Source organism: Schistocerca gregaria, chromosome 7, assembly GCF_023897955.1.
Source record: "Schistocerca gregaria isolate iqSchGreg1 chromosome 7, iqSchGreg1.2, whole genome shotgun sequence".
NCBI classification, from domain to species: Eukaryota; Metazoa; Arthropoda; class Insecta; order Orthoptera; family Acrididae; genus Schistocerca; species Schistocerca gregaria.
Window position 1 is genome coordinate 132451862 of NC_064926.1, and position 72089 is coordinate 132523950.

General features: G+C 38.9%; 1 protein-coding gene across 6 annotated transcripts; it reads left to right on the plus strand.

The window, feature by feature from the left end:
* The first annotated feature begins 10691 nt into the window (after nt 1-10691).
* Nucleotides 10692-58028, plus strand: LOC126281230 (elongation of very long chain fatty acids protein 4-like). 6 transcript variants are annotated; one of them, XM_049979999.1, is made up of 8 exons: nt 10692-11005; nt 16017-16098; nt 19045-19232; nt 20287-20367; nt 35321-35492; nt 52497-52624; nt 56539-56688; nt 56783-58028. In XM_049979999.1, exons 2-8 carry the CDS (start codon nt 16023-16025, stop codon nt 56909-56911), a joined length of 924 nt encoding a protein of 307 aa, XP_049835956.1. In that variant the 5' UTR covers nt 10692-11005; nt 16017-16022; the 3' UTR covers nt 56912-58028. The 6 variants fall into 6 exon arrangements, with proteins under 6 accessions (XP_049835956.1, XP_049835958.1, XP_049835955.1 ...); XM_049980001.1 differs by having other exon boundaries at nt 10816-11005; nt 16021-16098; XM_049979998.1 differs by lacking the exon at nt 10692-11005 and adding an exon at nt 14013-14092.
* Nucleotides 58029-72089: the final 14061 nt, after the last annotated feature.

Here is a 72089-nt window from a genome sequence, read left to right on the forward strand (position 1 = left end):
TCCACTTCCGGAAACAGTCTCGGTACGACGCTGACGGCAAATTTTCATTTATCTCGTCTATCGTTGCAAATCTTCGTCCTTTCAACGGAGTTTACAACTTTGGAAATTAAAAAAAAACTGCGAAGAACTAGGTCTCAGGAGTACGGAGGACGAGGCACCACAATGATTTGACCTCAGATGTTAAGTCCCATAGTGCTCAGAGCCATTTGAACCATTTTGAACCACGATGATTTCATTTTTTGTGAAATAGTTACGCACCAACAGGGATGAATGTGCGGGCGTGTTATTGTGATGCAAGAGCCATGAACTGTCTCACATTTTCTCGCAGGCGACGGAATACGTCCCGATAGAACTATCGGTTAAACACTCTGTCTCTGTGGCACGAATTCATGATTAACTAACTTCAAAGTCTATGAAAACTATCACATGGCTCTGACATTTGACCTGACCTGACGAGCTTTTTTTTTTAGTCTTGGAGAACCGTTCCCGGCCCATTGTGAAAACTGAACCTTGATCCCAACATCATAACCGCAGACGCACGTCTCATCATCAGTTATGTTTCTCTTAACGAACATCTTGTTCTCATTTGCGCGATCCAAAAGCTCTTCACAGATTGCGATGTGAAGGTGTTCCTGGTAGTGATTAATGAGCCGTGGTAAGAACTTGGCAACAATACGATGCATTCGTATACCCCGTGTCTGTATATCATTACATGATGCAACAGAAATGTTAAATTCTTCTGCAGTCTCTCGGACAGTCAGTCTTTGATTGGTGCGCACAATTTCGTTGACGTTCCCGATATGAGTGTTACCGAGGGCGTCCTGTACGAGAGTGAGCTTTAACTTCCGTCCGACCATTCTTAAGCCGTGTGAACCATTTGCAACACCGAGTACGGCTTAAGCACTCATCACCGTAGGCTTCCTGCATCATTTGGTGTGTCTCTGTAAAAGTTTTTTTGAGTTTCACCCAAAATTTAATGCAGGCGCGTTGCTCCTCTAACTCCTCCATCTCAAAATTTGCAAACTGTGCTACACAACGTTGTATTCTACACAGCACTGAACAATAACTAATAGACATACAACAATGAAACCTTAGGCAGTTTCACATTAAATACAGGCGTGTGCAGTGATGCCAACCACATTTCGCTCCAACCCACCATTGGCGCAAAATTATAAATATTCTGGAATTTTTTGAGCAGACCTCGTATTGGTAAACGCCATCCAGGTCCGTGAGTAAATAAATTTATTCAGAAGTATCAATTAGAAGTATCAGTGAATGTGCCTGATACTAGCAAGATCCGTGTCAAAGTAGAGCTTACGAAATGTGAGGAGCAAATTAGTTAGTACAGGAAGAAGTTTTCAAAGAAAATAACTGTTGTGTGTACATTCCGGCACGTAAGATGAACAAACAATGTGCAATAAGGGACGATGAAATCTCGATAAGTGGAAAAGAGATATTGGATGTTATTGTTAGTACATACAAAGTTACAAAAGTACGAAGATTTTCGAAGCGAGTTACGCATAATTGAGTTGAAATGCTCTAGAAATATCAAACTTGACGCAAAAATTTATCTGTAGAAGTGTATATGCCAACTGTGAGACAGTGTTCCAAACGTCTACTCTACGGCCACGTTAGCAGCCAATGCTCAGACGAGACACGAAGCGGTGGGCAGCAAACATCACAGATATGCCCGCCTGCGTCAGTTGCATGTAATTTACTGCCTAGACAATAATTCAGCCACACACAGAAAATGCTGTAATAGATTAGAAGAATACACATACAATAAATAGCTACTTGCAACGACATATCTTATTATGAAGCAAGGTATTCCACTGTAACACACCATTCATTGGGGCAGAATGTTCCGAATCACACGCTGTGATCCAGTGCCGAATAAATAAAACAGAAAATTTCCGCTATTGACGAGAAGGAGAGATGCGTATCAGGACGTGAACGTAAACCAACAATAACAGCCAAAGGCAACACATTTCATTCCACAGCAAAACTGGGAAATAAACATGGACAATCTGGATTGGGGAACACAAGTAACTGGCGTGCATATCGCTAGGTTCACGTATCTTCTCGGCCATCATTACAGCCCACAACTTCACCTCATAGGGTAAATGTCGCTAAGTCCCAAGCTATAGAAGATAACACTATCTTCAGTTTAATATTGGCTATAACGGACCAAATAAAATCAATGGGAGGTGAAAATATACAAACGCAAGAAATCAAGAAAAGCAGCGATACATAATAAAACAGGATAATGGTTAAAATTTTATAGTGGAATGCACAATCAGCAGTATTTATAAAGAATGTTTGTTACAAGAATAAAATAACACAGAAATGAAATAAATGTCGCCGCACTCTCGTAAACAAGGTACAGTATTTCCTGCGTATGATGTTATACGAAAAGACAGGGTGGTAAAAGAGCAGTTACGATTCTTTTGCAGAGGAATATTTATTATATCATATTCACTACACAACTGCCACCTGGCGAAGAACTGCAAGTTGTACGAGTTATCATCCATACTCTTATAAACAATTTCTCGGTAGTCCCTGGTTATTTCCTGAAAAGAACCAAAATCCAGGATAGAACATGGAGAAATATTTTACCCAGACGCAGCCGCCATATCTGGTGTGTGGTGACTGTAGTGTACATAATGTTCTTTGGCGGTGTGGAGCTACGAATGGGTACGGGAGACCGCTGGAAGAGATAACTGAAGACCATGGGTCAGAGCAGTTTAATGACGGAAAGCCTACTTCAATATCTGATCCGAATGGAAGACATACAGCGGTAGACGCAACCATATGCTTTCCAGAATTGGCTACTTTAGCTCAATTGACAGTTCAGTCTGACGCACTGAGGTCAGATCACCTCACAAAAGAAATTAAAATTGGTGTAACTGTTATGTCAGACAGTGAAACAGAGTCAGGTGGGAAACGGATAATGAATGAAGCAAAATCGCAAGAACACAAGAGGTCTCTGCACCTACTCTTGCATAAGACTATTACAAAGCATTTGTGGAACTCAAGAAAGGCCTGCCACAGGATGGGTACTTGCACCATTGCTATTCAGTCTATATATCGCAGAAATGCCATATACGAGACTAAAAAGCACGGCTACCCTGATGACTGGGTATTTGTAACAACATGCAGCTTATTTGAAGAATCAGAGGAGGTCCTTACAGTCAACGTGGAGAAGTTGGAAAGGAACTTCCGAAAGTGGCGAATCAAACCAAACGCCAGCAAAACAGAGGTTACATGCTTTCATCTCAACAACAAATTTGCCAAAAGGGAGCTTAGCATACAGTCTGAGAACACCTGGCTTCCTCACAATAAAACTTCAAAATATCTGGGTGTGACTCTCGATAGAACTCTCGCATTTAAGGGGAGGTTTATTATCTTGGGCCGAAAAAAGCGTTTTCTTTAAGAATTTTTTTCTCGTGATGTATTAAGATATCAATGTCACATTTAGTCAAAATGTTTATTGATATTTCCTCTACAAACTGGAATTTTTTCGACCGGAAATGTCGAAGAGCAAAGGCGGAAGTGCCGTCGGAACGAAACAAAATTTCGAAGTAGACCCCACGCGCTGTATGTAACAGGTCAGCCGGCTCGCCTGAAATCAAAATTGAGTTGACGTTAGTTAGCGGAGTATATAAGATTCTTTAGAGTTGTACCTCGCTTAAGTTATTTGGACAATAGGAAACAAAATGGCGGCCATTTGAAAAAATAGGGTTTTTTCATCGATTTTTCGACTTCGTCGGCCCTATAAAATATTTATAGTTGATGGATCGGAATAAAAGTGGTACAACTCCTAGACAATTTAGTTAGCTTCGTCGGAAACCAAGAATCATGCCAATCGGTTCAGTAGATCTGAAGTTACCATACTGCGCGATAAAAAAAAGTCATTTCGAGAAAAACGCGTTTGAAGTTTTGACTACATATAAATGCAATATTATGCAACTTACGTTCAATCTGCTATTCCGGGTCCGTAAACTAGTCCTTCCTAGTCCTCAAAGAGGGCGTTCTGCTCGGTCTGGGCCGTCCTGTGTTGCTCCAGAGCCGCTCGTACGGTCGGTGACAAACGGTTTTCGGCCGCTTGAATCCGATGGTCGTCCGAATGATTGCCGAACTGCGTCGAATAGAGTCCCAGGGAGACGTCCATCGTTGTCATGGTCTTCAGAATTGCCGAATACCCTTCGTTGAAGCTGCTCACTGGCAGGAAAGACGCAGTCTCCACAGTCTTCGCACCAGAATGCAAATGCTTGGGGGCTTGTTTCCTCTCACGCATCGGTACAATAACTCCTCCTCCGAAAGAAAAAAAAACTGGTGCATGAAAATGGCCGATTCCAGGCAGGGCATTTTTTTGTTCAACCGCGAATAACAAACATTTCCGTTCCGTATTCGGAAAAACCGTTTCAGCGGTGGATTCTAAACACTTTTATGGATCTAAAAATGCAATTAAATAATCGATTTTTTAACCAAAATTCATGGAGACGAAGTAAAAACTTTGAGGTTCGCCGATGACATTGTAATTCTGTCAGAGACGGCAAAGGACTTGGAAGAGCAGTTGAACGGAATGGACAATGTCTTGAAAGGAGGATATAAGATGAACATTAACAAAAGCAAAACGAGGATAATGGAATGTAGTCAAATTAAATCGGGTGATGCTGAGGGAATTAGATTAGCAAATGAGACACTTAAAGTAGTAAAGGAGTTTTGCTATTTAGGAAGTAAAATAACTGATGATGGTCGAAGTAGAGAGGATATAAAATGTAGACTGGCAATGGCAAGGAAAGCGTTTCTGAAGAAGAGAAATTTGTTAACATCGAATATAGATTTATGTATCAGGAAGTCGTTTCTGAAAGTATTTGTTTGGAGTGTAGCCATGTATGGAAGTGAAACATGGACGATAACTAGTTTGGACAAGAAGAGAATGTGGTGCTACAGAAGAATACTGAAGATAAGGTGGATAGATCACGTAACAAATGAGGAGGTATTGAATAGGATTGGGGAGAAGAGAAGTTAGTGGCACAACTTGACTAGAAGAAGGGATCAGTTGGTAGGACATGTTTTGAGGCATCAAGGGATCACAAATTTAGCATTGGAGGGCAGCGTGGAGGGTAAAAATCGTAGAGGGAGACCGAGAGATGAGTACACTAAGCAGATTCAGAAGGATGTAGGTTGCAGTAGGTACTGGGGGATGAAGCAGCTTGCACAGGATAGAGTAGCATGGAGAGCTGCATCAAACCAGTCTCAGGACTGAAGACAACAACAACAACAACCAAAAGATAGTAAACCTCCCATTAAAGAACAGATAATAAAAATAGCAGAGGAACTAAAATCGAGGAGCAATATTACACAAAAACTATGTGGAACAAAATGGGGAGCGTTAGCCTCTGTCCTACGCTCATCTGCTCTGAGCCTCGTCTTCTCAACTGCTGAATACTGTGCTCCAGTGTGGCTCAACAGTCCTCACACTCATAAAACCGACGTTCAACTCAATAACATAATGAGAATGATCGTAGGAGTCATCAAATCTACTCCTACGGAATGGCTCCCAGTACTGAGCCATATACCACCGTCAAATTTGCGTCGTATAAACGCATTCTCAAGCAACAATAACCTACCAATACATGAGGACATTGAATAAGCCACCCATAGCCGCCTTCGATCCATAAAGCCCACAATGGAAACGGCAATTACTGCCACAGAGGAAAAATTCAGCTTGACTCCAGCCATGCATCAACAATGGGACACAAAGCAGAGTGACGAAATTCCATGTATTACCCAAAAGCCTCCGGGTTTTGATTTGCCACGTAAAACCTGGTCAACTCTGAACAGAATACGAACCCAGCAAATTATATGTGCCTATTTCCTGCATAAATGGCTACGAAATCGACAGCCTTCTGCGAATCTGGTGAAATCCAAACCATAAAGTACATGATAGAAGAATTCTCTCAGGCAGCTTATGAAGGGAGATCTGAAGATTTCCTTATGGCGACTCCAGAAGCAATAGCCTATATAAATGCATTAGATGTTTGTTTATAACTATAATTATTTCAATTTTAACTAATTGTATTGTCATTTGTGTCTTCCTGCCATACGATAAATAAATAAATCGAACTAATAAAAAAGCAGCTGTCGAGTCAGTCCCATAGGAAACTATCGGAGAAACCAAAGAAAAACCCAACCATGTTGTGGGATGCAGAATGTTTAAAAGGAGCTGCACGAGAAAAAACTCACTGACAGAACGTCGGGCAAACCAGTCACCCGATAAGTTCTTACAATACAAGAAAGAAGATCCCCAAGTGAAGCGTATTTTGAAGAAAATAAAGAAAGAGAGCTGGACAGAATTTTGTAGCAGGTTAGTTAAGATGCTAATGCCGCTGATATATGGAGAAGTATTAAGGCTCTTCATCATAGGAACCAAAAAACTAACGACTTAAAAAGGATGGGTGAATCATCCGCACATTTCTAGACAAAAACCGTCAGAAACTTTGAGTGCACCAAAAGTTTCACACCATTCCCTATGCTCTGTGTTCACAAAGAAGGAACCGTCATTTGAACAACGAATACAGTACCACGAGTATACAGTATTTATTACGCAATGTCACAAAACTTAACTGAACCAGTGAAAGGGTGGCTGCTGGAAATTTAAAATCGAATTTGGATATATGACTCATTTCCTAAGGACTGAGTTACAGAGATAATTATACCAATTCTGAAACCTGGGAAGGATCCAAGGGCTGCCACCTCCTATAGGTCCTAGCATTCTTGTCATGCATCGCGAAAACCTTGGAAAGATTAATTAAAAATCTTCTCGAATGGTGGCTCGAAACTAACAATATACATGATGAACATTAATAAAACCGACAAACTGCAGGGACGAAGTTTTGACTGGTAATGGAGGAAAGAAGTTCCTATGATCATGTGCCTGGAAATGCATCGTTGCATGGTAGATGGCGCTGAGGAATGCAAGTTCCTCTCACAACGTACCTTGCGTTCAGTGCGCGTTGCAAGCTGTGTGATTGACATAGTGTACTGTAAGCAGCAGAATGGCCCAGGAATTCATGTCTGGAACAAGCCGAGATTGTGTCTGTGTACAGCTAAGCAGATGGAAGTAGTCGAGAGCCAGAACCCGGTACTCCAAATCCAGTGTTCTCACAGTCCGCCATCTCTCTGCACGTTTGTCTGTCTGAAAGGACCTATGATCACACAAACACCAAGAAAGGGCTTGAAATGTTGTGCAATAGGGTTGGTGTCTGGGAGAGTACTTGTTTTGGTATAGTCATGCTGCCTCTCGACCGTTTCTATCTGCTCGGCCGTACACAAACACCACCTCGGCTTGTTCCCAACATGAATACCGGACCATTCTGCTGCTTACGATACGCTGCCCCAATCACACAGCCTGTAACACGCAAGGAACACACAGTATGTTGTCAGAGGAACTTTCATTCGTCAGCGTCATTTACCGTGGCAACGGATGCATTTCCAGACGCACGTTGTTCATATGACCTTTTTTCCTCATTTCCAGTCAATAGTCTGTCCCTGCAGTTTGTAGCTTTTATTAATTTTCACCCTGTATGCATTACTATACTACCAAAAACTGTTTTCGCAAATATCGTTCGATATTAGATAATATGGCTCTGAGCACTATGGGAGTTAACTTCTGACGTCATCAGTCCACTATAACTTAGAACTACATAAACCAAACTAACATAAGGATTTCATACACATCCATGCCCGAGGCAGGATTCGAACCTGCGACCGTAGCGGTCGCGCGATTCCAGACTGTAGCGCCTAGAACCGCTCGCCCAAATTAGATAGTAATTTGACACAACTTCCACATACAAAGAGATTTAAGGAAAGATACGAGGGTGGTTTGAAATGTTCTCGGAATGGAGTAGAAAAAAGTACTTACATCACCGAAACTTTTTTTTATATTTTTCAGCGTAGTTTCCTTGTAGATTAATGCACTTGGTCCAGTGCCTTGATCCCATCTCGAAAATAAGTTTCCTCCAGGCCTGCAAAATAGTTGTCAACTCCGACTATCAATTCTTCGTTTGAAGTGAGTCTTCGTCCACCAAAAAAATTTTCACTTTTGGGGAGAGATGGAAATCTGACGGAACCATAACAGGTGAATAAAGCGGGTGTGGCAACAATTCGTACCTTAGTTTGAGTAATTTTGCCATGGGGACGGCACATGTGTGCAGGTGCGCATTGTCTTGATGGAAGATGACTTTCTTTCTTGCTAAACTTGGCCTTTTTTCGCGTATCTCTTGTTAAAATTTGTCCAGCAGGTTAATATAGTATTCTCCAGTAATTGTTTGCCCTGTGAGGAGATAATCTAAAATCAGAATCCCCTTCGCACCCCAGAATACTGATGCCATGACCATTTCCGCCGAAGGATTTGTCTTTGCTTTCTTTGGTGGCGGAGAATCAGCATGTTTCCACTGATTTAATTATTGTTTTGTCTCTGGGGTATAGTAGTGCACCAAAGTTTCATCGGTGGTCACAAACTGGCCCAAAAAATCTTGTTCGTTTCTTCTAAAACGGGCCAAACATTGTTCCGATATGTCCAGTCTCATGCGTTTTTCAAATGGTACAAATGGCTCTGAGCACTATGGGACTTAACTGCTGAGGTCATCAGGCCCCTAGAACTTAGAAATACTTAAACCTAACACACATCCATGCCCGGGGCAGGATTCTAACCTGTGACCGTAGCGGGCGCGCGGTTCCAGACTGAAGCGCCTAGAACCGCTCGGCCATACCGGCCGGCGTTTGCGTTGATCTCTATTCCAAATTTTCTGCACAGGATCCGGAACTCTCGGAATCGAGGTGAGCTAAAACTTTTTTTGATGTGAGTACATTATGTTCAATGAATTCTTCAGACGTTAGAAAAGTTACACAGTTTTATGTCAATGATCTACACTCCTGGAAATTGAAATAAGAACACCGTGAATTCATTGTCCCAGGAAGGGGAAACTTTATTGACACATTCCTGGGGTCAGATACATCACATGATCACACTGACAGACCACAGGCACATAGACACAGGCAACAGAGCATGCACAATGTCGGCACTAGTACAGTGTATATCCACCTTTCGCAGCAATCCAGGCTGCTATTCTCCCATGGAGACGATCGTAGAGATGCTGGATGTAGTCCTGTGGAACGGCTTGCCATGCCATTTCCACCTGGCCCCTCAGTTGGACCAGCGTTCGTGCTGGACGTGCAGACCGCGTGAGACGACGCTTCATCCAGTCCCAAACATGCTCAATGGGGGACAGATCCGGAGATCTTGCTGGCCAGGGTAGTTGACTTACACCTTCTAGAGCACGTTGGGTGGCACGGGATACATGTGGACGTGCATTGTCCTGTTGGAACAGCAAGTTCCCTTGCCGGTCTAGGAATGGTAGAACGATGGGTTCGATGACGGTTTGGATGTACCGTGCACTATTCAGTGTCCCCTCGACGATCACCAGAGATGTACGGCCAGTGTAGGAGATCGCTCCCCACACCATGATGCCGGGTGTTGGCCCTGTGTGCCTCGGTCGTATGCAGTCCTGATTGTAGCGCTCACCTGCACGGCGCCAAACACGCATACGACCATCATTGGCACCAAGGCAGAAGCGACTCTCATCGCTGAAGACGACACGTCTCCATTCGTCCCTCCATTCACGGCTGTCGCGACACCACTGGAGGCGGACTGCACGATGTTGGGGCGTGAGCGGAAGACGGCCTAACGGTGTGCGGGACCGTAGCCCAGCTTCATGGAGACGATTGCGAATGGTCCTCGCCGATACCCCAGGAGCAACAGTGTCCCTAATTTGCTGGGAAGTGGCGGTGCGGTCCCCTACGGCACTGCGTAGGATCCTACGGTCTTGGCGTGCATCCGTGCGTCGCTGCGGTCCGGTCCCAGGTCGACGGGCACGTGCACCTTCCGCCGACCACTGGCGACAACATCGATGTACTGTGGAGACCTCACGCCCCACGTGTTGAGCAATTCGGCGGTACGTCCACCCGGCCTCCCGCATGCCCACTATACGCTCTCGCTCAAAGTCCGTCAACTGCACATACGGTTCACGTCCACGCTGTCGCGGCATGCTACCAGTATTAAAGACTGCGATGGAGCTCCGTATGCCACGGCAAACTGGCTGACACTGACGGCGGCGGTGCACAAATGCTGCGCAGCTAGCGCCATTTCGACGGCCAACACCGCGGTTCCTGGTGTGTCCGCTGTGCCGTGCGTGTGATCATTGCTTGTACAGCCCTCTCGCAGTGTCCGGAGCAAGTATGGTGGGTCTGACACACCGGTGTCAATGTGTTCTTTTTTCCATTTCCAGGAGTGTATTTCTGGTGCTCTCAAAATACTGCACTATCGTGAGCACAGAGTCTTAGACATTCTCATTACTATAAATCCAGTATCGCTAACCGTTAACTCTCCTACCTCCTCCCCGCCCCCCCGCCCCTTCCAAAAAAAAAAAAGACAGTGCAGTGCGAGGCCTGAAGTATGTGCTATATGGACAAATCGCCCCTGAACCATGAGAACCCTTGAGCGTTCACTCACAGGGAAGCAGATTCGTAACGGTGACCTATTTTACACTAGCCTCCGCGCCGCTGCGGGGAACGCGACCCGACCCGAAGAGCTTCCGAGCGTCCCTGCCGGCTGTGCACCTCAGTCCTACGCAAGCGCGGGCGTGCGCACGAACAGCAGAAGGAAGATGCGTGCGCACGCACGCGCTACGCGCTTACGCACGGCGGCAGAGGCGGCAGGCCGCGCCCCAGCCGGCAGCCCGCCGCGCCGGCCCGCTGCCTCCGAGCCCAGCCTGGCTAGCTAGCCTCTCTCCGCGGAGAGTATCGATCGATTGAACGGGGGTCGGCTGTGCCCGCACTGCCGCCGTGAACCGTGAGAGCGGAGTCCAGTGCCGCCGGCCGGGCGCATCCGACGCGACGTAGCGTGTGCGGCCGCTCGCGGCCAGGCGCGCCCACACAGGTGAGCGCCACACAGACCTGCACGTGTGCCTACCCAGTGTGTGTGAAACTCACCCTGTCCACAACCAACGCCGCCCTCCACTGCAAGCGCAATGACCGTGTACAGTATGTGGCGAGTACTTTTTGATTTCTGATCTCATCGATACCGAAGTTGCTACGGCGTGGGAACGTGTCAGCCCTGAAGGGTCTCTGAGGCAGCTTACCATTTATTCTTGGCCTATGAACATGCAGGAAATCGAAACACACAAATTTTGTTCGCTACGCATACTGTTACCGGTATTCAAAAACCACTATGAAACAAGTTCCAGTTCTCGAACCTTACATGTTACCAGTGTTTCCGATAAGAGTGAGAAAGCGATCGTGTGGAGTGAATATTTCGAAGATTGTTATTTCTCCCGCATCGGCTACTGCAGTGGGATTTCATCCTAGTATGGAGATGGCGCAACTCTGATAATACAGTCGTACTTCCGCTTTCAAAGTTAAAAAATCAGCACTAAGTACTTTAATCTCATCTTAGCAAATGTTGCTGGTGTCTCACCAACACTGCAACAATATGCCAGGACGTCCACTCGAGACTCTCTTCAATGTGATGTAACTAAAGCACATCAGTATCTTGATTAAATCTGTAATTGTGTGATAAGAAACAGGGAAGAAGCTACAAAATCGTACCAGCTACTTCCTACCAGAACCGTCTGCTATGCTATAACTGACACCCAGCGTGATTATTCGAAAAACGTGTAACTCTTAAGCCTCATGAATAACAGTCGTAAGCTAGAATAACAGTGACTACAGTCAAATGCAGCAGATGACGACGTACTCTGTTATTAACAGCAGAATCCGTTTTACGGTGGTCGTGGGAAGGAAGATAAGAGCCGCGTCACCGCGGAATACTTGTTTCTCGATTTCGTATTTGTTTCTTTTATTCCCCTCATTCTATTTCGAATAATTTACCTAGTCGAACGTGACTCCATCGGGAACGCGCTAAGTTAACGTAAGGTGTTAGTTTATTAGAAGAAAATAAGCTTACGCGGTATGTTCAGCGAATGAAATGTTTGAGAACAGAAATTTTTGAAAAAATGATCTTACGCGGGCTTCCCCTCCAGTTAATCGCACAAATCACAACGATTAGTACTAAAGAGATACGCCCCATACAATATCGCCGTCAAATATCAATTTGCGTGTTTCATTTTGATGATTACTACAGCATATGACTCAAAGATTGTAATTCTCACTGTTCCACACCTTTGTATGCGTTCAACTGACTGGCGCTATACGCGAACGATTGACAAACGCCCCGTATTTATGAGACCGGAAGATATCTCTCTCTGACCAATTGTTTCTTATCTATCAACACTTACGCAGTGTTTTGTGATGTGTGAAAATCGGATGGCCTAACGCCATCGCTTCCTTTCAGTAGAACTCTGTAGCAATTATGTAAAATTATAAATAAAATATTGAAACAAAACACTATGGGGAGAGTTGTCTTAGAATCATTAGAAAACCATTTACATTATAGATATTATAGTACACAGTGGAACTAGATAGGAAACAGAGCGCCGTGTCATTTACAATCGGACGACTTAAGACGGACAAATTCAAGTAATTTATTCGTAATTACAATAAAGTGCTGTACATTAAGTACAAGAAATTGCAGTATATTCTATCATTTTCAGACAGCATCCCTCAGTATTGAACTACATCAATTAATGTAAACTGTTTGAAATGACTCTGAATACGGGTACCGGTAGTGTGTTACGGTTTGCGGACTCTCCTTCCTCAGAGCACTAATCAAAATATCAGCAAAAATACGAAGCCGTCAACAGTCTGCGACTACGAAATTTTATACTGCTGACCCTTAAGAGAAACCATAGTTGACAGTATAAATCCACTCGTTATTAAGTAACTAATAGTATTTTCATTCTAACAAGCTGAAGCGCGTGGTTTAAAAATGTAAAGATGGAAAAACAAATTCTTCCTCGAGGCACTCTTTACTTCTGTTTTCTTTCTCTCCCGCTGAGAAGTAGGTGTTGTGTGTTATTATGGAAGTTCCGCCTTATATAACTCGCAGCTGTCTCTTTCATTGGAAAATTATGTTTTGCTTCAACGACATGTTAGTGGTATGGAATCATGTACCTTTCAACCTCCATCATATTTTTCTTAAAACTTAACATTAAACTTTACATTGTGCAAAATGGTATTTTCCTCTTCATTTACTTTCCCACTAAAAACAAGATTATTGGTACCACAAACACTGGTTTTATTAGTGGAAGACATTTGTAATCAAATGAAGTAAATACACCATGTTCACTTATTTTGTGGCATGGAACTATCAGCTATCTAAAACCAAACGTTCTTCATGATAGAGGATAATCCACAGCTAAAACCAGAAATGTACATATGTTCCTGTGAAAGAAACAACAGATACTTCAAATATTGCAAGGCTCTGAAGCAATTCTTATAGCATATTCTGCTCTTAACTATTCTTTCAGCATGTACAATTCATAAAGAAAACAAAGGTATTCAGTGCAAAAAGTAGTTTTTTGCCTAATTACAGGGTGACAAAAATTGATTAATGTCTATTTTACGGAGCACATAAATTGTACAGTCTCAACACTTTCAGTAAAAACAAGCTACTGTCTTTATTATAAAAATATCAAGATACTTTTTAATGTGTTGTACATTAAAAATATATTTCAGATGACTTTGCATAGTATACATACATCATACATTCATGTGAGCTACATTGTTTGCAAGTAATGTAAGCGTACTTCTTAAAACTCGTGTCTTTGTCAACATATGAGACAGTTTTGTAAACAGTGGTTTGAGAAAAGGCATAGTCCTTGTAGTATCTGCAGAAGGAAACAGTTCCAGGTACTGAAGGAAAGGTAGGGAACTAAGGAGAGAGGGATGAATGAAAGAGGGGGCCGGTGGGGCAGTGGGAGAATGGGTGGGTGGGGAGGATGATGAGGGGGGTGGGGGGGTAGCTGTGGCTGACCCTACTGCTGGCTGTGGAGTTCACTTTCAGTTGCACCAGCTCTACAGGCACTCATGCTTGTCTCACCAGCACCATAGTCTAAAATCTCTGTAGGTGAGTTACTACAGATGATATACATGCTCTCAATTTATATATTTTTTGTCTTTGAAGAAGGGCCAGTCAACAATATAATTTTCAAAGGTAACTTCGAATTTGTGCCTCTACATTCAACAAAACTTGCAACTTTGAATCACTTAAAAGATAGTTGGAAACTTGTGATCTCTTACTGGGTAAAAATTTCGTCCCTCTCTCAAGTGTCTGTTATAAATGTATAGTATGAAGGATGGTAATCAAACTCTGTACTGGTACAGGGCTATGAATGTTGTACACAAATGGTAAGACACTTTATGAAACATATAATCTGCATCATATTGGATTATTTCAGAGTTGCTGCTACGGTCATTAGTCTATCATTTATTCTGACACAATTAAAGTCCACAACATGTAAAATGAACTAATTTTAAATCATCTCTTTCCTTAGCACATCATTGTTCCTGTTGATTTATGTTCTTCTTTTATAGATGTGCAAATTATTATTTTGTGACCACCTCTCATACTTTATTTCCATGAGATGAAACTTTTTCAGCCTTTACTTCTTCAACCAAAACACTTAAACTATTGCTTCAGTTTTCTTCTAGCTGCAATTTATTATTAATCTTTTCATACCTGAGAGGCTCAGTGGCTTAACGGGAGAATGTTAGATTACAAATCACTAGGTTCAGAGTTCAGTGTATAGAATTTTTTCTGTCTCTTATTACTTTTTTCACCTCTGGTAATTAATTTTCAATATGGAAAATACCGATTTGCACCATAGTTCAGAGTATGACTATACAGTATATCAAGCTGAGTAAGCCAGTTCAAATGTCAGAGTAAGGCAATTTCCTATCACCTCCAATAGGACTGTGCCGAGTAAAGCAGTGTGATGTTCAAACCAACCTTCTGGCTGAGGACAGTTTTAACTTTTACCTCCCAGAAAATAACTAAAATAACACCTTGTCTGTCTCTACTACGTCTATGTCCATCCTCTGAAAATCATTGTGAAGTGCGTGAAAGAGGGTCCTTCTCCTCGTACCGCTTAACAATGTTTTTCCCATTTCATTCACAACTCCAGCATGGGAAGAATCAGTGCTTAAAAACCTCTGTGCATGCTGTAATTAGTCTAATCTTAACTCCATGATTCATACAGGAGTGATACTTAGGGGACTGAAGTAATACCTGTACTCAACACTTAAAATTGATTATTGAAACTTCGTATACTGATGTGTCAGTTTCTTTCTAACATAAATTGTGTTCTGTGTATCTCAATGCAAAGAAAATCCTTTGGAGGTGAAAACAGATTGTCAAGTATTGTCAGAGAGAAGTAGCATAGCCAACATACCACCAAACAACATTTCATATCTCTGATGTAAAGGTAATTCCTTACACGAATTGTCTGAATACTGTACTTGAATTCTGGCACTTGAAATCCTTGTTAGCATTCTAGGGAATAATGTGGAATAATATCCATTCTCATGCCAGTGTCCTGTCTTATAGGCCACTTATAATATCCACATACTTTCAAAAACCTGTATTACATAGTAGAAGCTGTAAAGCAATTGGGGAAATGGCAGGATTTATTTCTTTCAACTTTTTTACAAAGTATCAGCTCCTCCGTAATCCATATTAAGCCATTTGAAGTCCAAACACATTAAAGCTACTGACCAGCATTGTTTATATTGAAACTAACTCTCATAAATGACAATTAATACTTGACATATAATAACAGATATAAAAATAGTGTAGTTACAATAGTAGTCACAGATCATATAGCCTCCTTTTCTCTCTCATTTAGTAGTCAGTCAGTGCACAGGAATAGCTTGTAACATGGTGTTTACAAGTCACAATACTTGAGTAAAGGAACTTCAGTTCTTTGTTTATAGAAATGTAGTGTAGAAAGTATCCAACTGAATATTCCATTTTTCTTCTCTTTTTGTTTCAGACAGAAATGTCATTTGTAAATTCAACACAGAACATTTTTTATGATGCCTACAACTACTATCTGTGGACACTTTCCTTATCTGGTAAGTAAATTATGGTACAACTCTCACAATTTCAATCATTTTAATTTATAAAATTTTCAGTTATGCATATTGCTCTTTTCTCAATTATTACAAATGTCAGACAACATTCATTTACATCTGAAAATGTATTCATCACCATGCATGATCAATACGGGAATTCCAGGAGAGAAGAATCATCTGCAAATGAAGGATGAGAGGTACATAAGCACAACTGAAAGCTCTGAAAAATCATGCTAGCTTTCACTCTTACAAAACACACACACACACACACACACACACACACACACACACACACTGCCCATTGCTGTGGCTGAGGTCACAAACGCATGCTTATACAGTGGCACTCAAGCCAGAGGTATGCGGGTTCAAATACTAGCGCTGAAAAAAAAATTCACTGCCATTATTTGACCAGCAAGGGAATGAGATGGTAGCATAAAGTTTCTGATCACCAGAATTTGTGCCAGTGTCCTAGTTTAAATACTCAACCTCTCCACAGTGTCTCATGAAGTGAGGGCATGTGACACTGTTGATTGTGATCCACTCATCAGATAGGGGACATTAAGCTTGGCAGCCCCCTTGGTGCTATTTGCAAGGTGTAGGCTATGTGCTGCCACCAGGTTTCACCCTCTCCTTTACCTCATTATCACATAGTACAAATATTACACTAATTCCAATACACATACACAACACATGCACATAGTATTACAAAGACTGTAATGGAGCATGTTGCAAATAAATAAAAAGAAATACACACCACGTCAGTCTGTGGGTGCACATGTGTGTATGAACACACCTTTAAGTTGACGTGTCATCCACTCATAATTTATTAGTAGGTTAGCAGTTGTCAATTGTAAACTCTGATTGTTGATTACATATTTGTGTAAAAATTCATGAATAGTTTCACAACTTTCAGAATTATTTCCAAGTAATGTGATATAGTAATGTGTGTGTTTTAAAAGGAACTTTAATCTGTATATTGAGGTTTTTTTTATGGAAATGGCTTGGTGTCATTTTGTAATAGGTTACTTCACAATCAGCTGGTCAGTGAAGATTCAAATGATAATGAGCTCGTCCATCTTTATGATTAAAAAATTCTGCACTTCATTTTTATGGCTTGGGTTGATTAACAATTTAATGGTCTTATAGGTGTATGACATCTAATGTCTTCCCACAACCAACATTAATTTTGATAAGGGATGAAAAGTAAGGAAGAAGGAAAATTAGTGTTTAACTGATGATAAGGTCATTAGAGATACATACCATCTTAGCTTGGTTACTATGTCCATGACATGAGGAGATGGTGTGTACGCCATGAGTTACTCAGACAACGCCCAAGATGAGTTTTGATGGAACTCACATATTACTGGTTTGACAGCCGGAACATCAACTGGAATTCATAGCCCTGCTTCTCTCTCCACTGTAGTTATATTCTGGCCTTACATGATGGACAGTCTGCAAGACACCTCAGTTATTTTTCTCCTTCTACATGTAAACTGCTAGAGATTTAGCTGAGTGAGACATATTACATATTCTCATACCTTGACATTCAGCTAAGTTCAGACACTTCCATGATCAAAATTACTGCTTTGTTCCTACAAAGGATTGTTCATTCTAGTAATATTTTTGACAAATGTGGCTGTAGAAAGACCTGGATAATGATATGTTGCTAGGTTTTTTTCCAAGTTCTGATGTCTTTATGTATTTTATTTACAATAACATATATTTCTGTCACCAAAATTGCACAGATATTAATCACTAACAGAACTGAAAGCACTGTTTATAAGGAATCTGCAATCAAGAATTAATACCTATTATCTGTAGTATATTTAATCCCAAGTACAGTTTTATACAACACTCTGCCTGAATGGTGTCCCTTCATCTATACTTAAGCGTGAACTGACTTTTTTTCAATTAAAAACAGAGGTTCCTGTGATACCTAATTTTAGATATCCCTCCTTGCTATATTTTCTGTCAGAAGCTACTCTTTGCATGGGGCATCACATGCTCATATTCCTTCTAGAAGCTTTAACTACAGATAGTTTGTATCATGCTCTTACAATTGCTAGACCACCAGAATCTACCCTTATTCAGAGTTGCTTAAATGGCAGACTTCCAGATTCTCTGGACATGGAGATGACTGAATGATGTGTTAACATCAATGGCACTTGTTATGTATCTTACAGAATGTAATTATGCCCAGGTATTATATAAAATGACAGTCACCAGCTTGTGATCTTGTGGTTAGCATTTGCTAACTCTTGATCACGGGACCCTGGCTGGGCTGGTGATTTTCTCTGCTCAGGACTAGGGGTGCGTATGGGTTCTCCTTATCATCATTTCGTCATCAATAATGCACAACTTGCTGAAGTGATATCAAACAAAGACTTGCACTATGCAGCTAAATATCCCCAATGTGGTCTCCTGGCCACTAAAGCCATATACACACTTCATTTTATGTAAAATGACAAATATAGTAAGAACACAGATATTATGTTGTATAGCATTTCTGCTAACGAAATTATGTGATGCAGCCAACACTCTCAGCTGGCAATAGCCAAGTACATTATACACTGTCATTATCCTTTCTCCTTCTGATCATTCCCTGTGAGGGGGGGGGGGCACCCTCATTAGTCTTGTTTATTATTGTTCAGACCATATTCATTTCTTCCTGTATTTCATAACTTTTTGATCTGTCCTAAATATTCTGTTGTTTGTACATAGGAGATAAGTTACCTTAAGAGTATGCAGCACATCCACACAAACAATTCATATACTGCATACCCACTTACTGTTTATAAGATACAATGAAAGATCAATCATACTGAATTCCTTCTGTAATGTTGGCTGATGAGCTTCCTTTCCTGTAGCCATAACAGGTGTTACATTTTATGACACAAGTATAGCAAATAACACAGTTTACTGTTACTTCATGATGCATTATTTCAGACCACCGCACACGAGGATGGCCACTGGTCGACTCCCCCATTCCGACTATCATATACACTGCCTTGTATTTGCTCATTGTCTGGATCGGTCCACGTTTGATGAGGAATCGAAAGCCTTTTAACCTACGATGGGCACTTGTGCCTTACAATCTAGCCATGGCTGCATTGAACTTCTACATTGCTTTTGAGGTAAGATTTAGCTTTCTTGGATACTAAACTGTGTGGCTGTGTGTGTGAATAGGTATACGCTCACTACAAAAAGTGCAGGATCTCAAAAGCTGGTGTTAACTGTTTTCTATTATGTGTTTCTGTGCACCACACACCAGAACTCTACAAGTAAGTGGTTGCCTTTCCCTTATTTTATCTTTTTCTCTACCCTGGAGTTTCCATTATTGTTATTTAAAATACATTTTGTAATGAAAGCAATGAATCTAATGCTAAATTCATGTTGCCATAAAATTTTAGACATTATGATCTGTGAGAAAGTTAGACATTATGATCTGTAAAAAAGTTAGTGTTCCTTTAATGTTGGACATAAACTATAAAACACAAAAAGTCAAAAAGAATTTATTGATCAGATAGATATAAATGTAAATGTCCAAGAGCCAACATATGTGAAAATTTTACATATTGTGCTGGACATTCATGCACTGCACACTTTTGAGGACGAACCCAACTTTTCAGTCAACAGAAGAAAACAATGCCACAGATTACCTGAATTCAAAGGTCACATTTTTAATATATGTAACAAATATTTTAAGTGAAATTAAATTGAGGAATACCTGTCTACCATTAATCTGAAGCCCAACTGACCATCCAAATTTCTACTGTATATTTCTTTCTTTAAGTGTAGTACAGAAGATAATTACAGAAATTCATGCAAAAGGTCTTATATACTGGGAATAACTGGTACCCACTTGAAATTGCAACTGAAGGTTGTTAAAAAAAGTCTGACTTAGACATTGTCCAAAATTTTAAATATTTAGTGTTTCAACAATTTAAACACATCAGAATTTAATGACTATAGGATAGTAAATATTGGACAATAAACTTATTTCTCCTGCTCTTGTCTGTTATTGTCTAACTTTTAAGCAGAAAAGATTTGAAAGAAATTCTGGTAATCTATTTCCTCAAATTTCTAATCTTAAACAAAATATTGATATGACATTCACCTGCATGTACCTTTTGTTTTGCAACATGTCTTCACAGTCTTTATGAATAATACTCCGTTTTATCATTGCAGCTCCTGTTAGCATCAATAAAACTTAGATACAATTACTTCTGCCAACCAATTACAAGACTGAGGAGTCCAGAAGAACTGAGGGTGAGTTTCATGATGAACTATAACTTGTATTCTGAGGTTGTCCTTCAGTGAACTGAAAATGCATAAGCAGCTAGCATTCTTGAATGAAATTCTCACTCTACAGTGGAGTGTGCGCTTCGCAGGAGAGCTTCTGTGTAGTTTGGAAGGTAGGAGATGAGGTACGGGGTGTGAGTTGTGCTTGGGTAGCTCAATTGGTAGAGCACTTGCCCATGATAGGCAAAGGTCCTGAGTTTGAGTCTTGGTCCAGCACACAGTTTTAATCTGCCAGGAAGTTTCAGCTAACATTCTTATTTTAACTATGTAATGGATCTGAACTCTATATCAGACCATTGTTATTCTTACCAGCTGAGACATCTAGTTCCATTCTGGAAACCAGTTTTAGCCAGTCAAAAAGTTTCTTAAAAGTGTATGCTCCAGTTCAGAGTGAAAGATTGATTCCTATAATGCTGTGATATCTTTGTCTTCAAATGACTAGATAGTTTGTCTGTCTCTAGAAGAAAAGGCGTTTAGCACTTCATGTACACCTCCTTCAGTTAGTAATTCATCCATCATGTTCCATGGGTCCCATCAAGAGGGAGAACCTTCTGGGATGTAAAAGAAACCAAGTTTCATATTAACAAAAGGCAAGCAAATCATAGATATTTAATCCATGTATTGTGTTAGCAAGAGGTCTTAACTATTCCTGTACTGCTCAATACTGTTTATGCATATTCCAGCTAAATTTAATCTAGTAAATTAGAGAGAAATCTGCTACACTGAAAGATGTTGCCTATATCTTATTGACAGCTTACAGAACTTATCAACCCTTGAACCTAATTGTGCAGATAACAAGTAGGAGTAGCTCATGATATATGTTAGATGGGAAGTTGTTGAATACTTTTGTACCAGAGTACATCACTCTACTCTAAACCCTAGACAAGGAGGCAAACATGAAAATTATTTTTGTGTCTTATATTGTGGTTATGTAGATCACAGTTCAGCTAAAACTGATTTTTCAAGCAACAGTTCAGATTACTCATGCTGCTTGTTCCTACCTTAATCAGATTGTATCATTATAACAAATGATATGGATAAAGTAATCACTTTTTATTCAGGATTGGTATAGTAAGGCAGTCTTAACCTCCTCAATACGGAAACCTAGTCATCTATTACATTATTAAGATGACTATATGTCTGGCTGGGTTAAATAGAGTTTAATGTGGCACTGCCATGAATAAATCAATACTTGCCCGTTTTGAATGATTACCAGTGTTGCAAATATCCCATTGCTCCAATATATAGTCTTAATCATCAAACCTATAAAAAAGTTCTTTAAGTTGTGCTATTCACTTTTAAGCACATGTCATGACATATTTTGGTCTTATAACTCTTGACTAAAATTTCTCAAATTATATTTGAAAATATAAAACTACTGCTTTTTATTTTTTATGCCATGTCGAGAAATCTCAGTACACCAGTTGCCAGCGGCATAGACACGAAGATCACACAAAGAACTTCCAGTGATGTAGCTCTAAAAGGACCTGATATCTGTAGAAGCACATTCTCCTGCCTGCATCTCATTGTAGTTCTGTATGTTTGCAGCAAAGTTTATGTGTCCATTTGCTTGTCACAAAGCATGTAATGGATCAGTGACTGTACAGTAGTATATTCTCACATGTATTAGTGGGAGCCTATAATCTGTATTTTTTATTCTTCCCAGTTTTTGTAATTCTATTTAGCCTTCTCTGCTGTAGTTTGTATGTGGGTCTTGAAAGAGAGTCCTTCTTCAATCATAATTCTCGGTTATCTAGTCATCTGTTTTCACTCTGTGCTTCTGTTTGCAAGTTTCATCAATAGACTTTTTAAGGAGTCTACCTCTAAATAGGAGGCAAAGTATTTTGTTTGGGGCAATCATTTGTTTATTTTGTGTACAGTAGTTGTTCACATGTTGCTTTTTTCCCTTGAGTTGTGCTCAAGAGTCTGCCAAAAATGTTACCAACAGGTTGTTGGTATATGCTAAGATTCCAGTGGTTCAGTTATGGTTCTCCATGTGATGTAAAAGGGTTTGTATTGCTAGATCCCGGTGGATAGGCTGCCCACAAATCAGTTCTAGTGGGCATCCAGTAGTTAGTCTTTTGACCACTTTCTGGTTGCCTGCTCACCACCCAGCAACGCAACAGGCTGTGGCACAGGGTGGCCAGACTCACGGCTTCCTAAAGTGCATAAACATCAAAGGCTCCAGGAGGTTGTCAAAGGTGACTGTGATGTCTATCATTATGGCTGTTACATATTTCTGATCTCTGTTTTCTATTTTACAGAGTGCTTGGTTTAACACTTCATCAAATGACTTGTTTTTTTTTTTCCTGAAATCAATATTGGTGTGAGATAAGTCCCGTTAGCTCCCTGTGTAACTTAATCTGTCACACCAAAGGTGTTCTTGGACCTTTGCAAGTGAGCTCGGAAGCAAACTGACCAGTATGATTTTGTATTGGTTAAGTCTTTATCTGTGCCCTTCTTAATAACTACAGTGTTTTCTATTTTCCGCACTGTTGCTATTCTCTCCAGTCACTGAGTCTTGTTCAGGTTCCCCATTAGGAATGAGGCAATGAGTAGTTCAATGTGTTGTAGGACTTCCACATGGACACCATCAGGTCCACAGGCTTTTTTCCCCCTTATTCTTGTTATTACTTACACAACCTCCTCTTGTGGAAAGGACAATTGCAACTTCTGTTCTGTAGTTACATTCTGGTGCTGCTCACAAGTTAATGTGAATCTGTAGATCTGTGTTTTGATCCTCAGTTGTTACAGTCCTCTCCACCTGTGCTCTCATGTGCCATTATTTTGTCTCAGTGTTGACAAGATCAGAGGGATTATGATTGTTTCCATTAAAATTTTGTAAGCTAATCATTAAATGTATTCTTGTAATTGTTTTTGTGTAAAGTTGTCCCAATTATGTTCTTTTGTCTGGAAAATGGCAGTTCTGTATCTATTCTTCATCTCTCTATATCTGTAGTCCTACTAGTATTTTGTCACTGTTTGCTTATTTGTAGTATTTTCTAATTTTATGTTGTTTTTTTTTCCCTTAGCTTTGTGAGCTCATGTAAATATGGGACTGAGCTCATGTAACTATGGGAATTTTTAATATTGTTTTGGTTTATTGTTTGTGTGTGGTATTGCTGATTTTTTTGCCATCTCTATCAGTTCTGTCAATGCAAGGATTTTGTAATCCACATTTCATATTATGTTTTGTAGAGGACAAACAGGTATGATTGACAGTGTAAAAATCTCTCTGCAACATTGTGGATCCTGGGTTTTATTGTAATCACATTATGATCACTTTGTGTGTAGCTTTTGAAAATGATCCAGTCTCCTATTTGTGTCAGGGCTTTATTATTTATGACAGAGATATCTGTGTTACTTTGAAGTCCTGGGTCTCCTTAAAAGGTATGTGGCTGCTCCTCCTTGTTAATAATGTGTAACCTCTGTGTAGTGTGTCATTTACTCTTCCAACTGTATCATCAGTAGTGTTGGAGTGTCATAACACCAATTTACTACAGGCTTTTGTGTCTTGTGTATTGTAGAGTGCTCCTAATGCAATGTACATTTGGTTCAGTATTATCAGAGGACTGTGCATAGAGAAAGATGCAGTGACTCAGTTTGTATCTACCCATGAGATATCTGTTTTTACTGTGTGCTTGGCATGGTGGCAACCTATATTGCCTTCCACAGTTTATTTATTTAGTACTATTATGGCAGGCATTGGCATTTGGTCATCGTTAATTATTACTATTTATGGAAGAATGCATCTGAGTTGAGCATCTTTGGAGTATTGTTCTTGGAAGAAAATTATGTCCACACTGAGTTCTGTCACAACTTCAATTCTGCACTTACTAGCTTACTTATTACAGCATTATGCTGCATTATTTTATCAAGGGCATTTTGTTAAGACAGAGCTGCACAGCATTACGTTGGTGTAACTGATCAAAATTCTTCTGCAATATATTTTTGTACAAGATTCCTTATATATTTTGTCAAGCTTGAGTTGACAGGCCAACACATATGCACATTCGTCATTGGGTCACTTAGTTCTCATGCTTCTGTTGGTAGTTTTAATTCTCATAGTAGCATTCTTTCTGTTGTGTGATTGTTAAGATAACAGATTGTGTCACCTTGTGGATGTGCTAGTTGAACTACTGGCCTCTGGACAAGCAGTGATTATCATTTTTCTGTTAATAGTGAACTTGTGCTTGCCATAGGCCATGACTAGCTCCAGACAGAGACAACCTAAGTTTTGTCACAGAGAGAGTTCTGAATGAAGTAGTAGCCCCTTATTCATTTGGAAAATAACGTTCTTCCTCAATGCTGAAAGGATTGAGAATTTATCTAATTTAACAACATTTTTCATGTCACAAACCATATAAACTGTCATTAGTTTGTTTGTAAATGAGTAATGCTGTCTGCACTTCTTCTCAAAGCGATAAATTCCCAGTGTTTCTGTTTGCCAAATAATGTATAGGAAGCATTCTGTATGACCAGCCCTGGACACCATGCAACAAGCAACAGTTACAAGAGAATTGAACTTCCTGCAAATGATTATATGGCAATCCTCTATTTGTTTGATTGATTAGTGGCTCAAAAGGAAGCTAGCGGAGTTGATGCGACATAAATGTGCCTCAAAAATACCAAGGCAGCTTTTGCTGAAGTGCTGTAAATGCCATGGGCATTTTATCACTCTCATAACAGATGTTCTACAGTAATGGTAACAACTCCTGTCCAACTGATGAAAGAAACCAGTGTTAATGTTTGTCACGTGCCTTGTGAGCCTGTGACTGAGTGAGGTGGAACAGCGGCAAGACTATGAACTTGTATTTTGAAGGACATCAATTAAAATCCCCATAAAGTCATGTAAATGTAGGTTTTTGGTGATCTCTCCAAACTTTCTTGAGGTGAATGCTGAAATGGTTACTCTGAAAGGGCCCAACTGATTTCCTTCACCAATCCAAGCTCATACTGTGTCTCTAATGACATTGTCGATGTGACATTAAACCCTAATATTCCTTCCTGTTTGTGAGCTTGAAAGTTAAAAGCCCTGCATGGTGTCTAAGAGAGAATTGACAGTGTAGTACACTAAAAGAGTTGCTAGCAAACTATCATTTCATTGTTATGATAGTGGCATGTGTTGCTGCTGAACTGTCAGCAGTAGCATTATCCATTGTTGCTGTTGTTGCTGGACCTGTGCTGTATTATCATTTACTCTGTTGATACTGAAGCTGCTTTTGCTTCTGCTGCTATTGTTGTTGTATTTACCATTAATCATACTGCTGTTGTTGTTATAAAAACTTCAGCAGTTCTGTGGTGGCTGAATCTTCCTGTACATTAAACAGTTTCAGACTTACCATGTCATATCCCAAAAATGATTGAATTAATTGAAAAGATCCTTTTTTCCATTTATTATCAAAGTATCCCACTCAGCAATAAATGTTTCTAATAAGCTTTGTATGGCTCTGATTTTGCTAAGTATAAACTTTGAAGAAGTAGACTGGCAAACCACCATTTCACCTATCCTGGCTGATACCTTCTCCTTTCTTTTCCTCATGGAATATTTCTTGAATTTCATGCAAGTTTTTCTGTTTAAGAGGTGTAAGCTCACATTTTGTAAGTGTAAATCCAAGCAGTATTGCAGTTTTCATTTCTTGTGAACAGTGTTCTACATGGCTCACTCTGAAGCATCAGTGTCCATTGGTGCCAAATCAGGAGGTTAGCAAGTTCCTTATCAAGGATTATGTCTGTTTTTATAATTTACTTATTCAGATAGTCTTGCTTGGGTGGGTAGGATGGGTGCATGCTGTGTGCAGATGCAGGAGGAGCTGGCCACAGTTCACGGACAGTTGAATGCTGATTCTGGCCCAAGATGCTGGAGTTGGGGGCCATGTGTGTGTTTGTGTGTGTGTGTGTGTGTGTGTGTGTCAAAAGATACATGTGAGTGTCTTTTAATCATGCCTGTCTGCAACTAGATGTGTCTTCTTTACAGTAAGTAGCAATTTATCTTTTCCTACATTGTTGATAGACCTACCTAGTGCTTCCATTGTTTGATTCTGGCTATGGTAAGTCACCTTCAGGCTGCTGCCTCAGGGTGTAGTGGTGGCAGAGAATCTGGCATGTTGCATGGGGCACCTCAGGTCTCAGTTGTTTTGCCCATGGGCTCTACTGCTGAGGCACCTCCTAGTGTATGCAACGTGGTGGATCCACCCTCACAGCAGAATGAGTGATAAGTAGTAACACATTTGCATCACTCATGGCAGAAGACCAATGTGGATACTTGCTGTCTGGCCTTGCCCACTGCCCCTGTCAGTGAACAGGTGGCCACTCCTTCAGCAGGGTCTGAGTAGGCACAAGGGGAGGGAGGGGGGGGGGGGGGGATGTTTACTAGTTACCGAGAGCTCCAACATCAGGCGCAACATGGAGCACCTTAGGCAGCTATCATTCAGGACTGGAAAGAAGCCCAATGTGCACTTGGTATGTCTGCCACAGGACATCATCCGCAATGTAGAGCTGGCCTAAGCTGCAGCTGTCTAGTGTGCAGGATGCAGTCGTCTGCAAGTTGTGGCTCACATTGTCACCAACGATGCCTGTTGTATAGGTTCTGAGACCATCCTCAGTTCATAAAGGAAGTTGGCAGAAGTAGTGAAGGCTATTGGTCTCATACACAGAATAAAAACAGACCTCACAATCTGCAGTGTTGGTCCCAGAGTTGATTAGTGTCCTTTAGTTTGCAGCTAGTGAAGGATCTCAACTCAAGGATTCATTGACTCTGTGACAGTCTTGGCTGCAGACTTCTAGACCTGCATTATTGATTGGGGATTTGTAGGACACTCTTTGATAAGACAGGGGTGCACTACACAAAAAAGCAGTTACTTGGGTAACAGAATACTTGTGAAGTGCTCATGAGGGTTTTTTAGGCTAGGTGGTAGTTTGAGTTTCTCTGATGAACATTCACCAGTTGATAGGCAGCAAGGGAAGTCAGACAACATTCAGAGTAAAGATACTTTGTCAAAATTTTATCAGTAAATTGTCGAAGTATTCATAACAAAGTGCCCAAATTTTGTGACCTCTAGGAAATTTCTCATGCTCAGATTATGATTGGGACCAAGGGCTAGCTGAAACCTGAAGAGGAAAGCTCTGAGGTATTTAGTGAGTAAAGGAACATGTATCAGAAAGACAGATCAGAGGCCACAGGAGGGAAATGTTCAGTGCAGTTGACAAAAATATTGCCTCAACTAAGGTCAAAGTTGAGTGTAACAGCGAATTTTAAGAAAAGTGGTACAGTTTGGAAAAGTCACCCAAAACCCCAGGTCAGGGTGGACTTACCAGATGGGATGAGAAGGAAAGATTGATTCTTGCCGACTGCACTGGATGAGATTTGGAAACCTGAGAGTTTAAAGGTGGAAGACCTTCCATTTTCCAAACTGTACCCCTATTCCTAAACTTCTCCAGTCTTTTTCATCCCTCTTCCCCATGAACTCTTCTGCTGGAAGAAGGAGCCATTGGCTCAGAAGGATGGTTGAAGTCTGTGTGTGTGTGTGTGTGTGTGTGTGTGTGTGTGTGTGTGTGTGTGTGTGTGTGTGTGTGTGTGTGTGTGTGTGTGTGTTTTCTCCTACTGCCAATTGGTTATCTGTCCAATTACATTGAGTATAGACTCAGATGTCTATGATTGATTCATTGCAAAGGGTAGTTTGGGAGCCCACAGGCAATGGAAATATCTTAAATCTTGTAGCTACAAATAGGCCAGATGTCGTCGATAACATCAGTATAGAAACAGGGATTAGCAATCATGATGTAATTACAGCAACTATGACTACAAAAACTGATAAATCAGTTAAACAGGCTAGGAGAGGGTTTCTGCTAGGAAGAACAGATAAGTAGTTATTAGCATCTCACTTAGACAGTGAATTGACATCACTTAGTTCCGATAAGATGAATGTAGAGAAATTATGGGTAAAGTTTGAGCAGATAGTAAATCATGCCCTGGAAAATTATGTTCCTATTAAGTGGATTAAGGATGAGAAAGACCCACCATGATTTAATAACAAGATTCAGAAAATGCTGAGGAAGCAGAGGCTGTTGCACTCTTGGTTCAAAAGAGAATGTGGAAATGATGACAAGCAAAGGTTAATAGAGATTTGTTCATCTTTGAAAAGTTCTATGCATGAAACATACAACTACTACCACTGTCATACCTCAGCAAAAGGTCTGGCAGAGAACTCAAGAAAATTCTGGTCTTATGTAAAATTGCTAAGTGGGTCTAAGGCTTCCATCCAGTCACTTGTTGACCAGTCTAGTGTGACAGTTGCAGATAGCGAAATAAAAACATAAATTTTAAATTTCATGTTCAAGAAATTATTCATACAGTAGAATTGAACAAACATACCATTATTTGAGCATCGAACAGACTCTTGTATGGATGACACAGTAATAAGCATCACTGACATAGAGAAACAAACCGAAAGAGTTGAAAGTGTATAGCTCATCTTGTCAAAATGGAACCCAATTCCCCTTTTCAAAGTGTACTCTATGAATTTGGCCCTTGACCTAGTTTGCATTTATCGTGAAGCTATCACCCAGCACAACATCCCAAGCAATTGGAAAAAAATACAGGTGACTCCTATGTATAAGAAGGGCAAAAGAACGGACCCACAATATTATAGGCCAATATCCCTGCTGCAGAATCCTTGAATGTATTCTCAGTTTGAATAAAATAAATTTTCTTGGGACCATGAACTGTATGTCTGCAAACCAGCATGGTTTTAGAAAGCATCAGTTACGCTAAACTCAGTTTGCCCTTTTCTCACATGATATACTGCAAACTAGGGATGAAGGGCAACAGGCAGAGTCCGTATTTCTAGACTTCTGGAAACCATTTGACACAGTGCCTCAATGCAGGCTAATAAAGAAGGTATGGGCATATGGACTATCTGGTGTCACCACCAGACATCATACTTGCTAGGTGGTAGCCCTTAAATCGGCCGCAGTCCGTTAGTATACATCGGACCCGCGTGTCGCCACTATCTGTGATTGCAGACTGAGTGCTGCCCCATGGCAGGTCTAGTCTAGAGAGACTCCTTAGCACTCGCCCAGCTGTACAGCTGACTTTGCTAGCAATGGTTCACTGTCTACATACGCTCTCATTTGCAGAGATGACAGTTTAGCATAGCCTTCAGCTACTTCATTTGCTATGACCTAGCAAGGCATTATATACAGTTACTATAATGCCTATCTTCAAGAATGTATTCTGAACAGATAATATTGTGAATCATGTACCATCAAGAGTGACGTTCATCATTAATGGATTAGAGTTGAGTATCAAACTAATTATGTCCGCTTTCTGAATTCTCATTCCTTCTCATGTTCCAGACCTCACGTCAGTATAGTTCTTCCCTCCTCACGCTAGACTGCTTGAGCTAAAACGCATGCATTTCAGCCTCCACTCATAAACCGATGTTGGCTCTTCTGCTAACACAAAAGAATAGGTTCACAGATATGTGAATGGCTCAAAGAATTCTTAAGCAACAGAACCCATTATATTGTCCTTGGCTGTGAGTGTTCATGAGAGACAAGGGTATCACCAGGAGTGCCCCAAGGAAGTGTGACAGGTCTGCCATTATTCTCTATGTACATAAATGATTTGGCAGACAGGGTGGGCAGCAAGATGTGGTTGTTTGCTGATGATGCTATGGTGTATGGTAAGGTGCCAAAGTTGAGCAACTGTAGGAGGATACAAGATGTCTTAGACAAAATTTCTAATCAGTGTGGTCAATGGCAGCTATCTCTGAATATTGAAAAACGTAACTTACATGTGAATGAGTAGGTAAAATGAACCTGTAATGTTCAGATACAGCATTAGTAGTCCTGCTTGACACTGTTGTGTTGTTTAAATATTTGGGTGTAACATTGCAAAGCAATATGAAATGGAACAAACATGTGAGAATTGCGGCAGGTAAGAGAATTGTGGCAGGTAAGGTGAATGGTCAGCTTCAGTTTACTGAAGTTATTATGGGAAAGCGTAGTACATCTGTAAAGGAGAGCACATATAGGACACTAGTGCAACCTGTTCTTGAGTACTGCTCAAGTGTTTGGGATCCATTCCAGCTTGGATTAAAGGAAGACCCTGAAGCAATTTAGAGGCAGACTGCTATATTTGTTACTGGTGTAGGTTCAAATAAGACACAAGTATTACAGAGGTGCTTCGGGAACTCAGATGGGGATCTCTGGGGAGAAGGCAATATTCTTTTCGAGGGGCACTATTGAGAAAATTTAGAGAACTGGCATTTGAAGCCAGCTGCAGAATGATTCTACTGCCTCCAACATATGTTGTGTTTAAGGACCACAAAGATAAGATACAAGAAATTAGGGTTCATATGGAGGCATATAGACAGTTGTTTTGCCCTTGTTCTATTTCAGTAGAACAGGAAGGTAAATGACTAGTAGCAGTATAAGGTATCCTCCACCATGCACCATATGATTGATTGCACAGTATCTATGTAGACGTGTATCATTTCACCATTATCACAGTGGCAGTTGTTGTTGAAGAAGCATCAGCTGTAGCAGGATTCATTGTTGCTATACCTGTGCAGTATTATCTGTTACTCTGATGCTGTTGAAGCTGCAGCTGTTTTTGCTGCTATTGTTGTATTTGCTGTCATTGTTACTGCTGCTATTGTTATAAAACTTTCAGCAGTTCCACAATGGCTGAATCTTTCCTGATAGAAAACAGTTTCAAATTTATCACACCATATCTCAAAAACCATGGATTCATTGAAATGCATTTTTTCCATTTATTACCAAAGTATCCCACTCAGCAGTAAATGTTTCTAATAAGTTTTGTATCACACTGCATTTGTTAAGTATAAACATTGAAAAAGACCTTTGCTCCTCCCCTCCCCTCCCCTCCCCTCTCTAATATATAGCTCATAACAAATATCTCCCACAGAACTTAAGTAAAAACGGCAAAATTCACTACGGTACAGGCTTATATAGTTTCTGAAAGTATCTTTAAAAAATCTTTTCCAGTTTTCATTAATGTCTGAGTTACATTTCTTTTTGAGATAGGTGAAAGTTTGGCATTTGGAAAGGTTTGCTACTTCAGAATTGGCAGATACAATATTTTGCACAGTGAAGGTGGCAAAACCTTGGGAGCCGGCAATGCCAATACAGCTAACACTGGTGTATTGTTAGTGAGAGCAGTCCAGCCCACTCATTGTCAAACACCAACTAATTTAAATAGGACTATAGACACAAAGCATTTGTAGCCATTGATAGTTATTTCTGTGACCTGTTTTAACACCCCTGGTAAACAATTTATATTGCCCAAGAGTGGAACAAAGCCACTTACTGCAACCCTACATTTTTTTTTTTTTTTTTTTTTTTTTTTTTTTTTTTTTTTTTTTTTTTTTTTTTTTGCTACATGTACCTAACTGCAGTCGTATGTACCTTTAAATTGCAACTGCCCCAGTGTTATTTTATTTGAAACAGGTGGTAGAAATCTGTCCCCACTGAATGAAAAGTTTGAGCAGAACAAAATCTGATCAACCGTGGTGTGCTGCAGGACTCAGTAGGTACAGTATTGTGACCCCCTTCTCTCTCTTGACTTTATAAATGATCTCACTCTCAATCTGCCTGATGCTCCTCTAGTTGTGTTTGCTGATCATACAAATTTGTTGTTCCATGGCACATGAATTCACCGAAGAAGAACTAGGCTCACTGATGGAATTAGCAGCCTACTGTCCTGGCTCTTCAAAAAGATCATTATTGATTACTAGCAAACACGCACACATGTTATGCTGTCTGTCCAGACAACAGTCAACCCACACATTGCCAGTAGAACTAGAAGACACTAAAACTGAGCAACTGTCAATTCTCTAAATTCTTGGGTGGATAGGCTGATAATTCTTTGCAGTGGGATGCACACAGAGAGAAACTGCTAAATAAATGAAGCAGCCTTTGCTAAGCTTCCAGAAGTTTTGGTCAATCCTGTGACATTAATACAATGAAAACAGCATACTATGGTTTAGCCCATTCACAACTTCCATGTGGCCTACCTTTTTGTGTGGCACCAACAGAAAAGTGTTCTTAGTGCAAAAAAAGATCATAAAAATCGTTAAAGGTGTATCTTCATGAACAACAGTCAAACCAGTTGTTCAGGAACTAAACATATTGCCAGCTCCCTGCATCTGTATTACAGTAGCTCTCTGTCTTATTCAGAAAAATTTATACCTCTTTGAAACACAATAAAATTAATGGATATAATAAAAGAACTACTGGAGACAGTCATGTAACAGTTCAAGGAGTGGGCAGATGCTGTACTGCTGAAGCAAGAAACATGAGAAGGTTACTCTACAACAAACTACCCTTTACCATAAGAAAGAAGAAAAGCACAGTCAGGAAAAATGTTAAAGCTCTACTTAGCAAAAATATTTTCTACTCTGTTGATGAGTATGTGAAGAGAAATGGGAACTGCACTAGTCAGTGGCATAAATGGGGGAGAGTCTATACCTAAGTACTTGTATCTCATATGAGTACCTTTATTTTTGCTGTCCTGTACATTTTCTTATGCTGAGATCTTTTACTTTTTATATGTACTTCAAGTATTTCTTACACTTATTTGTAACAGTGACGTACCTTTTAGTGTAAATGCTGCTTAATAGTGTTTTACAGTTAGTGGCTTTCATTTATTTGTATTATTAAGACCTTAAATATTTGATTAGCTGACAAAATTTTCTTCTGTTTTAATGTGACCAATTTTATAAGAAAGGTATGAAACATTTTTGTGTGTTTATTTTCTCTAATGTATCCTGTGTAAAGTGTTTACATGATATTGTCGTATATCTTTTATGTTTTGTATATCGAAAGAAGCATGAGACTAAACAATAACAGCCAAATAAATAAATTTCTGATGTCCCCAGTGTCATGGGACCTTAAGATTTTTAACTGTTAAGTATAAAAATACAATAGTGAAAATCTAGTCAACTAATCCAGTAATCATTTGTTTCCATTGCTCACCTTGTACTAGATATTAAAAATGTTCCACTCTTTTTCGGCACATAGCTTGTAATTCAGTTGGACTCAGAATATTGTAATAAACAAAGTGGAACACAGTGTGCTTTCTTCTGTTTCTTCTTCTTCTTTCACTTCATCCCCTTTGGAGCCTAATGAATCAGCCATTTCTTTATATGTTGTTCCTTTTTTATGCTCAGTATTTCTTCACTCTCTCTCACCTCCTCCTCCTGCTCCTCCTCTCCTCTTCTGAGGTAATGGGTTTTGACTTTATAAATTTGTCTTGGAACTTGAACTTGGATCTTTTTTTAGTATGGTACTTATCTGCATTGTTCTATGGAGTAATGACTTTTCTGTAATTTTTAATTCTCTAAGGTCTTTGTAATTTCTGTAAACCATTTAGGTTTTGTTATGTGGTTATGGAAGAAATTCAAAATTAATTTAGTTAATCTGTTAGAGTCCATTCTGGAAAGATGTCCATAAAAATTTAGTCTCATTTGCTTGCATAGAATGACTTTTTCAGTTGTTTTGTAGAGTGTTTCATCCTTTATGTATACTATTTTATCATCCTGATATTTTTTCCTGTGTATTTCTTAAAATTTTTCTTTCTTTGAGTTCCAATTGTTCTATCTGGCCTATGTGATTCATGGTTAGTGTTTCTGCTGCATACAATACTTCTTGATCATTGTTTGGCAATGGTTAGTTTTGGACCCCCATGAAAGGGATTTCTTGTTGTAATCTGTTTTCTCAATTGGAAGGCCAATTCAAGTTCGTTTTTCATGGATTATATTGTCCTACATTCTGTTGCTTTCCAACAGATCCATACCCCCAGATATTTATATTCTTTACCATTTTTATTTTCTATTCTTAGACTTCAGGGTATTTATTTGTTTTTTTAATTACTATGATTTTAATTTTTTCAAAGGAAATCTTAAGACCTACTTTACATGCTTGTTTCTCTAGTTCAAAGATTTATTCCTTTGCTTCCTCCATTGTTTTAGCAAGCAGGGCCAGATCATCTGCAAATGCACTGCAGTTGATTTTGAGATTCTTCTTTTTTCAGCTCAGTCTTATTCCACTCTTTATATTTTTGTTTCATTCTCTGATTGCTTTCTGAAGTACACAACTGAACAATAATGTGGAAATTATATCTCCTTGTTTAATCCTTTTTTTTAAATTTCGAATGGGTTTGGTACTTCATCACATGTATTTTACTTTTGAAAATGTATTTCTAACAGTGGATTTTGTTATGTTGGTTGTTTTCTTTACCAAACCCAGTTCTTTCATTTGCTGATATTAGAGATTCTCTATCAATCGAATCAAACATCATCTTGAAATCAATGATGGAAACTATGTCTGCCTTTGTTCTTTATTTTTTATACGCCATAATGTTTCTGAGTTTCAGTATTTGTTCAGAGTATCATCTACCCTTTCTGAACCGTCCCTTGTATCCCCCCGCCCCCACACCCACCCCGCCAAAAAAAAAAAAAAAAAAAAAAAAAAAAAAAAAAAAAAAAAAAAAAAAAAAAAACCTTTTTTGTGAGGAGTGTGGATGAGAGCTGTTCTTCACTCTACTGACATTTGCCTATTATAGAGTAAATATTATTCTCATAATTATGAACAAATAAGGTTCATTGCAGTTATCTTTAATTCTGATACACTGCTTAAATGTATCTCGGTTTTCAAGAAAAAGGAAAATTAAGTGAAACATTATGTATTTATGTAGAACATGGTACTTTGATAATGTGTGTCTGTAGATTTTAAAATACTGGGATCACTATTTTGTCAAAAAGTAGTATAATTTAAACTGCTGCCATGTATTGTGTTACCATCTTTATGTGACAAAATGTTGTTTTTCTATTATTATTATTATTATTATTATTATTTTACTTAGTTATATAACTGTTTACTCACCTTCTTCCAGATAGCAAATGCAGTGTGGTGGTACTACATTTCAAAACTGCTTGAATTCTGTGACACATTCTTTTTCATTTTGAGAAAGAAGGACAACCAACTGACCTTTCTACATGTGTACCATCACTCTACCATGTTTTCTCTGTGGTGGATAGGCATTAAGTGGGTGCCTAGTGGTTCAAGTAAGTATTTAAAAACAACAGTTATTAACTGTAATCTTTTTACAAGGCTAAATTTATGGGGGATACTTCATGAGTGTACCAAGAGTCACCCTGCCTCTTCCCAGGTCTTTTGAACTTTGTAAAGTACGCACAATATAAAATTTATCTGTGTGCACTCATGTATTTCCCTGACACTTCAATTGATTTAAATACAATCTACCCATTGCCAAGCCTATGCATCAGATATATATTTTATTTATATATTTCCTCCAATGTGGCCAGCAGATAGTTACATAACTTGTAACAGTGTATTCTTTGGAGCCACGCAGATGCCATAGAATTGTGTCAACACAGTGGAGTTGCTGGCATTGTTTATAATGCAGGTACACTGCTTCAGCTACAGGTGGCTGGACAGTTAAGTTCTGTTAACTTCAGTTTCAAATTAGTCTGTACCCTTAACTGAAAATTTGTGTGATTATGTTCATAATTTTATCAAACTAAAATTCAAATTAGTATACTACTGAATTATGAGACAGAATTGGTGGTCAGTATTGTCTTCAGGTGGCAAAATGTGTAGAACAGCCAATGGATGCATATAAAAGCATAAGTGACACACCACCAAGACCTTGAAACAAATAAATGCTTTGTTGGGAAGGAGGAGGGATATGTCCAGGAAGATAAGAAGGAAGGTCATACCACTCACACTGTAGGGTGAGTGAAACAGGAATGAAGATGGACAAAAGATGAAAGGGGAGGCATCAGAGACACTAAGTAAAACATGGCACACTGATAAGCACTGGGCCAGCTTCACTTCAAAGATGATAAAGACAGAGTGAGAAATAAAGATAGGTTATAGAAAAGAGAGATGAATAATGTAAGTAAGAATTAGGACAGCAAAAAGATTCATAATAAAAAATACATTTAATTAAAAAATAACGAAAAGAAGAGAGGATGGCATCCAGGAAGATATTAGAGTGCAAATTGCAAGGATATATGGGAGGGCAAGTTCCCATGTCCATAGACCAGGGAAGCCAGGCTGTAAGGAGGGCCCACAGGCATCCATAGCAAAAATATCTGCTCCATCATCAAACCCTTCAGCACATAATTGAACACCTCTCCAAGACTTTCCTTTCTGCAACTACACAGATTTTATTCATAAACAAATCTTTCAGGCATTATCCTCCTGTCACTCCTCCACTAATAGTTTCCACTTCTACAAAACTCAGAAGCACTCCCATTATCACCTAGTATCACCCAAGGCCTTGAATGCCTTAATACTTTTCTCCACCAACACTATGACTTTCTCAAGTCAATTCTGCAGTGAGATCTTTTCTTTCTGATATCCTCCACACAGCACTCACTGCCACCTACCATTGTCCTCCTAACTTGTGTAACATGCTAGTCAAACCTAAAGACATTATACATTCCGCAAGGTTCCTGCTTGTGCAACTTGATCTGTGTAAAATCTGTCCCTTGCACCAACCCGTTACCAACTACTCCAGCTACACCACTGGTAAATCATACCTGGCCTCAGTTGCCTGAGACTGCAGTTCTGTGTTTGAGCTGCTTTTATGTGAATGTGTATGTGTGTGTTTGTCATCTAATTGTGATGAAGGCCTTACTGGCCAAAAGCTATATTTGTGACAGTCCTTTTGTTGTGCCTATCTGTGACCCAACATATCCGCTGTATGGTGAGTAGCAACTTTCCTTTTCACAATATTGTTACATTCCATCCTTGATTTTCCATTGTTTGATACAATGTCGAAGGTAGAGCAATTTGTGAAATCATGCATGTTGCTTATTACCTAACTTGTGTCCACTGCATAGTATTTTATATAAGTGTCAGTGAACCAACACCACTCATTCCTTAAAGAATCAAAATTTCCATGTACAGAACAGATACGAATGTCTGATTACTTTACAAATGAGTTAAAGTGTTAAATATTTGACATTAAATATGTAACTGATGAAGTTTTGAAAAGCTTGGAAATTATGTTTAAAGTTTTTTGGAAGTCACTAAGTGCCCTCATTATCAAACACTGGACAAATATAATCTGGACTCCATTTTAAGGAAAAACTAGTTTTTCACACATCTCAATGTTTACGGCATCACAACTCCTGAGCTGCATATCATATAATGATATAATTTTGAAGGTACATTCGGTGATATATGTGGATACTTTCTGCAAAATGTATTATAAATATACTTAGTAGTGAAGAAGTAATAAATTAAAATAATATGCCTGATGCTCAAGTTTTATCACATGAGCAACAAAAATGTAGTAAATCATAAACTATTTTCCCTTTTGGCATTTTGTGGGGGATGTCAGTGGGAAAAATTTCATAAAGTATGCAGTTAATGTAAGGTATGTTGGAAGTCACCAACTGCTCTTCACATATACTGGATGAATATAGTCTGGGTAATTCGTGCACCATGAGTTACACTGTCTAAACTCATAGACACAGTTTCTGACTAATACTTGTTTTGCTGTGCTAAATTTTTAATATAAGATCTTACATAATAAATAGAGTACGATAGCATTTTAAATTCAATAATTGATTACAAGAAATAATGAAAATTAAATTTTGTTGACTCTGGAAGCCATTAGACAGGCATCCTGCAACTGGGACCACGCTGTGGGCTAATCATTTAATAAGATAGATGGCCACCACCAAACTGGCTGAGTGCATGGATGGGTGTGGAAGAACTGTCCACCGTGGGGACATTCAGTACACAGTTGTTGAAAATGCTTACACCATGACTTAAGGGACCTGAGTGTCTGCTACACCACACAGGCTGCTTGGATTCTCCCACCAGGTGCTTGACAATGGTCGTGCTGAGTTGGAGACATTGGTTACCATCAGATCCCTGGAGTTAAGCACCTGTACAGGTGATTGTTTGGGTACACGGCTTGCTGTTGACAATGTTTCCTTTACATTTATGTCCCAGGGGGCAGGAGTGGTGGTGACATGAAATCCCTGATCACCAGTTTTTGTGCCAATGGCCTGGATTAAATTCCAAACCTCTTTGCACAGTTTCATGAAATGAGGGCACATGACACTGTCGGTGGTTTTCCATTTATCAGGTGGGGGCTCCAAGGCATCCTTGGTGTTTGAGAAGAGCAGGCTGTCAGCTGGCACCAGGTTTCACCCTCTCCCTTCTCTCATCATCTTCAAAATGAGTGTGAGACTACACTCCACACTACACACACATTACAGTAACCTACACTTAACAGGATACACTTACCCACAAAACTCTCATACTTTATGAAGGAAAGGCGCCGGCAGGTGTGAAAGACAGGAAAAAAACTTTCCAGTTCAGTGGCTGATCTGCCTTTTAGTGTCCCCCAGCCATTCATGCCATACCAGTTTACTTTCCTTTACTTTACCCCAATACTTACTCCTCTGAACTCCAGAGATGTTAACTTGCCCTCAACTATATTATATAATGACTCTCTTTATCTGACCTTATTCTTAATTGCACTGTCATCTCTTCCTTCTTATCTATCTTTGTCTCTCACTGTGTCCTTATCATCTCTGGATTATGATATTTTTTATTTATTTAATTTACACGTCAAATTCTGTAGGACCAAATTGAGGATCAAATCTCCAAGGTCATGGAACATGCCAGCACATTAAATTACAACATAAAAGTTATAACAGATAAAAATAAATGTTTATGAACCTGAAAATAGTCAAGCCATAAGTTTAAGTAAATGCAATCAACAATACAACAAGAATCAGCATAATTTTTCTAGGAACTCCTCGACAGAATAGAAGGAGTGACCCATGAGGAAACTCTTCAGTTTCAATTTGAAAGGACATGGATTACTGGTAAGATTTTTGAATTTGAGTGGTAGCTTATTGAAAATGGATGCAGTAGTATAATGCACACCTTTCTGCACAAGGGTTAAGGAAGTCTGATCCAAATGCAGGTGTGATTTCTGCTGAGTATTAACTGAGTGAAAGCTACTTATTCTTGGGAATAAGCTAATATCATTAACAAGAAATGACAGTAAGGAATATATCTATTGGGAGGCCAGTATCAAAATATCCAGACTTGTGAACAGAGGTTGACAAGAGGTTCATGAACTTACACCACTTATTGCCCAAACCGCCCATTTCTAAGCCAAAAATATCCTTTAGAATAGGAAGAGTTACCCCAAAATATAATACCATACAACATAAGCAAATGAAAATAAGCAAAGTAACTAATTTTCATGTTGAATGATCACTCACTTTAGATACCATTCGAACAGTGAAAATGGCAGCATTAAGTCTTTGAACAAATCCTGAATGTGGGCTTTCCACGATAGCTTACTGTCTATCTGAACATGTAGAAATGAACTATTCAGTTTCACTAATCATATGCCCAGTCTGTGAAATTAAAACGTCAGGTTTTGTTGAATTGTGTGTTAGAAACTGTAAAAACTGAGTCTTACTGTGATTTAATGTTAGTTTATTTTCTACAAGCCATGAACTTAGGCAATGAACCACACTATTAGAAACAGAACCAATGTTGCACACAACATCCTTTACTATCAAGCTAATGTCATCTGCAAACAGAAATATTTTAGAGTTACCCGTAATACTAGAGGGCATATCATTTATATAAATAAGCAACAGGAGTGGCCCTAACATTGGTCCCTGGTGCACCCCCCATTTGACAGTATCCCACTCAGACCCCACATCACAGCCATTCTCAACATTGTCTGTTGAAGAGGTCAACCAATTGTGAGCCAATCCCAGTATTCCGTAATGGTCCAACTTCTGGAGCAGTATTTTGTGATCAGCACACTCAAATGCCTTCATTAAATCAAAAAATATGCCTAGCATTCGAAACATTTTGTTTAACCCATCCAGTACCTCACAGAGAAAAGAGAATATAGTATTTTCAGTTGTTAAATGATTTCTAATGCCGAACTGTATATTTAATAACAAATTGTGTGATATAAAATGATCAATTATCCTTCCATACACAGCCTTTTCAGTAACTTTAGCAAACACTGATGGCATAGATATAGGTCTAAAATTATTTACATCATCCCTCTGTCCCTTTTTATAAAGCAGCTTTACTACTGAGTACTTTAATCATTCAGGAAACTGGCCATTCCTAAAGGAAAAATTACAAATATGGCTAAATACAGGACTAAAATGCACATCAACAGTACTTTAATATTCTGCTAGGCACTCCATCATAACCATGAGAGTCCTTAGTCTTCAGTGATTTAATTATTGACCCAATCTCCCTCGTGTCTGTATCACAGATGTGTGTTTCAGACATCAGTCTCGGAAAGGCATTTGCCAAGAAAGTTAGATGATTTCATGTAGAAACTAAAATGTTTTTTTAGTTCACCAGCAATGCTCAGAAAATGATTGTTAAATACTGTACATATATATCTGATTTACCAGTAACATAAATATTTTTACTGCAAACTAACCTTATATTGTTGAGCTTGGGCTGCTGATAAGTCACTTCCTTCAGAACTGACCATATGGTTTTAATATTAGCCTGTGAATGATGATCATTATTATTATCATATGGCATAAAAAAACATATATATGTGCATAAATAATGAATTTATGGGTTAATGTATAAATTTCACAGCCAGATCACAGCACTGAGTGTCTTTCATTCAAGTCTTTCAGACCAGGAGTTGGAGTTCTCTACAACACATATTTTTGTCTATTCACCAACACCACAGGCACATGAAGGTCTTTCATAATATTCTCACTTCTTCAGGATTTGGCACATCTCCCTTTTCCTGTTTGGTCACAGTTGTCTTGACCATTCATGGTGGAGAAGCTCAAACGTTACAATCTTCACAGTTTGGTGTCGAATTTGGTGGGCATTCTGACAAGGATGATCATTCCAGCATTCCTCCCATTTCTCAATTACATAAAAAATCACCTGTAACCCAAAGATCTACACATGGGGGTTTGTGTAACTTCAGACATATAGAGGGAGTATTCTGGAAAGCCCTACTTAGAAATGAATACTTTTCTGACTAAATATTCTTAATAATTTGCACAGTGCCTGCTTTCCATCTCAGATGCAGAGGGAGGAAACAGGCAACCATTGAGTGAGTGTAAATAAATCTGACATTGCCAGTAATGGTCCTCATGACCTCATTCACACATCCATCAATCTGAGCTGTTGTGTACTGTTTTCCCATGGAGGGGCACTATATTCAGCAGCTAAGTATACAAGAGAAACTGCAGCATTGCATTTGCTCTGCAGCTGTGGAGTAGATTTTCTCTTAAGCAAAGTTTCTTTGACATGCTCACACGTTCCTGGTTAAGTGACAGTGTCTGATCAAGGGTGATATCTAAATATTTAGGGACATATTTGCAGGAAACTTTGATTTCATCAAATAACACGTTACTTCTCATGTACCTCTTTATAAAGATGGAATGCTGTAACTTTTGTTTTCCAGAGTGTGGTTGGAGTCTTCATTTGCAAAAGTACTCATTCAGTATGTTGAAGTCACTTGAGTGTGCTTTCACAATGTTCAATATCTTTGTTATGGCATATTAAACCTCCAACTGTACTAATTTTCCAATTTTTCTGTTTAAAATTGAGGACCAATTTTATCTGATGATTAAAATAGTTCTAAGAATTATATCAAAGGAATGTAGCAAAAAAACAAAAACTGAATGTAGAAATTATTTTTAATTGAGATTTAACATGTGAAAATCACGATCAACACTATAAACATGGGGGAAACATATTGCTAATTTATCCTTGTGTGGTGTATCTTGAACCAAGGTCCCATACACAATCCCACATTGCAATTTTCACTCCAGGCTATTGTTTCTTTTTGTATTTTTTCATGTCACCATTTTTTCTGGAACAACATATGCTGTATCTACTATGAAGTTTCTTTTTATTGGATCAGGAGGTATACGGGATATGAAGTCCTTTCTGTCAGTTTTATTTAACTGGATAGATAAAACATCTACTCACCAAGCATCAGCAGAACACACACATAAAAGACTGTTGTAATTGGCAAACTCTGAGAGCCAGTGGCTCCTTCTTCAGGCAGAAGGGTTGAAGGGGAAGGAAGAATGGTGAAGGAAAAGGACTGGAGAGGTCTAGGCAAAGGAGTGGATTCTGAAAAAGTCACCCAGAACTGCAGGTCAGGGGAGACTTACCGTATGGCACGAGAAAGATAGACTGATTGTTGGAGACTTCATCGAATGGAATTTGAAAACCTGAGAGCTTATAGGTGGAAGACAGGGTAATATGCAGACATCATTCACGAGTTAATAAGAGTGAAAAGCAAAGTGGATTGTATGTAACAGAGGTGGGAGAGGGGCAGTGAATACTAGATGGGACACACAATCAAAGATGTAGAAAACTAAAACGGAATGCGGCAAAGAGTAGTTACAGTGAGGAAATGCTGAGATGGAAGAAATTAATGTAAATTAAGGCCAAGTGGGTGGCGAGAACCAAGGACACATTGTAGCACTAGTTGCCACCTGCAGAGTTATGAGAAACTGGTGCATGGGGGAAGAATCTAAATGGCGCATGTGGTGAAACAGGGGCCGTGGTCACAAATGTCATGCTGTAGAGCATGCTCTGCAACAGGCAAGTTACCAGGATACATCCTCTATCATTCCCATTCATCCTAATTGATGTCAATGTGGGATAGCTGTTTACATAATAGTTGGAATATACGTGTCATTTCACAGGTGACTCTCCCTTTGATAGTATGTGCTTTACCAGTTACAGGGCTATTATAGGTGATGGTAGGTGGGTGCATAGTGCAAGTCTTGCAGTGGGGATGGTCATAGGGGTAGGAGAAAAAAGGGTAGGGAGATGTCAGCAAATCTGACATTGAATCCTGCCTTGAACAGTTCAGATCACAATCCCAATTTGATCCACAACCACTACCTCAAAACCATCCCTTACAAGCCTTCCAAGAATTCTTCACATCCTGCATAGCTTCATACCCTTCCTCAGGTCCCCGCAGCATGACCCTAGCCTGTCCTCTGCAGAACTCCATGCTCTACATTCCCTAAAAGCTGATGATTCCATCTGTATCCTCCCAGCAGACAAACGATTGACCACTTTAGTACTTGACTGAAAGAGTATGTCAGTGGAGGACTACACCAGCTGTCTGACACATCTACATACAGCATATGTCATCAAGACCCCATCCCTGTGATTCAAACTGACCCACAGTCCCTCCTCAAAACCTCAGGCCCCTCACAAGGACTAACACCTCAATCCATAGAACTTCTTACCCCACCCAAACCATGCACCTCCACCTTTTACCTTCTTCCTAAGATCTACAAACCCAATCATCCTGGCCATCCTATAGTTGCTGGCTTAAAGCACCCACCGAATGTATATCTGCCTCAGTTGATCAACACCTGTAACCCACGATACAAAGACTCCCCTCCTACATCAAAGATACCAACCATTTCCTAGATTGTCTGAAATCTGTGCCTGTCCCACTCCTGCCACACAACATGCTTGTCACCATTGATGCCACTTCCCTGTGTATCAGCATCCCACACATACATGGCCTGTCTGCTGCTGAACATTTCCTCAGTCAGTGCCCACCTGATTCCAAACCTATGACATCCTTCCTACTCACCTTAATCACCTTTATGCTTACCAACAGCAACCACTGAGGGGCAGACATACAAACAGATCAAGAATACAGCCATGGGAACCAGGATGGCTCCTTCCTATGCCAATGTTTTCATGGATTGCTTGGAGGAGGCTTTCCTGGGACCCATAACTCATCAGCCCCTGGTTTGATTTAGATACATTGATGACATCTTAACCATATGGACTCATGGTGAGGCTGATGTGCTGAAATTCCTAGAATCTCTGAATACCTTCTCCCAATTACATTTCACATGGTCCTATTCCAAATCCCATGCCACTTTCCTTGATGTTGATGACATTCTCGCTGAATGCCAGCTACTCACTTCTGTCCACATTAAACCTACCAACAAACAACAGTACTTACATTTTGACAGTTGCCATCCTTTCCATGTCAAACATTCCCTCCTGTACAGCCTTGGCATCCAAGGAAAATGTATTTGTTCAGGTGCAGACTCTTCATAGCAGTACACAACCATTCTCATCTCAGACATCACTGCACATAATTACCCCACCAGCCCAGTTAAAAAGCAGATTTCCTGGGCCATCACATCCAATCCGGGTAGTGCTAATCCCTCCACAAAACAATTTCAGAGCACACCATTGGTGACTCTGTATTATCCTGGTCTGGAATGTGTTAATCAGCTACTTCAACATGGTCATGACTTCCTAAAATCATGCCTTGTAATGAGATCCATTCTGTCTGAAATTTTGCCCACCACACCTAGAATAGCTTTCCACCACCCTCCCAATCTCTGCAATATTCTTGTCAGACCCTATGCTCCTTCTGCACCTTACTCCTTATCCTATGGCTCCTAATACTGTGATCATCCCCATTGAAAGACCTGCCCTATGCACCCTCCTACCACCACCTATAATAGAGTTGTAACTGGCAAAACATATACTGCCAAAGGGAGAGCCACCTGTGAGACACATCATATACCAGCTATTATGTAAACACTGTTTGGCCTTCTACATTGGAATGACTATCACCAAATTATCAACTGCAATATGCTGTTGCAGAGTATGCTCTACAATATGACTTTCATGACCTCGGTGCCTATTTCACCAAACACGCCATCTGGATTCATCCCCAGACACCAGTTTCTCAGAACTCCACAGGTGGGAGCTAGTGCCAACTACCTACCTGGCCTGAATTTACACTAATTTCGTCTGTCTCAGCATTTCTTCACTGTAACTACTCCTTGCTTCACTCTGTTCTAGCTTTAAGCATCTTTCATTGTGTTTCCTGTCTATTTTTCACCACTCCATCCCACCTCTATTACATACAATGCACTTAGCTTTTCACTCTTAATAACTCATTCATGATGTTTAAGCTGTAATCTCTGTCTCATATTACCCTGACTTTCACCTTTAATCTCTCATGTTTTCATATCTCATCTGATGCAGTCCCCAATGATCAGTCTTTCCTTCTCATCCCGTACGATAAGTCTCCCCTTACCTGCAGTTGGGTCACTTTCCCAAAATTTATCCCTTTCCCTAGACCTCTCCAGTCCTTTTCCTTTACCCTTCTTCCTTCCCCTTATACCCTTCTGCCTAAAGAAGGAGCCACTGGCTCTGAAAGCTTGCCAATTACATCACTCTTTTATGTGTGTGTGTTCTTCCACCACTTGGTAAGTTTTTGTCTCTACAATTAAATAATTTTGTCAATAATTGATTGTTTGTAAGTTTTGTTGTACTTGTATCTCACCGTACATCTTGAGGTAATGCTTGCACATTTTACTCAAAAAATGTTTCAATTACATCCCTTCTTAATTTCAAAAATATATTTTTTTGTGTTTTTGTGGAATATAGTAAATGTTTTGAATAGAGATCAGTCAATAAAATGCTGAAATACTTTCTGGTAATATTTATTCTGCTGTTTCTGCATAGTCTCATAATAAGAAATTCTTGATCAGACCATTGTATCATTATAGTCTCTCATCCCCTGAGATTTTGTTATTCCTTCACCAGTTTTTGTTTTCATTATACGCAACGACTGGTTGTGTGTAGTGTTAACAGTGCAAATCGTTTTTTGTTTCTCTTGCTTCTTTAGAGCCATGATTTTGCCTCTTTGGAAAGCTCCAATTTCTCCCTTTTTAGGTTTTATGGCTCAGTAATTACTTTCTGCTTGCTCAAAGATTTCTATAGACATCCATCCTGCTTTGCATCTAATAATCTGCAAATAATGTGAAAAATTGTCATTTCCTGCAATAGTCTTTGTCTAATAGGGACTCCAATAGATGTAAAACAATTTTGGTAGACATACAATATTCCATATACTCATATAAGCATGGTATACTTTTGCCAACAAAGTTCCATATGTAACCTGATTGTGATACAAACAGAATAAATGATTGTATACCAATGTGAGATCTTCTCATTGGTATACACTGTTTCCAGCCTAATCTGCTTTTGCATAATAATAATAAACTTTCATCCACATCAATATTTCTTTCTGGAACTAAGCTGAGCTGAATTAGTTTCACAAATATTCAGTAACTTTGTGTGCTTTTCATACCTTTTGGCATGGATGCAGATTGAAAGCACACCAGTACCATCATTGATCAGGTAAACTGACTGTACTTTGTAATAACAAAATGCTTGTGAAAACTTTCATTCCATCTTCACTAACACTTATGTGACTTGCAGTTTGTATTTACAAACTGGCGTTTCCTTGATATGCATACATGTTGGTTTCAGTTTCCAGAATATGAATCAACATCAAAAAATACTTCAAAATACTCAAGTGGTGCAGCAGTTGTATCTAAATTTATTTTTACTCCCAGGATTGAAGTAAAAGTGAAAGCTGGTGTAGCGGTAGGAAAGTTACATGATCCATTTCATTCCATATGTGCCAACTTACAAATCCATCATTTTTGTCCCATTCTTCATTGTTGTCACTGAGGCTTCCCTCAGAGGTGTCATTGTCTCTTCCAAAATTTATGAAATCTTTACTGGATCCAGTATCTCAGACTCATCACCAGCATATATAGCATGTTTTGAGACGTAGAAAATATGGACTCACTGTCAGCACTGCTGCTTCACAACTGATACTAAATTGTTACAGATCTTTCCATTGTTGAAATTCCCCAGCTGTTGTCTGACTGCTGAAGAAATAATTTGGGTACAACTGTAGTATTTTATTTGCCATTAGAACTTTCAGACAATCTCACTCATTTCCAAGTAAGATCCAGTACAGTAGTTGAAAATAATAACATTAGTTGTATTGCATATGATGTAGTATAGTGAGTTTGTTGCAATTTCTGGTGTGAATATACTTTTTCTAACAAGATGATTGATTCCAGTTCAGTGAAAAATCATGTTTACAGATTTTTCTTTCTGCTTACATGTAAATTTTGCAATATGACTATAAACTGTTATCAACAGTTTGTTGCTTACAGTTGTGTGGCACCTGTTGTATATTCTATGATGCAATCAAAAAGGTTTCTGTTGACAGTGAGTTTTGAGAACGTGTTAAATGTGACTCCTGATGTTCAAGACCAACAAAAAAGATTTGACAGGAAAATACTAACTTCCGATATACGAATAGCCCAGAAATTACATCCGATGGGATAACAGCGTGCATCACAGAATCAGCAGCACATGCATGTTTCCTGTGGCTGGAGGATTAATGCTAGGTCATCTACATATTGGATTTTCTTGAAACTAATAGCTGAAATGTTGTGAACATAACAATTAAACAAAATGAGAACCAGGATTAATCCTTGAGGCAACCCATTCTTCAGGGTTCTCCATCTGTTGGCTTTTCCATTCAGAGAGCATGTTGTTCATTAAAGTTACTAGTTTCTGACATGGAATTACTTCAACAAGCTTGAGCACCTGTGATGTTCGTACTCTCATCTAGGATGTAACTGATTTTTAAAAATTAACTCTATACACACTATTGTACTCTAAGTTATTAATGATTTTTCTGCAACTAATAGAAGAAAATAGTTTTTGTTACTGTCACATAGCTTGATGAACTGAGGATGTCCACTGTTGTCGACAAAGTAAGCACATTATTCTTCTTAGCTTCAGATGTCCTACACTTCTGTGTTTTTGGGTTGCATTTTCTTCATACATAAATCTTGCTTTTGGAAATAAAAACCCAACACAAATGATTCTTTAAGAGCCACATTTATTCACAGAAAACTATGTGAAACAAATACTGCCAACATTAACCCAAGACTGAACAAAAGCTGAGTAAATACTATCTTGAGTTGAGCATGCAATCGGAGCCATGCTCACCTTTTAACTGTTTACTTCCTTGTTAAAATGTACACCAAAATTACATTTATGTAATGCAAATGATTTCCCTACAAAATTCACTTTAAGACTTGCTAGACAATTTACTCAAGCACAGTTACTATAGTGTTTTCACCTAACACTCTTATTTTTTGATGAAATTGACAAACTTTACACATTTATACATTGCCTGCTGGCTTTCTTGGGTTCTTTGGACAATGTTTTCTTGAGAATATTTTTAACATTTCACCAGCACAAGCACCTAGCATCGTCAAAGCTTCACCCTTCATTACTAGATGTGGATGGAGGGTGAAGCTTTGACAATGCCGGTCACTCTTGTTGGTGAAACATAAGAACTATTGTCAAACAAATGTTGCCTGAAGAACCCAAGACAGAAGCCAACAGGCAGTATGTCACCAAGTGCTCACAGGATTCTAAAAATTCCCACACTTGCCTTAATTTAATACTTTTTATTTATGTTGGGCTTTAACATTTGTCAACAAGAATTAGAATATAAATTAATATAAGCATCTTTCCAGTGAATATAATTTTTCAGAATTGATGTCTTTATATGAAAATTTGTCCGCCCCCATAGCTGTGTTGTCAGTGCGATGGACTGTCATGCCAAGGAGCCAGGCTTCGATTCCCGGCGGGGGGTCAGATATTTTCTATACCCAGGTACTGGGTGTTGTGTTGTCTCCATCACCATCATATCAGCCCCATTGATGCACAAGTCGCCAAAGTGGCGTCAACTCAAAAGACTTGCATCAGGTGACCAGTCTATCCGACAGGAGGCCCTAGCCACACAACATTTCATTTCACATTAATTACATCATTAACAATACATTGTTTTTCATATTGTTATTATTATTTGATTTAGTCAGCTGGTTTGTTTATAGACTAATGAGTACAAATAAAAGAAAAATTACAAAAAATTAGCATAATTGAATAGTACTAATGCAATGCTATGAAGCAATATAAGAACTGAAAGATTAATTATGAAAAATGAAATATACAAGTGTTCTACATTGGTTATACAGTGTTCAATAAGCAAATCTCAGTCTTTTATATTACAAACCCTTCTCTCCATATGGTATCATAAGCTGCTGTCAGACTGATGGAAGCTGTAGCTGATGGTAAGCCCCTCTGAAAATTGGGTTCCAACAATGCTGTGATAGTTGACACTTCATCACAGCAACGCTGTCTTTCTCTAGAGCCACTCTGTTCAGCTGGCATTATTTTATCAGTGACTTCTTGGAATTGGTTGGAAATTAGCCACACCAGTAGTTTGTGTCATACTGTGTAGGGAGACAGGTCAATAGTTAGCTGCATTGAGTCCTTCTTTGCCTGGTTTCAAAACTATGATTATTTTAGATTTTCTAAACATCTCTGGTAGCTTTCCATATGCAGGGGAAACCATTTTGGCCACTGTAACTATAGGAGACTGTTTTGTTCATGGGGCCTACAGCTTTATGGAACTCCAAACATATTCCATCAAAAACAATAGATTTATTTGTTTTCACAAATCCAAGGGCTAAAGTGAGCCCACATACGTAAAAGTCACATGCAAGGTTCCAATTGAGATCTCTTGGTATTTAACTGATTGAGTGCATTTCTTCTTGGTATATGTGGATCTGTATGAAGTTGCCTTATAAGGTTCTGAGCTTTACAATTGGTTTGCAGTCCAATTTTTGTCTTGTGCTATTTAAATCTTCAGTTTTGATTGAGAGCCTTCAAGAGATCTTCAGTTATTATATCACTGTCTGACTGCTGATATTGTGTGTACAATTTGTTACATTCTTCCATCCTTCCAGGTATGTACAGATGTTTTTAAATCCACATGGTATGAACTTCATGGCATTCGATATTAAAGTGCTGACAAATGTCTCATAAGTGGCAGGAATTGGAGAGATCCATTGGACAGTGCCATCAACCCTCTTCTGAAATCGGTCCCATCAACGATGTGGAACTGAGATAATAATTGCGATTTTTACACCATAATGGATGATTGGCCCATGTTGATTGTGTGGGAATGACTTGACTACTTCCCTTTGTGTCGTACTTTCATTGCTAAACATTGGTGAGGACACTATGGAGAAATCAGGAGAATAACCCTTTTGCCATCTGCCAGATCTAAAAATACTGAATGGTTAGCATTGTAGATGAGGTGGACTGTTCACTTCCACCCAGTCTTTGAGAGCAGTTTTATTTCCATCTTGTACCACATGTCTCCACTTTTTTCTATGGCTGTTAAAGTCCGTAACCTATATTACAAGCTGATTGAAACACTTAATTGGAAGAGAAGAGGGAGCAGGGAAATGGGGCTGAGCCAACACACTCTGAGATTTGTAGTTGTTAATCACTGTGACAGTGGCAAGCTCAACTGCTAAGAGAAACATATCTGCTGGTATGCCCTCATGAATTACTTTGAAATTAATATACTGTGACATATGTAGCCACCCCATATTGATCATCGTAGTGCAGTAGTATAAACCATGTATCATTCCTCTGCTATACAATTCTGCATCATCCTTCACTAGGGTCTCCACCATTCTCCAGTCTCACAAGTGAAGATATCTGCTTTTTGGTGGTGAGATTAACTTTATGCTTAAGTAACAGACTTTGAAGCTGTATCAAATGTTAACTGAATTGTATCATGTGTCTTATTGGTGCTGAGGAGGACTACTTGCACCTGTGTTTGTTGCATACTCCCTGTTTCCATGTAGCAGCACCTATTTGGAAGAATTTTCTGCTACTACACTAATGTTTGAGGGACACCTAATTGTACTTTCCACAACTTTTGGGAGGCTTTTTGGACTGAAGCTGGCACATTGCTTGCCAAAGTATCACCTCTAACTGCTCTCTGTGATGCCTGCCCCTTCATCTTTGTCTGCTCTCATCCTCACAATAGGGGGCCCCTCTCAGTCAAACTTATCCCTCTCTCAATCCTATGGAAGAAACTGTTAACCCCAAAAGGTAGTAAGTGTATCACAGTTATTTTTATATGTGTCTATCAGCAGTACTACACACATGACCTCTTAAAGTAAATTCTGGCCAGAAATTCTGTCTCAAAATTTGTTGTCCATAATTTAACTGATTAAATTTAATTATCACTCATAAATCAGTCCGTGCTAGGGACTTTTACAGTTCATGTCAAAGGGTCATTCCAGGGAACCATAAAGTGGTGCTTTCATAGTGCCACTGTCATACAAAGCTTATTAGTTTATTATTTCTGTAGCTGGTGTACTGTTATGATTGCAATTCAACATAAATGGTGTCTATGGATTAAGGTCTCATTTCAACAATATGACTATAATTTTTTAATATGTATGCAGCATTCACCAGCATTCATCTGAAATCATACCCAGTTGTTAGTAGTGCAGTGCTACTCATTGTGAAAAGATTTTAAGTGCATCAAAGATGAATAAGTACAAATTTGTGATTGCTTACAGAGATGGTTATTTCTCATTAAACAGTCTGCATAATTTGTTGCCATTGAGCATATCGATTTCTTGACATAGAGCAATGGCAAATTCAGAATGAAATATAAATATTTTTAAGGACTGATAAAGATAGAGTGCATTTCCATATGATGAACAGTCACTGAATAGATAAGGCATCAGGCAGCAGACACACTCGAGAAAAGGATTATCAGCTATCCTCAGAGTGCACTTGCACACACACACACACACACACACACACACACACACACACACACACACACACACACACACACAGTGCCTGGACACAGCATAGCTTGTATCGTTGTGTTCTAAGTGCCTTGCCACTGTTCAACAGTGCCTCTATTCACTGAGTGGTGATCTCTTTGTTTTTCAGATGTCTCCCACTATTTTCATTGTTCATTGCCATGTATACAAAATATATACTAGTTATATATTTTCATAATCCTTCAGTAACTACAAATATTTCCTACTTTTTTTACTTGTGGGAACAGTAAGTGTCAATTTTACCATGTGTAATGGGTTATGTGAATTATACTACTTTCTTTATACTAAGCAATATTATTTTCCTTTAAAAGTGTTATTATTACCATTCAATTTTATTTAGGTGAATGTGGATATTGTCTCTCTGTAGTATAAATGTGTTAAGTGTTCTTACTTGGATTAGTATTTAAGGTATGTATCCTTGTTTTTCAGCCTTCCTTCCAGCAATGGCTAATAGCTTCATCCATGTACTGATGTACACATATTATGGGCTTTCTGCCCTGGGCCCAGCAGTAGCTAAGTACCTGTGGTGGAAGAAATACCTTACCATTTTGCAGCTTGTGAGTTACCAATATTTGTAGTTTCTGTAAACAGAAAAGAAAATGTCACTTTTCTTTATGCACTTATAGGACATCTGAATAGCTAATTGGTAGATTTAAATTATGTCAAGTGAATAATTTTACTGTGGAAACAGATAAATTTGGATGATAATAATAATAACAACAACTCATGTTCAGCATCAAATGATGCAATGATCATTTTTCCGAATTCACCAATTCACAAGACAGGTTTGGAAGTCATGCTTATAGGTGAGGCTTGATTTGAAGGTAGAAACATTGGAACTTATAAAATTAAGAATTGTTTTAGATTATTTATTTAAGAAATGACTGAAAAGAAAAACTGAATGTTACAGGAGGTGGGCATAAATATGGAAACACTAAAATACACAACACATTACCATCCCTAATGTGGTATACGAAAATTGTTAGCATTCAAAATAGCTTCCAGTCATCTCGTAATGGATAAATGCAGATTCTGTGTGGTTCTCAAGGGAATCTTATGCCATTCTTTTGAAAAAAAAAATGGTAGTTTCAGGTAATAACAGTGGAGATGGGCAGCAGTCACACACCCTTCTCTGGAAAGTAGACCACAAAAGGACAATAACACTGAAATCTGGTGGCTGTGCTGACAGTTCGTCCTTGTTCTCACTAAAACAGTCATGGACAATGTGAGCTGGGTGAATGGAGGCTCTGTCATCGTGGAACACAATATCACCATTGGGAAACAAACATTGTACTATGGGATGAACCTGATCAGCCAAAATTGTCACATAATCCTTAGCAGTAGTGTGTCCTTGCAGAGTAACCATGGGGCCCATGAAATATCCTGATATGGCTGCCCAAATCATCACCAAACCCCTGCCATTTTTTTACTTTTGGGACGTAAACTCAGCCAGAAGTTAGAAACAATCTGAAACAAGGCTCATCTGAACCAAATGACATTCTTCATTGTGCCATAGTTCAGGCTTTATGGCATCAGCCTCACATTTTCTTTTTACAGGCATTTGCATCACTAATTAGTGGTTTTGGTATTCCAGCTAACCCTGCAATCCCCTGCTTATGGAGCTTCCTTCATGTTGCTTTGGTACTCAGAGGCTTCACAAATGTGACATTCAGTTCAGCAGTGACTTTAACAGCTGTCATCCTCTTAATTTTTGGTCACAATCCTCACAATCATCTGCCATGATCACTCAAAAGTCATTTTTGTCCACATCGTAACTTAGCAGATGATGTTTTTACAGTTTCTCTGTATGCAGTATAAATTATTGATACAGCGTCTCCTGAAACACCAAACACTTCAGCTCCCTGGGTTACAGAAACACCCACCATACAAGCACTGACAATTTTCCCATGTTTGAATTCACTTATCTCTGATGTAATGCACTAGCAACTACATAGAACACTTCTGACTACAACTGTCACTTGTAACACACTGAGGACATTGCCTCGGGGCCGTTCATTGTCAGATATAACAGTGCAATGTGTACACCCAGCTAGCCTCTGCATTTATGTTCAAGCATGCATTTGTTGTGGTGTTCCCATATTTTTGTCCAATCCCTGTGATTGTTTATATTAAATACAACAGACAGATTAACAGAATCTTCCGTCGGTTCTTGGTAGATCGACATTATAATAAATGGAAAGCACCATTTTGCTTTTGTTCTACAATATTACTTTTATTGTAAACTGGTTTTCGGCTTACAAGGCCATCTTCAGACATTTGTAGAACAAAAGCAAACTGGTGCTTTTCATTTATTACAAAGGACAGACATATATGTTACCTATATAAAGTTTTCTATATTTTGTGTGCAAAGCTCAGATACTCATTTAGTGACCAGTGTAGGTTTGCAATCAGTGTTCTTTTAAGGTTGGCTGTGGACATCAAGCAGGCAATGCTTGGCGAGAAACTCTTAAAAATGCTGGTACAGAGTAGTGAAATTAATGTAAACAATGTCTGTGTATCATTCACATCTTATTGTAATATGTTAACTAATGTACTCTCTTGCTCTCAGCCCTTTCCCTTCTCTCTATGCCAAGTTTCATAGTGGACCACATTTGCTACAGGGAAAGAGAAGCAATTCTACCTTACTGGGTCACATTTTCACATTATGTCACTAGGGTCAACTTCCATATTTAAATCCAAAATCGTAGAATGACTCAGAGTTGCGAAATACTGTAACATGCAATGTTTTCATGAATTATATCATAAGGAAATACATTACATTTAAGAATTTCCATTAAAACGTAATTACAATAGACATAGTTGTCCAATTACAGAAGTCTAATGTCCACTGCATTACCCAAAAAGGATCCAACAGCTCTTGCAGGTTGGTGACTGTGCTGTAATCATGTATTGGAGTCCTCTTTTCCTAAGTTTATGTTCATTTGTTGAAGTTCAAGCCCTGCTTGGGCTTTCAATTTGTTCTGTTGTTAATTTGTTCACTTGCATTAAAAGGGAACAATTTATAGAGTGAGACTCATACAATTACAATATGAATTTCGAGCTTCTGCCTTGAATACTGATATATATGCTCTTTTTTTTCTAAAAAATGACTCTCTCAGAATATAGAACTAGCAAGTGGAAGATGGCTGGATTATGCATAGTGTAATGGCTTTTTTCCAAATTAGTATCTGTCTATGTCTGCATTAGGTTGAAAATTTTGTCAGAATAAAACTTCATATTGTAATATCTTGTGAAGCATTCACATTTGGTGTTATCCTAAAGGCCTACAGGCCTAAGAATTTAAAATCTGTGTCATGCTAATGTGGATTTATGGATTGAGTAAGTCATTTTTCCTTTCTGGTTGTTTTTTGGAAATGTTCATACATTGTATATTTATCTAGGGATTTCGTATGAAAACAGGCACTACTGTGTGCTTAATGTGAAAATTATGAAATTACAAGGAAACTGGATGAGAGATATATGCTTAACCACCAAGAGGAAAAATTCTTACTACTTCTTGCAGACACACATAAAACTAGAAATAATTATCATAGCTTCAGGAATCATTAGTTCCTTCAATGGGGTGCAAAGAGCGATAGGTTGAAAAAAGCTACAAAACACAACATAGACTGAAAGGGGCTCACATGTTGTGAGAACTTGGGGGCAACCTCATACAGTTTTTTCTACTTTTCTACTTGTCTATTGGCAGTTTTGGTACCTACCTGGATAGGCAAGTGCATTACAGAGCCTGCTTCCAGGAAACAGAGAGGCATGTTGGCCCTGTATCAAATCCATCTCATTATTAATGTTGGAGGCCAGTGTGCCAACCAGCCTGGATCTTATTTTTGGGCAGTGCTTGTCATCCAATGAGGTAAATACTGGTCTGGTTTCCATGCCCCAGCTCAGATAAATGATGGACAAACTCTTTGAAAACAGTGTCACATTTGACACTGTGATTACACCGAGTCTAAACAGAAGGGGTACACTGAGTGGGGGCAGAGCTGGCAGTAGCTTTAAAATGTCTTTGGGAGCAGCATCTTCATTATACTCATAGCCCCTATATGGGTAAGGTTGGTTCTTCATAAAATTGGAGGTGAACTATGATGGTCCTGACAAATGCTGGATAGAGGGCACTGGCAACGAAGGAAAGATTGGCAGTCTTAGGGTTTTGCCTCCTGGAGGTAAAAGATGTTCATTTTATAGTTTTCTCAAGCAAATTTTCCTTCTTACAGGATATCATGTGACTGCATTTATGAGGAAAACTAACTGCTTGGTGATGAAACCAGAAAATATATACATATTTTAAATGAAAATAGTGTGTGTGAGATCTGCTGAGTTTCAGAGCTCAGATCTGTAAAGTAAATATCACATACCTATCATCTCAAAAGGCAAAAATAATAGAGTAACTCAAGTGACAAGCATTAAAATATAAATGACCAATTTATTACTGATAAAGTATTGTATGTTGCAGATTCAGTTCACAACCGCAATGATAATGGGTATCAATGGTATTAGAAATGGCTGTGATTTTCCTATATGGATGCAGTATACACTAGTAATTTATATGATGTCCTTCATTGCCCTCTTTGGAAATTTTTATGCAAAAGCATATATGGCTAAGGTAAGAATTACAATTGGTGCATGTAAAATATCTTCAAAGAGTCTCATTTAAACAAAAAATTGATATTAATGTCTTTCATTTATTTCGTTTTTAGGGATCAAAAATATTTGATGGTAATGAAAGCTCTTATAGGAGATCTATCAGCAAAGAAGTCCATCAGAATGGATTCAAGAACCATACATCAAATGGAATTATTGAAGACAAGAGTAAAAAGATAAAATAAATAAAATGTGCAGGTACTAATATGTGCTGGTCACCAAACCTGAAAATTTTGAGACACTAATAATGACTCAGTGGTGTTGTTGCTCCAGAAGACATTAAACTATTTTCTGTTTCTTGATGAAACAGAACATTTGTACAAATTTGGTGCGCAATTGACTGATAATGTTAGATGAATAGTGCTCTTCATCTGAAGTCTATTTTTCACTACTGTGCGTGAGTGCTGTTGATATTGTCACTGTTGATCCAAGACAACATACAAGTGTTTTGTATGGCTGAAAATCGTGTGTGTGTGATACAAGATCAATTTTTTTTTTTTTTTTAGCTGACATAGTCAGTGAGAAGGTAAGTTCCCTTACATATTCCAGTGAATGTAAGTGCTCAAATATTTGTTAGCAAAGTGATTCAAAGTGGTAATTAATAGGAACAACACAAATGACAGTTAACAAAAATGTAATATCAAAGCAATACTATTAACTAAAGCCATAAATATTATTTAAAATAATTAGAGGAGGAAGTAACACAGTAGAATGTGAATTTATTAGAAAGAAACAACCAATGAAAGTGTAACAATTTCAATGAACAGTAAAGAATTTAATTGTTATGGTTTAAGGTTTTTCACTCAAAAATCTGTCAATGTAATAACTAAAGCAATAAATGAAAGTGGATCAATGTAAAGTTATTAATTGGCAGTTAATGCTACTGAAACTCAAGTTTAAAATGTATATTTCTACACATACTGTCAATTAATGCTCAGGTACAAGAATGTAATATCAACTGTGTACTGCCATGTAATTCTAAACTGAGGCTGTAATTAACAAATATTCATTTACTATGAGTGTGTGCCGCATAGTTTTCTCATAATTCTGATTTTTGTTTATAAGTTATGACATGTCATTCTGTTGACTTGCAGTCATAATTGTGTGAAATATAAAACTGATGTAACTCTAACTTGCAAGCTCGCATATTTTTACTGTTTCAGAACATATGTTGTGAGAAATGTTTATCATTCTATTTACTTTTCATTAATTGTGTGCTTTCATTACTGTCATTTTTACACTCTGTCATGCTACACAAATGACAAAAGCAATAAAAACTTTTGTTATATATGGAAAACATTACTTTATTCTAGTTATGTTATCCAGCATACCTTAGTCAGCAAAATTAACTTATAAACAACTTTCTACAAGGGGACTGCAGAGAATTTTCAGAAAGCGACACAAACAAAAAGTAATGCAGATATACAGATTCAAAGTCTCATGGCAATACAAAGTAGTAAAATTTTTTCTAGCTTCCAGCTGATCAAGTGGTTAAATATCTATGATCTTTCAGTCAACTGCTTCTGCACCATAGCCAAATAGTGTCTCAAATGCTAATTTCAAACTCATTCATTCATCCTTTCATCATTTTCCATAGAGCCCATTATGAAGGATAACCTTTGGAGAAACAGGACAAAGTCAAGGTTATTAATAATTAAATTTCTTGTTATTAACTTAACAAAGCAAGCAGAGATGCTGCTATTCCCTCAGTGCTATGAAATAACTGCTGTTTTTCTCCTGCAGATAACTTAATACTTCCATTACTGTAATGCCATTTATTAAAGAAAAACCAGAAGCTGCATGCTGTAAAGTTAGAGGCCTACTTACACTATAGATTGGTACTCATCATGCAGCTAACAGGGTGCTTCAGTCCTTAAAACTAGATAAATAGGAAGTCTTTACTTGAAACTAACATAGCAGTTTCTGATTTGCATTTTAGATCCATTGTAAATGCCATCGAGTTCCATCATAATGTTACCATCTTTTGTCATTGTTACATTCATGTGACTGCTTGGTGTTTATGTCACATGCATAGTTCACATCTTTCCATTTAATGCATCCATAACATGTGCAACACAGGCTCTGTTCACACCTTTTTCATTTATCACATCTGCTGTTTAAGAATATTCCTCCTATTTTCTGTCATTGTTCTACGCTCTGCATATTAATCCCCTGTCTATCTGAGGATTGAAATGCACTGACATTCACTAAATGTAACAAAATCCAACTAAAAGCTAAAGTCAGGCATTACATTGCTATAAATACTTCCACAAATCTAATTTCTTCCTCACTGTATATCCTGAATACACATTTAATCTTTTGATCTCTCCCATACATTCAGACAGAATAAATTACGGTTCAGTCGCGGCATATCCAATCGATTGAATCTTGAGTAAGTAAGACATTATAAAAAGATTATATTCATTGTGGATAAAGATGAAAAAGATGGAATTGAAATGCCTAATGTGTTAGCTTACAATCACCCAGTCTAAAACTTGAGAGAATGCTTCAGTTAATATGTGAAACTGATATACATATGAAAAAATCATTAAATTTGGGATAACACTTCATGTGGAGATAAAGTTTTTGCGCATTGACTTATGGCTTATTACTCAAACTAGTTCACGTCTTGAGAAGCATATAAGGCTTTCACCCCACTTGGATATCAAAAACATAACAAGCAGACCTGTAAGGGTGGAATTCTAGCCATCATGAAAGGTGACAATTTTTAAAAATTCCCACTTCTTGACTTTTTAATAAAATCAAATAAGTGCTGTGAATCTTCATCAGTCACCTTACAACCTCATATTTTTTATACTCTTTTGTCAAATCATCTTTTTCTTTGTTGCAGTTTTGTCAGTCAGACACATTGGTGAATCTTGTCCTCCTGCAATTTATAATTCCTGGCTGCTGAAATATGCAATGCACTAACTGCTCCTAAAACCTCCACACTCTCTCAAACAGCTTCAAGTGTCATTAAGTGGATGGCTTGCAAGAATTAGTTTGTGTAGTGATTTTCCTCTTATCCAAAAAGTTACTTCCAGTGTAAAGTACTGGCCCAAGAAATTTAAATGGCCATTCCCAAATTTCAATTTGCAGTTTATTACTCTAGATACTCAAAAAGGCTGAAAAACTTCTTACTGTAAAGTAAGTGGCAACTAATAGATCATCCAAATGAAAATACTTGTTGTTGCGGTCTTTGGTCTGAAGACTGGTTTGATACAACTCCCCTCTCTAGTCTTCATCTCTGCATAACTAATGTAATCTACACCCATTCAAACCTGTTTACTGTACTCGGGCCCTGGTCTTCCTCTACAAATTTTACCCCACACTCTTACTTCCATTACCAAATTCACAATTCCTAGGTGCCTCTTACTTTATTCTTGTATCAAAAACATGCATAATATGAACACAATAATGACTATATTACTTTTGCCTGAAAATTGGCCACTCCCAATGTTTTTTTCTGCTCTTTGATGAAGATCATCTTCTGTGCAGGAGGCTGGACACAGTCAGCATTGATACATATGATGAACAGTCTGTTTTCTCCAAAATCCTACCGAATACCATCTCGATCAGCGTAGCCCCATCTCGCCAAATAAACAATTGATCCGCCATATCCAGTTCTGTCTGTTCAGACTTCCAAGTAATCCATTTCTCTTTGTAGCCAGGAGGTACAGTTTCTGAAATTCTATTCCAGTAGGGGGAAGGTAGGGCGTAGCCCTCCATAGTTGCAATCTACCTTTTCCAGCAGTGGTTCCTAGTGTTGTCAATGTTCTTGACTTCAGACACTGTGTCTGTGGTTCATTTAAATGCAGAGGATGCATTCTCTCCTGCTCATCTTTCTTTCCTCATTTGTGGCTATTTCTCTTTGAACAGGAAGCGGTGTGACCACTGACTCCTGTGAAGTGCTAAAGCCATTTGACTGTAGTGTATTCCAAGCACCGTGTTATGATTCTACAAGTATCATTGAGAGCTAGGTCTGCCTGTTTGACATGTTGAATTATACCAAAGAGGACATGCATACTCTGCCACAGAACAGCATAGTGCCAGTGCAGAGGTTTGTAATGTTTCAGGTTGACTACCCACTGTAATCTGGCCAGTTTCTGTAAAAGCTTGTTCCTGATGTAAACTTTTGACTTGCAGTTGTAGTGCTTCTTGAAAGTATGAGATGTATCAAGTGTATCTCCAAGGTATTATGAGGTCTCCCTGAAGATTGTGATGACTTGTGGTCAGGACAATAAAAGCAATCAGGGGAAACCTTGGAAATGTCACAGAATAATGGCTAATACTTTCACACCAGAAACATCCACATTGGAGCCCTTAGCAAGGCCACAGTAAACAACCATCTCTGTTACCTCTAGATGCCTCTGAATGTGTCCTATCAACCAATCCTTCCCTGTCAAGATGTTCTATAAATTTTTTTACTCCTCAGTTTTATTCAATTACTTTGATGTTTCAGAATCCTCAGTCATCAAATGTGTTTTGATATCTTTTTTTTATTTTTTTGGTTGTTTGCACATCTGGTGAGTGGCATGCCATTTCTGACAGGTCTTTGACTGATAATAATGGAATGTGGGTTGTTTGTGTTGTGTCCAGATGGTCTGTGAGTTTGTGTCTCACAGCAGTATAGCACAGGTCTGTTTACAGAAGTGATAGGGTTCTGTGCAGAATGGAATGATGATGATGATTAGTGATATGTCAAATGAACTTCATAAATATGTTCTAATTTGCTAGGATCTTTACTGTAATAAATGCCTGAGTGCATCATTTGTAACATTAACTTTATTAAAAAAATCTTACTCATGCCTGGTCCTAAATAAAAAGTCGCAATAATGGATGGTAAATTGAGTCACATTGGTTAGATGTGGTAGGGAAAGATTAATATAGAGCTATTCAGTAGGTAATACTGGTGAGTAGTGTCATAACTTCCTCATTGGGGGGCTCACGGTTCATGCATGGACCACACGTTGCCCTAAGCTATTGCACCCATTGTTCTTTCCGGGCTGCATTTCCTTCACCGTGCCCCTCCATCCCCATCCTCACTCCTTCCCCACTTCCCCCTCCTACCCCTCTCTCAGTGTTCTGATTTGCGTTAACACGGCTGTCCACCTGATTCCCCGTATTCATTGCAATGTTGTTTCTCTTGCCTGTTCTCCTATTCTCTTTCATCCTTTTTTGGCAATTTGGTCTCCCCATGGGGTCTGCCCGCCACTTCTGTCTTCAGTGTGAGCCATTTGAGAAAGAATTCCATCCCTAGCATCTATGGCATAGATTCCTCCAACCCCACCCCCCACTTCCTTCCCCTCTTCCTTCCCCACCATAGCTCTCCTCCACCCCACTACGTCACCAGCACGAGTAGCCAGTCCTTGTGGTGGATCTGTTATGTACCCATATGGTTGAGCCCCCTGGCAACACAGGGATCGCACTACTGATACCTGAGCTGTTCCCTCTCTATGTACGCCAAGGAGTGGTTGCTAGAAGCCTAGAGCATCAGAAGTCCCAGCAATGGCCATTGCTGTGTATGGGTAGTGCCCACAGGCAAAGTACTTGATCGAGTGGGCTCTATTAGGGTGAATGCTTGGCACATGAAGTATACAAAGCTGCAAAAAATCTGGCCATTCTCAAACTGCCTTCTATTTGATTGGTAGAGGATCATTGAATGCTGCTTCCCTGGCTACAACCTGGGAGGAGGGCCAGGATCACTGTCTTGGGATGAAATACTTTCCCCGCTACCTGGTCTGTACTAGGATGGGCAGGGACACATTCACCACCACAAAGCTATTGTTTTTGTGGAGAATATTGAGGACAAATTTGGGAAAGTGGAGTCTCTCAGTAAGATGTTGTTGGGCTCCCTGTTGATCAAAGCTGCTTCTGCCACCCAGTTTGCAGATCTTCATGGTTGTGATTGTCTTGACAACATTCCAGTGTCTATTACCCCTCACCAGTCTCTGAATATGGTACAGTGAGTGATTTCTTGTAGGGACCTTATAATGCAAACTGCATTCGTTTTGTTCCACATGTGCAAAAGGGTCATAAAGACAACTGCACCAATATCAGCACCTTCAACCCGGCTTTTGAGGGGTATACCCTCCCAGAGAAGGTCAAGATTATGTGTTACTGATGTGATGTGAAGCTGTATATCCTGCCACCCATGAGATGCTTTCGGCATATGTCTTCCTGCTGTATGGCAGACCCTCTGTGTGGTGACAGTGGCTACCCACTCCCTGAGGGAAGCCCCTGTGTTTGTAATAAAACTAGGCAAAAATGTTTTTGTGAAGTTTGGAATGAGTATCATAGTTTAACACAAGAAAAACAATGTTCAGTACACCATGTTTTACATCACATTACCAGCACAAAAAAATCCTCCGCCAATTTTATATGTATCTTGTGTAATCTGGGGTGCTGATTCTTGATGCTGCCATAGGTTCATTTTGATGTTACTGCATCATCACATGGATAACATGTGATGGTTAAAACAAGTTTTAGTGTTTCTTGTTTACAAAGGATTTTATTTTGAACACTAGATGTTTGGCAGCAAATGTACATCATAGAACTTACAAAGTCTGTCTACATGCTGTTGATACAAAATTCGGTCTGAAACTGAAGTATGGCAGCATGCAAATTGCCTCTATTTATATAGTTTTAAACAATTACTGTCATTGTTACATACTTAATTTTGCATTTATACAATTAAATCTTTTGCATACATCTTCCCAAATTACATAGGATAAAAGTGAATCATTTCATACAAAGACAGGAGAGAATCTGTTTCTATTAAGACTATATATACATGTTTTATCATTGCAACAATATATTTCATTAATTTGCATATAGTACACTCCTGGAAATGGAAAAAAGAACACATTGACACTGGTGTGTCAGACCCACCATACTTGCTCCGGACACTGCGAGAGGGCTGTACAAGCAATGATCACACGCACGGCACAGCGGACACACCAGGAACCGTGGTGTTGGCCGTCGAATGGCGCTAGCTGCGCAGCATTTGTGCACCGCCGCCGTCAGTGTCAGCCAGTTTGCCGTGGCATACGGAGCTCCATCGCAGTCTTTAACACTGGTAGCATGCCGCGACAGCGTGGACGTGAACCGTATGTGCAGTTGACAGACTTTGAGCGAGGGCGTATAGTGGGCATGCGAGAGGCCGGGTGGACGTACCGCCGAATTGCTCAACACGTGGGGCGTGAGGTCTCCACAGTACATCGATGTTGTCGCCAGTGGTCGGCGGAAGGTGCACGTGCCCGTCGACCTGGGACCGGACCGCAGCGACACACGGATGCACGCCAAGACCGTAGGATCCTACGCAGTGCCATAGGGGACCGCACCGCCACTTCCCAGCAAATTAGGGACACTGTTGCTCCTGGGGTATTGGCGAGGACCATTCGCAACCGTCTCCATGAAGCTGGGCTACGGTCCCGCACACCGTTAGGCCGTCTTCCGCACACGCCCCAACATCGTGCAGCCCGCCTCCAGTGGTGTCGCGACAGCCGTGAATGGAGGGACGAATGGAGACGTGTCGTCTTCAGCGATGAGATTCACTTCTGCCTTGGTGCCAATGATGGTCGTATGCGTGTTTGGCGCCGTGCAGGTGAGCGCCACAATCAGGACTGCATACGACCGAGCCACACAGGGCCAACACCCGGCATCATGGTGTGGGGAGCGATCTCCTACACTGGCCGTACACCTCTGGTGATCGTCGAGGGGACACTGAATAGTGCACAGTACATCCAAACCGTCATCGAACCCATCGTTCTACCATTCCTAGACCGGCAAGGGAACTTGCTGTTCCAACAGGACAATGCACGTCCGCATGTATCCCGTGCCACCCAACGTGCTCTAGAAGGTGTAAGTCAACTACCCTGGCCAGCAAGATCTCCGGATCTGTCCCCCATTGAGCATGTTTGGGACTGGATGAAGCGTCATCTCACGCGGTCTGCACGTCCAGCACGAACGCTGGTCCAACTGAGGCGCCAGGTGGAAATGGCATGGCAAGCCGTTCCACAGGACTACATCCAGCATCTCTACGATCGTCTCCATGGGAGAATAGCAGCCTGCATTGCTGCGAAAGGTGGATATACACTGTACTATGCCGACATTGTGCATGCTCTGTTGCCTGTGTCTATGTGCCTGTGGTTCTGTCAGTGTGATCATGTGATGTATCTGACCCCAGGAATGTGTCAATAAAGTTTCCCCTTCCTGGGACAATGAATTCACGGTGTTCTTATTTCAATTTCCAGGAGTGTATTTTACTCCCTTAAAGAAAAATCATGCTATCATTTTCAGGTGAATAGACTGATTAGTTTTATTGAATGAAAGGCCCAGATGTAACTAATTAATTTTTTGTACAAGTAAAATCTCACATTTTTATATGGTCATAATTACAGTTCTATTAACTAACACCAATTAAAACATGAGTGTGCTTGCTTCTGACTGAAAAATCATCATGCCATATTTGTATTAGGGATTCAAACAATTACTGGTTTCAGAATATAAAAATAGCAGTCTCAATTACTTGAAAATATTAGAACTTTAATCGTTAATTATTCCATAATAACAATAGCAGAATCATTCCCACCGTGTACCTGAAAGTTGTATTTTGTGTACATTAGGATGGTACATTAGTTTTTAATCCAGCATGTTTCCTTTATTCCATTTACTGGTGAGACACAATGTTAAAATAACTGTTTAAATTAGTATAAATTACTAATTTTATATATATGTCCTCTTCAAAGTGGAGATGAGATTGGAGTAGCATATAGGGTCCCAAGAGGATGTGGTATTACAATACCCCTTGAAGAGGTTTGACTATTGAAGAGAGACAAAACTCTCCTAAATCACTAGCTAAAATTAAGGGAACATAATCATGACTAGTGGAACAAACAAACAATTTGACAATTAGTGTCTGTGAGATACATCTACTACCATAACAAAATTTTAAAAAGCATGTATGGTTTTAATACGAAATATGTGTTATTGTGTATAAAGTTTAGTCAGTAAACTTTCTCATATACAAAATGAAATTTTTTTGTCACTATAATAGAAAAAAATACAAGTGTATAAAATTTGACAGCTTTATAATTTTGTGCCCTTTTTATGCACTCCATTGAATGTTCTATGAGATTTCTTATGACTACGTTCAGTGTACATATATTATTACGTAATAAAATGTGTCTTACTTCTAAAAGAAAAATGCTAATGTGAGTTGGTTTCTCACAAATCTCTGCTTAGTTGGGCATCAAAAGTGAATATAGTATCACATAAATTATTTTTTTAAATATGCAGTCACAAGTAAATTATGGTTGTACTTTCATTTTTCCCAGACAAGAACTTGTCTCAACCAGAATGCCAGGTATTTGGTGCTGTATCAAACCGATTTCAAAGTAAAAATTTCAGTGGACTTAACAAACATATCATCGTCCAAATTTAATGGTCAGAACGATCACATCTAGATAAGTGGCCTCAAATAAGTGTGAATGCAGATCAGTAAAAAAATTAATTTTTTTCTCATAATAACCCCTCTGTCGGAACTACTTTACAACTTAACTTTATAAGTTTTTAAAATGCAGTAAACAGTATTTCAGTGTAAAGTGTTGTGTTTTTATCATACTCAATTTCAATAACTCCTTCCTCAATTCATTTCAAACTTGTATCAGCACAAAATGATGGTTAGCTTACTCATATATACATATATCCCATAAGAAATAAAATATGAAAAGCAAGCATCAATTTTAATTAATCTAATCACAGTGTAACTTCCTATTCAGAAGTACAATGTAAAGAGTGATTTTGTGTATATAATACAGTGTGACAAAACAAAGTTCAAGCAGGTAGCATAAAATCTAACCTACTACACCAGACAAAATGTATATTTGTGTCCATGAATGACATAGAATCAAGAGTTATCCTACACCAAATCATAGAAAAACACAAATTTAAAGTATATGAAGGAAAATTCAAAAGAAAATTCCCTCCATTCTGTTAACTGGGACCAAAGTAGAGCTTAGAACCATGCAAAATTCATCCACCCAAAGGAAATGCGATTACAGTAAGTGACTGTAAGGCCACAAAACAAGCTATATTTGAAGAAATTCATTTACATCCTAACATACAATCAAATACAAGAGTTAACCAATGAAGCACTATACTGTTTCAATACAAAGTCCAAAATCATGATGTCACAACAGACAAACAGTTCAAATGGATACAGTAAGCAAAACTACATGAAAATAGAATTTGGTGTGAGACACCTCAACCAAACTGAAAATGTTCAAGGCCTATGTTTGTGAAGATCGGACCGACCTGAAAAACCCGAACTGCTGGGTACTAACCAGTAATAAAGTAGATAATCAATTAGTTCAAACATCAAAATCCATAAGGAATAAATATGCAAATATTTGAAGCAATATGATGTTGAACTTCAAGATCCAGACAAACATCACCTACTACCATAAGATAAACAGAAGTTAGTATTTGGAGCACAAAGGCTCAGTTATACAGTAAAGCATCAACAATGATTACAACTCATTTCAAATATGGAAAAATCTTCCACATAGGTAATATTATTCATGTTCATACTGTAATAAAACACGGTGAAAATGTTTTTGTCGTAAAGTTTGGGAGAAGTATCATAGTTTAACACAAGAAAAACAATGTTCATTCACTATCTAATTATTTCATACCATATATTAAAAACAAAGATTCCAAGACTTACCAAGCGGGAAAGCGCCGGCAGACAGGCACATTAACAAAACACACAAACACACACACACAGAATTACTAGCTTTCGCAACCGATGGTTGCTTCTTCAGGAAGGAGTGGGAAAGATGAAAGGATGTGGGTTTTAAGGGAGAGGGTAAGGAGTCATTCCAATCCCGGGAGCGGAAAGACTTCCCTTAGGGGAAAAAAAGGACAGGTGTACACTCGCACACACACACACACACACACACACACATATCCATCCGCACATACACAGACACAAGCAGACATATTTAAAGGCCTTACCGCGGAGAGGTGACCTTTCCCTGTAATTATTACTACTCTGCCAACGGTTGGCATACGGGTGGTGTCTGTTTTGGTCACGATTTGTATTGTGAGAATAGCCTTGTCGTGTCCAGTTATTATTTATTTCATCGCGGAATTGCGACGGATGTGACCTGTAATTGTTGTGTTCCTGTTTTCGCGTTCCGCGATTGTCAGTGTCAATTTCTAATTCTTGTAAGAGTCCCTGAAAAGCTTCAATGTCGTCTTTGCAACGGCCTGCCAAAATAATATGCCGTAAATGTTCAGGCAATTTGATTAAGCAAATGCAGATGAGTTCTGACGGGCTGTATGGGTTTGACAGGTACTGATTCTTGTGCAACATGTCTTCAAAATATTTCACAAGACTGGAAAATTCAGATTGTTCGAAATGTTTCATCATCATGATACCATGTTTTACTCGGTCTTGTGTGGCTTGGGACCAATATGCTGAGAGGAAGGCATGGTAAAATTCTCCTTCACTGTGGCAATCGTGAATGACCGATCGCATTCTTGCAGCTGGTTCATTCTCTAAGTAGCCACACATAAATTCTAATCTGTGCTCTAGTGACCAGTTGGGAGGAAAACAATGAGAGAATTGATGGAGCCACGCTTGTGGATGAATGTCGCTGCCAGAATTCTTAAATGTTTTGAATTTACGTGTAGTAATGAACAGCTTATAGTCAAAATCATCGTCTCGGCGGGTAGCATATCGGTCATTGTTACGTCGTGTCGGCGGTTCCATCTCAGAATTCGGTGTACATTGCCAATTTCTTTCATAATTTCCGAAATGCCCTGTGTTATTATTTTGTGGCTGTTCCGTATTTCTATGTCCCTCTTCCCGTATTGGAGTGCGAGTGTCCTCTGAAATACGTAATTGTTGTATTACCTGTGTCAGCTGATCTTGTACTTCCCGGATTTCTCTTTGGTGTTGCGTACTAATTTGATTCAGACTTTGTTTGAATTTCCTAATTTGTTCACACTCTTCTGTGTCATTAAAGACTACCGGTTTTGTGTCATTCAAATTATCATCTACCTTCGTAGATAAATTATTTAGCTGATCCGAAAGTTCAACTACTTTCTCTGATAATGAACTAATGTCCTCCATGTGTCTTTCTGAACCAATTTTCAGAGTATCTACTGTGTCCTTTAAGTTTTCTTGAGTTTTTGCAAGTTGTGTAACCGAATCGGTTGATGCAACTGAGTCAATTTTAGCTTGCAAGGTCTCATGATTTTCATGAACAATTGTTTGCAGTTCTTTTATGGCTGCTTCGTGATTCTGTAATGCATTTTCATGCCGCGAAAAAATTGGTTGGAAATGCTCACAAATTTGTGTTTTTACGTCATTACAGACTTTTTGACATTTCGATTCGATTTTATGTAATTCAGTAGTTAAATCTTCACGTGTTTGTTCAAGCGTATGTTCCACTGAGTCTAACTTTTGAAGCTTTTGCTCCATTGCGTCTAACTTTTGCTCTGTTTGTCTCTGATTTTGTTCCATTGTGTCTAACTTTTGCTGTGTTTGTCTCTGATTTTGTTCCATTGTGTCTAACTTTTGAAGATTTTGTTCCATTGTGTCTAACTTTTGAAGCTTTTGTCCCATTTGTTTCTGATTTTGTTCCATTTGTTTCTGATTTTGTTCAAGCGTTGTGTCTAACTTTTGTAGCCTTTGTCCCATTTGTTGCATTAACTGTAATAACAGTGCACTGGTGTCTGAAACAGTTCCTCAGTGCTTTTCGGCAGTGCATTTGAACCAGCAATATTCGCATTTTGAAAAGCAGAAAATGTGTCTTGATTTATTTGAGAAAACGGTGAGGACGCAAAATCTGAATCTACAGTATTTGCAAGATTGTGTCCTGTCATTTCGGAATCCTGAGGCGAGCTGTTGCCGACCGATCGATCGATAACGCTTCCCTGTTCACTAATTGTTTCACTGCCTACACCATTATTTGCAACCCGCTTCATTTCCTTACACACAATTACCAAATTACTACTTTGAACATTAGTTAATTCATTACATGGTGGCGCTAACACACTGCTTTCGTCTTCACTGTCATTTCTCAGTTTACTTTGGAGCCTAGTATTACATTTTTCACACGCCATTATTGTCACAATTTTTCACACGACAACACAGAAAAACACAATTTGAAGAACAAAAATAAGAGAACACATTAACATAGCACTGAAAATAATATCTAGTTAATTGCAAGCGCAGCTGCGAAATACTTCGTGCAAAACTACATGCATGCCACAACTATTTTACTGTACAACAATGAAAGACTGCAACTACAAAGGAAATTCTCTCTATGATTACGCGCTAGCAATAAACAAAAGCTAAACTAATAACACAAACTAAAAGGAAAAAATCAGAAGATTCCAGTGAGGTATCCTCGGCTAAGGGTCGACATATGAAACGTCCCCTTAGAAAAATTATACAAGACTGGTCTATGTGAAATGTCCTCTTTGAACAATTACACACGACTGTGCTTAAACTGACACAATATCTTTAGCGCAACGCAATCTGACTTCCAAAAATCCCTACGAAAGAATGGCCCTGACTATCATTAACCTATACGTTTCACAAATCACTTACCTCACAAAAATCTTCGTTGCTCAAGCTACTGCAATACAGCGAGCGCCACTACTGCCAGTTAAATAAAAGATTCAAACTACTGAAGGCACTAACTACTGATAGGCATAGTTAGCAAATCAAAGATTTTAATAGAGAACAAACAATGTATTTACCTCACTAGTCATAATATATATAGCAGTTCATGACACCAATTCTTACAAATTTCAAAACTCCGCCATCTCTCTCCCCACGTCCACCACTGCTGGCGGCTCACCTCCAACTGCGCAACACTACGCGCTGTTAGCATCCAGCTGCCGCTGCCCAACACTACAATGGCGAGTATTACAACAATGCCAACCAGCCACCGACTGCACACGGTACAGCCAGTGATTTTCATACAGAGCGCTACGTGGCGGCGGCGTTACCAATAAAAAAACTTAAACAGCCTACTTACAACTGAAGAAACTTGTTTTGAAACAAGTACAGAATTAATTTTGGTTTCCCACAAATGAAATCATTTTTGGTTTCAATTCAAGTGTGTATGTTATGCAACTCTGATTTTCCTCTCTCGAGTTCATCAATGATAATGTTTTCTGTTCTTTTTACTGATTCCTCAACTACCTCAACATGTTTGTTAACTAGCTGTAATTCAGCAACAGCAAAGTTCTTCAAGCAATCCACTTCAGATTCTACATTGTTTTCTCTTTCATTTACACTGTTAATTTGTCAATTTGCCTTATGAACATCTTCCCTAATTGCTTCTAGTTTCTGGTCCATTTTTTCTAGAATATTGTCTATTTTTCTGACATTCTTTTTTGTGTTGTCTCTATTTTGTATTATTTTGCTCCAACAGTTAATATCTAGTAACTTGGATAATTGATCCAATACATTTTTGGGTTGCAGAAATACATGGAGAGGTGAAATTATTCTACTTGATGAATTCTCATGGCTTTGAATGTTTAGATTCAGCATCAATGCATGTAGCTGCCAACCTGATCTTGTTGTGATTCCACCTTGATTACATACAGAAAATATACGCTTCTACTCATTTTAATTAATTTTGCGCAACTTGACAAAAAAAAATTCTGAAAACTGTCTTTCCTATAATATTTGCAAAGTATGTCACACACAATTATTTTTGCCTGACATGTTAGCATGCAATTTCACTTTTTATCAGTTAACTGTTTTACTATTGTGTTACATAGATCATTTATTTGGCACTCATCTGACAGTCCATGCTGCTAGCTGTTGCTGTTGGTACATTGATGCCCACTTTTTCTATACAGGTCCTTATTTTACTCACATCCCAGTAAAAGCAATTATTTCAACTGAAACTTAATAACAATTAGCATATGATGCAGTTTTATACACATCCCAGCTCCTTTCATCACATTGTAATAAAATGTGATGAAAATGTTTTTATGAAGTTTGGGATGAGTATCGTAGTTTAACACAAGGAAAACAATGTGTTTTAGTACTTCTTGTTTACAAAGAATTTTAAATTATACTCTAGATGTTCGGCAGTGAATGTACAAAGTCTGACTACATGCTGTTGATACAAAATTCAGTCTAAGACTGAAGTATGGTGACGTGCAAATCATCTCTATTTATATGGCTTTAAACAATTACCATCATTGTTCATTGTTACATGTTGAATTTGGCGTTTATACAATTAATGTTTTTACATACATCTTCTCAAGTAACACAGAAATTTACATAGAATAAAAGTGAATAATTTCATACAAAGCCAGGAAAGA

Excerpts from the sequence above, each read along its gene's own strand:
- LOC126281230 (XM_049979997.1), top strand. The coding sequence starts at position 14,107 with ATGATATACATGCTCTCAATTTATATATTTTTTGTCTTTGAAGAAGGG. Across the intron at positions 19,233-20,286 it reads ACTTCTACATTGCTTTTGAG|CTCCTGTTAGCATCAATAAA; the intron begins GTAAGATTTAGC and ends TTATCATTGCAG. Across the intron at positions 52,625-56,538 it reads ACCTTACCATTTTGCAGCTT|ATTCAGTTCACAACCGCAAT; the intron begins GTGAGTTACCAA and ends TGTATGTTGCAG.